We start from the raw sequence: 72,089 nt of genomic DNA, 5'->3' as shown, positions 1-72,089 counted from the left end.
AATTCCCTTTCTTTGTCTTCAACACCCTTTTGCTTTTCCTTGTCTTCAACTTCCATTTCCATTTACTTTTCTTTTTCCTCAATATGAGGACCCTTTTGTTTCCTCCGACGACCATCAAGACCACATGCATTACTGGGTTCCGATTCAATTTGATTCCCCAATTTAGGAGGAATTGCCAAGAGGTGAGCAATTTCAACATCAAGTTCATCCACGGTTACCACTTCCTTAGTGGTGGAAGTAGGAACCGTCTCTATCTCCATGGAGGTAGGAGGACATTGGCATTTCGGATACCGAGTAGGATATCGAGCAAGCACCTTGGGATGCACATTGATTACGGATTTCCCCCTTCCTCTGCCGCGACCACGACCCTTTTTTGAGCAGCTCGAGGAGCAATGATGTTTTTGGAAGGAGAGGTGATGATGGTAGGTTCTTTTGTGGACTCATCGGATTCCGAGGAGAGATCGAGAATCGATTTTCGCTTGTGAGGCTCAGATTTTGGGGGTGAGGCAGATGGTGTTCGTTCGGGAGAAGAGGTACCTGGATTGGGGTTAAAGGTGAGAGTGGTGAAATAATTTGGGTTTTGGTGAGAGTGGTGAGTAATGGATGTGAGGGTGAATTAAATTGGGTTTAATAAGAGGGGTAGGTAGGAGTAAATACGGTCTCTCTTTTTTTTTTTAAGGAGGTGTGAAGGGGAAGCTTTGCCTTATTAAATAATATGAAAACATTTTAGGATAGTAAGACAATAAAATGACTAAATGACATTTAAAAACATTCATCAACCAGGTTTCTTAAAATGCCTTGTCAGGTAATCAATTTTGCACTTAAACACTCTAATTAGTCAATCAATGAGATAATGTGAATAAATAATGCATTTATATGTTATTAATCAAGTCAACCTCTAACCTAAGTTTTCCAAATTGTGCCCTTACAAGTGGTTTAGTGAAAATATCCTTATTAAATAATATGAAAACATTTTGATTAAAATGACTAAATGACATTTTACAAAATTTAAGACTAATATTCCCTTTTTCTACATGATAATGTGAATAAATAATGCATTTATAAGAAAATGATGTCTAACCTAAGTTTTCAATATACTTAGTTCGAGAATGTTGGATGGGATTTTTTGAAATATTTATAGCACTTGTATTATCACATATAATGGGGACGGAATCGTAAAACATACCAAAATCGAAAAGTTGTTGTCTTATCCATAAGAGTTAAGAGAAATAATGTGTTGCACTAACATATTCGCTCTCGGCCGTAGAGAGAGCGACCGTATGTTGCTTCTTCGAGGCCCAAGAAACGAGACATGGACCCAAAAATGTAGCAACACTGGATTTACTTTTACGATCCACCATACACCCTCATAGTCCGCATCGGAATAATCTATAAGATCCAAGGGACAAAATAAGGGATACCATATGTAAAGATTTTGTGTTCCAATCAAATACCAAAGAATTCGTTTAACGGCTTTGAAGTGGGATTCTTTCGGATTTGCTTGGAACCTAGCACATAAACAAACACTAAAGAGGATATCGGGACGACTTGCGGTTAAGTAGAGTAGCGATCCAATCATACCTCTGAACACCTTTTCACTAACATTCTTACCATGTTCATCTTTGTCCAATTTGGATCCGGATGCCATTGGTGTATCATGAGAATTACCTTAAATCATCCCAAATTTCTTAAGCATTTCCGTAATGTACTTTTGTTAATGGATCATCATTCCATCCTTAGATTGCTTGATTTGGAACCCAAAAAAGAAACCTAGCTCACCCATCATGCTCATTTCAAATTCTGATTTCACAAGTTCCGAAAAATAGACACAAAGAAGTTCATTTGTTGCACCAAATATAATGTCATCGACATATACTTGTACAACCAAAAGTTCAGCAGAGCCGTGTCTTGAAAAACAATGTCTTATCTACGGAACCTCTTCTAAAACTATTTTCAATGAGAAATTTAGACAACCTATCGTACCAACACATAGGTGCTTGTTTTAAACCATAAAGAGCTTTGTCTAATTTGAAAACGTGTTTAGGAAAATCATTGTCTAAAAAAGCCGAAGGTTGCTCCATAAAGACATCTTCTTCCAAATATCCATTTAGAAAAGCGGTTTTCACATCCATTTGAAAGAGTTTAATGCCTTTGTGAGCCGCAAAAGCTATTTGTAATCGTATGGCCTCAAGTCTAGCTACAAGAGCATAGGTTTTGTCATAATCGATTCCTTCTTATTGATTATAACCTTGCACCACTAGCCTTGCTTTATTCCTTACGATTTCACCGGAATCATCAAGCTTATAGCAAAAGACCCACCTAGTACCAATGATGGTGTGGTTGGGTGGTCTAGGGACTAAGTGCCATACCTCGTTCCTTTTGAATTGATTTAAATCATCTTGCATGGTAACTAGCCAATCATCATCGGCTAAGGCGATGGTCACATTTTAAGGCTTGATTTGGGATAAGAAGGCATTATGAGCGTAAAAGTTGTGTCGAGATGCCCTTGTTCTTATTCCGGAATTTAAGTCACTTGTTAAGTTGGAGAGAGGATGAGAACTTTGATGCTTCCACCTTTTTGGGACAAAAAGAGTATCTTCCCCCTCAATGCCAGCAGTCTCCGTGACTGTAGCCTCTAGATTTGATGTAGGCTCATTGCGGGCAATAGTGTCTTGCATTGTTTCTGTATGAGATGATGAAGCACACTGCTAGATTCATTTGTTCCCCATGAACTGTTCCCTTCGTCAGAAGTCAACAGTGGGGCAGACTGTTGCTGCTCTGCTTCTCTGGAATTCTCATTTGGCTCATCTTCTTCTAGCGATAGATCTTTTCAAACAAGTCCAATTTCGAACTCATCGTCTTCTTCATCAACTTGTACCTGTTCAAAAAGACTTGATTCATCAAAAATAACATGAACAATTTCCTCAATTAACATGGTTCTTTTGTTGTAGACTTTATAGGCCTTGCTATGTTCGGAATAACCAGTAAAAACCGCTTCATCGCTACGTGGATCAAATTTACCCAAGTTATTTTTACCATTGTTGTGAACAAAGCATTTGCTCCCAAAGCACTTAAAATACGAAATGTTAGGTTTTCTTCCACGTAGAACTTCATAAGGTATTTTATTGATTATGCTCCTAATCATGACATGATTGCGAATGTAGCAAGCGTTGTTTACCGCTTCGGCCCAAAAGTTTCTAGGAAATTTACTACATAACAATATGGTTCTAAACATACTTTCAAGGGTTCTATTCATGCGTTCAAAGACTCCATTTTGTTGTGGGGTTCTAGGAGCGAAAAAGTTATGGTCTATTCCATTGTCGTCACAATAAGCACCAAATGATGAGTTTTCAAATTCGGTTCCATGATCGGTTCTTATGGAAACAAGTTTAAGGTCAAGTTTGTTTTGGAACTTTTTTTAACCAAATTAGAAATTCATCAAATGTCTCATCTTTTGAACTTAGGAAAAGTGCCAAAACAAATTTAGAGTAATCATCAACGATAACACACACATAATGACTACCGCCTTTACTTCTTGTTCTTATAGGTCCACAAAAGTCTATATGCAAAAGTTCTAGAGGGCGAAGTGTACTAACGACTTTTTTGGATTTAAAGGAGTTTCTAACATGTTTGCATCTAGCACATTCATCACATATTTTATCAAAATCAAATTTCATGTTAGGAAAGCCTTCAACTAAGTCAAGTCTCCTAAGTGTATTAGGGGTTTTAGCGCTAACATGTCCAAATCGTTTATGGCACAACCAGGGATCATTTTTCATTACACTCATGTAAGACATGGTATGACCGGATAAAGTGTTTAAGTCGGTTAAATACACATCCTTAACACGTCTTCCTTGAAGAATTATCTCTTTGGTTGTAGCATCAATAATTCGACACAAATTAGCACTAAACTCAACAATGTTTTCACACACACAATTGAGAAATGCTAAGGAGATTATGTTTCAAACCTTTGACAAGCCGCACGTTGTCGACACAGAGTAACGATGACTCACCAACCTTTCCCATGCCTATTATTTCACCTTTCTTGTCATCGTAAACCGTTACCTTGCCACCATCGTAAGCTTCTAGTGAGAGGAATTGGCTTCTATCTCCCGTCATGTGACGAGAACATCCACTATCTAAGTACCAATTGTGGCCGCCTCTCACCAAGTCCTACACAAGATTATACTTTGAGTTTAGGAACCCAGATAAACTTGGGTCCCTTCTTACGATCTACTTGTGTTAGTACGAATCCACATTTGCTTCACAACTTTAATGTTCTTGTCAATGTCATTAAATCGTTTTCTACAAGCATTAAAAATGTGACCAATTTTTCCACAATGGTTGCAAATGGTGTATTCGGGAAGACCTACATATTTCCTCCTTCGAAAGTCGGTTTTGCTAGGGTCCGGCTTTTGAATGTAACAGTGTGACTAACTGTTCCATTTAAAACCGAGACCGGCAACTCTATCACATTTCTCGGACTGATTTGTGAGGAAATTTAAAAAGTTTTGACTTTCTTCCCATTTTTTCGATACATTCTTAGCCTCAACAAGTTCCTTACTTAGTTCATCGACTTTAAAAGTAAGATACTTGTTCTTCGCTTTAAAACTTTCGAGCTCCTTTTTCATTATAACATATTCGGATTTTAGCTCCATGAAAGTCTCGGATTTTTGTTTTAACATTTAGCTTTAGACTTGTGATGCATCTATATAGGTGAACAATCTTGGATCTAGAAGAACATTCAGGAGATTCCTTTTGAAGTTTGACAAACTTTTCATGAAGTATTCTAATCTCCCTTTTATAGGCATCTATGTTAACTTTAAGACACTCATTCTCAATTGTTAGATTAGTGACTAGTTTATTTGAGGTTTCCTTATTACTGTCAGAGGTAACAGTCTGAGACACTGTTCCTTTATAACCTTCTACCTCATCAACTATGTCATCAATCACAACTTTAAACATAGATTGTTCTTTTAGAAGTTCATCATGTTCTTTGGTTATCATTGACATTTGCATAATCAAGGTGGTGTTGACATTCTCGGGGTCAAAAACACCATTTGGAGTTGAATTAAGACACTCTAGTTATTTAGACAATTCTTTGTTCAATTTCGTTACTCTTTTTATCTCATCATGCATCTCAGAGGTAACATTGACATTGTCTGTTGCTTTCAGCTCGTGTTTAAGGAGAACATTTTCTTAAGCAATTTCCTCAATCTCTTCTGGCATGACATCTAATTTTTCAGTTTGAGATCCGACACTTATCAAATAGTTTATCAAGAAGCTTACACACCTTGTCCTTGGAGTAAGTTCTAACCTGGGCTTTTAAGAGTTTTACCTCGTCGTCGGAGTCGGAATCGTCGGGATGAGCCATTAGACACCTAAGATCTTAGATTTTGGAGGTTTTGTTTTTTGCATGATTTGTGAGACACATTTTTGCCTCCAACTCCTCCTCAACTTGATCATCGTCCTCGGAGTCGGACATTCCCCAAATGGCGTACATGACCTTATGCTTGTATTTCTTCTTAGCCTTATCTCGCTTATCCTTGGACTTAATCTCATCCCACTTTGGACATTCTTTAATTTAATGGGTTTTATCACCACATTTAAAGCATCAAATGGTGGTAGTAGATCATTTCTTAGGAAAGCGTTTTTTCGTGTAATTGTTGTTGAACTTTTTGTGTCCTTGGCCATTTACCATTCCTACTATGTTCCTAGAGAACATGGCAAACTCATCTTCCTCTTCATCCTCATCATCAATTGAAGAGGATGTTAGAGCGAGACTCTTTCCCTTTGATGATTCACTAGAATGCTTGTCAAGATTAAACTCGTAAGCCATTAATGATCCCATTAGTTCATGAAGAGATAGAGTAAATAAATCCTTGGCCTGCTCTATGGCGGTTACCTTAGGTTGCCATTTAGTGGTAAGACTACGAAGATTTTTTCGAATGATGTCCTCGGACTCGAAATCTCTTCCTAGACTTTTTAATTCATTAATAATACACGAAAAACGAATTGAGAAACTATTTATGGACTCGTTCTTTGACATAAGAAACATCTCATATTGTTGCATGAGAAGGTTAATACGGTGTTTTTTAACTTGAGACGTCCCTTCATGGGCAAGGACAAGGGAGTCCCAAATTAGTTTAGCCGTAGGACATCCGGAAATCCGACGCACTTCTTTCTCACCAACACATCTTTGAAGAATCAACATTGCTTTCGAGTTTTTCTCGGCCATTTTAAAATCTTTTTCCTCATAATCCTTTTCGGCCTTGACCTTAGAAGAACCCGTCAAGATGTCGGTTTTTACAATAGAGAGAGGTCCATTTTGAATGATTGTCCAACATTGATAGTCAATATTTTTGATATAATGCTCCATTTTGAGCTTCCACCAACCAAAATTCGCACCGGTAAAGACCAAGATCTTGAAGTGTTTTTCAGAATCCATATCCCAAGAATCAATCTCTTAGGCGATTAGCCTCGACCAAGAGCACGGGCTCTGATACCAACTGAAGGGGTTAGGATCCCAAAGTACCTAAGAGAGGGAGGGGATGAATTAGGTACCTTTTAAATTTTGAAACTTAACTTAATTGATTTAAGTTAATTAAGTAAAGTAATATCTCAAATACCTAACACAACCTCTTTTAAATGAAGACTAAAAGAAGTATCGTTGGTTATGATTAAGGCAACAGTGGAACGGACTGTAACTTGTTGTCTTTGTATAAGTTGTAAACAACAGACCAACGTGATAGTATAGTAGACTGTTGCTTTGAAGATAGTACAAGACAACGAGCTAATAAATACAGCGGAATTTAAACGAATGAAACAAGTTCAACACAATCGATTTTGAATTTGTTCAGCCTACACTCTATCGGCCTACGTCTAATCTAGTTCTCATTAGTAATTCAATAACGTAATTAACTCTAATTACAATTATCCTATTACAACGATATTTCCCCACAATCTACTCCGATTGTGCTATTTAAGAAACTATTCCGTTTCTAAAGCCCATCTAGTTCTCAAGTAGTTACAAGATCAAATGTCTTTAATTTGTTCACTTAAGAACAGGATGTTGGAATATGTGTCCTCCGACAATAATGCGATCACAACTGTCGATCATGATGATCACATGTTTAAATATCATTTTTAAGAATACATGTGGGATGTAATATTTTACAGTCAACTGGTCCACACATATCGGTAATGATTGGCTGACTAGAGTTTGACATTACTGTCGTGCGACGGTGGTGATCAGTTGATCCCCTTAGGTCATACCTAAAGGGTAACACTCTTAATTGAATATTTAATTGATCGTATGACGATACGAGTTAATTAAATTACTTAAAATTGACGGACGATTTGGGAAGTAATATTTACGTGTCTCATTGTAATTTGATTAAATAAGATACGGTCTAAGTGATCGAATTGTTTTATTACTTAGATGAAATTATTGTTTACAGAAACAATTGAAACTGAATGAATAATTTATTATAAATACAAGATGTTGTGATTTATAATTGGTAAACCGTTTTGGTACAAGTAATTATGAATTACTAAGTCGATTTTGTACGTGACGTATTTTTATTAATACGTTGATTTTAATATGTTAAATATGCATGACAATCTTACATGACTTGTGACATGTGACAATTGATAAATTGACAAAGATAAAATGGAACCCATTTTATCTTATATGGACCGAAATAATGGAGGGAGTATGAGGATTAATATTGTGTTTTTATTTTAAATAGGAACATGATTATTACCTCTAGGGACTAGCCTTGCATGCCTATATTCTTGGTTAGAGAATCAAGCCCATGCATAGGGCACCCTTCCCACACCCACCGGTTTTTCCCTCTAAGAGAATCAAATGGGTTCTTTCATTATTCATTCATACAATTCTAATTTTCTAGTGTAAGAAATAGAATTTTCTCTCAACATCTTATGAAAAACTAGAGAAATAAAATCTCCAAAATCCTTCTCTCTTGGCCGATTTTATTCAAGAGAACATACAAATTTTTGGGTCAATTTTAGTAAGATTAATATTGTTCTAGTTCAAATAATATTAGTCTTTTAAGAGGTTATCTTGGGTATTCATCTTTGGGAGGGATTCTAAGCTTAAATCTTTGTTCATCCATATAAGGAAAGCTCAAGAACAAGTAAGAAGGAGATCTTACTTGTTCCCTTTGATCCGAAATTTTATAGTAAGGAAAACGATTTCTTCTCTATTCTTATTCATGTTTGCATGCATAAGATCTAAATTTAATTTTATGACTAAATTAAATGTCACATATATGAATATGTTAAATAATGAGATTTATTTTTCTCTACAAGCGGTATCATGAGTCTTAGGTTGTTTGCATGCAAATCGGTTATTGTTTTTCCGAGTTATACGATTAACAAATAAAACTTATAAATTAGTGTTTATTATGATATATCACGAAATTTATTTGCATGTTAAAGTTTATGGTCCTAAAATGTATTTAGGATATTTGGGTTTATTTATGGATTTTATTGTTCATTTTATATAATAATGGCATTAAAATGTGATTTTTATGATAAAAATGTCATTTTTGGACTAAAAATAGATAAACTTCGTTTTTTCCAGTGGTTTTTGGATATGTTTTCACATATATTATCTACTGATGGCCTGTAAATTTTCATAATAAAATGAGTTGTTATGCTCGAAATATGGATTTTTCAAGTTAAAATCGTATTTAAATGGGAAAATAGGTTAATATGAGTTATATTTCGAATCTGGTCATAGAAATTTAGTATGTTGTCACATGCCATTTTACAAGATGTGTGTAAAATATTTGGCTATAATGAAGTCTTTATGCATGATTTATGAATTTTTGATGAAAAATCACATAAATAGTGACTTTAATTAGTAAAAATTGCTAAAACATACTTCATGACTAAAGAAAAACGTCACATGTTGCATTTTATCATATATTTCAGATATAAAAGTGAAAAGGTAATAAAAATAATTTTTCTCATATTTTTATGGTTATAATTGATCAAACCCGATAAACCGGAACATTGTTTTTCTCGATAAATTGTCGAAATTTTTAACCTATGTTTTGAACATTATGAGTGTCATGGTATTTTCCCAGAATGTTCATGAGTTTAAATTTCAAATTTTGAAATTAATTGAATTTTTTATGATTTAATTTGAAGTTTATGGAATAATTTTGTTTTTGGGTCCATTTATGAACAATATTAAGAAATTTAGGTTAATTATTGTCAAATGTTAGTGGAGACTAATTTTGAATCCTAAGATAGTTATGGTAATTAAATTATACATAAATATGAATTTTATGTAATTATTGTGATTATAAAAGGTTAAATCACGTAAATCCGTAAAAATCGATTAATATACGATATTGGCTCCTTAAAGGCGATTTAGCATAAAATTGAGCATGTTCATACATATTACAAATGCTGCATTTTATTTATGATTGTCATAATGTTAATTTTATGTAATTTTTGAATTATGTAATTTTACTTAGTATGGCCTTAGTTTTAATTGGTATTGCCCGAAATGTATGGGAATATCGATTCGGTTGTAATTTATTGTGATCTCGTATCACCGTTTTGTAATTTAATAGATTTCTTTTTATTTTTAATTACAAATGTATAATAGAAAATTATGTAATTTATTATGTAATTTATTTATTTCGGAGTACCTTGAAGACGGTGTCACTCGAGAAGGCGATCCATCAAAGAATGTTGCCTTGATTTGCGTGCCAAGACCGAAGTTCAAGGGACCAAAGGAGTTGGTTTCCGAATTTGTAATAGTTTATTAGATTTACTATTTTAGGAAGGCCATACTAGGATTTATTTTTATGCTTTGCATTTTATTTATATGTTGCATGCATCGCTAAATCGCCATAACTAAAACATGCATTATCATTTTAATCGAGTTTATCGACCGTGTCAATTACAATTATCGTAGTTCACCGCTTTAGTTCACTTAAAACGTGATAGATAATAAATTGACATGACCTCTCGCTAAAACAAACAATTGAGACTTAGCCTTACCAAAAAGTAGAAACCATGAAAACCTATTTCGTGAGGGAGTGCACTCGGCCACACCGGGGTACAAACCTTGTTACGTAGGGGAAGTGGGTGATAAATGTCTATCCACCGAATTCATGTTGATGAGGGATTTATCGGCCACACCGTGCCCAAGTTAATGTGGGTTTGGATCATGGACACATTTATTCGAAATTTGGATTGAGCTCAACGGAAGTATTCGTGACCGTAGTTGCATGTGTTCCGGGCTAAAGATAAATGTTAATGTAATTTTATCGACCAAGAGTTCTAAAAGTAGAATCGATTAAAGAGTTAATCCACCGAGTTATATTGATAAGGGATTTATCGGCCACACCGTGCCCAAGTTAATATGAATTTGGATCTTGGAATCATTTATAATAGTTGGGTAGAGGTCACTATATAAATGCTCATATCTTGTTAATTTATTTACATGTATGATATTAAAAAGACAAATGTTAATATTTCCTTTTCCTCCATACTTGTAGTTCATTACAATGAATCCATCAAACGCTACTGCACCGATAACTATTGAGTCTTGCCAAAATGTTTTTGACGACGTTTGCTTCAACAATGATTTCGACACTACTAGAGAACTTCATTTTGGGATAGGTTCGGATGGAAACCTAACTTCATCACTTCTTCTAAACCTCCTACTACTACTACAAGATCTCTTGTGAGCCGGTCTCAGGAAGACCGCCTCATAAAATCTATAGGATCTTTGTCTTTGGAAGACAAAGATGCCAAAACTAGTGGGAGCTCAAGCAATCAAGTTCTTGCTTCTAAGGGCAAAAGGTTCAAGAAGAAGGGAAAGAAAGGGAAAAACTTCAAGCAAGTTGAAGATGAGTGCCATTATTGCTATGGCTTGGGACATTGGCTTAGGAATTGTCCCGTATATTTGCGAAATATAAGGGAAGGAATCATCGTTCCAAAAGGTAAAATTCCTAAGGAAATTTATGTTATTGATGTAAATTATACTTCCACTACAACATGGGTACTGGATACCGGTTGTGGTTCTCACCTTTGTAATCATTTACAGGGGTTAAGAGACGTGAAGAGGTTTAGCAAAGGAGATGTGGATCTACGCCTTGGAAATGAAGCTCGAGTAGCGGCCGAATCCAAGGAAACTTATGTATTAGCTTTGCCTAATGGATTTGAGTTGTATTTACATAATTGTTTTTATGTGCCTACACTTTCTAAAAACATTATTTCTATCGCTATGTTAGACATGGACGGTTTTTGTTTTGTCATTAAGAACAATCGTTGTACTATTTCAAGGAACGACTTGGTTATAGGCCAAGCTCCTTCCATTAATGGCATTTACATTTTAAAAACCTCGAATCCGACTAATGACATCTACAACATTCAATCAAAGAAACTCAAATCAAGTGATCCAAATGAATCGTTCATTTGGCATTGTCGATTAGGTCACATAAACGAGAATCGCATCAAAAGATTAATTTCGACTAATGCGATTACACCATTTGATTATCAATCATATGGAACATGCGAATATTGCCTTCTTGGCAAAATGACTCGAAATCCCTTTAGTGGTAAAGGGACACGAGCAAGTGAACTATTGGGACTCATACATACCGATGTATGTGGACCAATGAGTATCACCGCTCGAGGAAATTATGACTACTTCATAACCTTCACCGATGACTTGAGTAGATATGGGTATATCTATTTAATGAAGCATAAAAGTGAAGCCTTTGAGAAATTCAAGGAATTTCAAAACGAAGTAGAGAACCAATTGAACAAAAAGATAATGGCACTACGATCCGATCGTGGTGGAGAATATCTTAGCCTTGAATTCGATTCACACTTGAAAGGTTGTGGCATAATATCACAACTATCTCCACCCGGAACACCACAACTCAATGGTGTTGCCGAAAGGAGAAATCGAACCCTACTTGATATGGTTCGATCAATGATGAGTCAAACCGAGCTACCAAACTCGTTTTGGGGATTTTCGATTCAAACCGCAATTAGATCTTTGAATAATAGTCCCACGAAGACAACCGAAAAGACTCCATATGAGATGTGGAAGGGAAGAGTTCCTAATATATCCTACATGAAAATTTGGGGATGTGAGGCTTACGTCAAGGCAAAGACCGACAACAAGCTTGCCCCAAGATCCGAAAAATGCATCTTTGTAGATTACCCCTTGACCTCTCGAGGATACTACTTCTACAAACCTCAAGAAAACAAAGTGTTTGTGTCTTGCGAGGCTGTCTTCTTAGAAAGACAATTTATTTCTAAGAGACAGAGTGGGAGAAATTTTGAACTTGATGAAGTTCAAGAGCCACAAACCGATGTAGAGACGTAAGAAGATGTTCCTTCGTCATCTAACGCGGTTGTATCTCCTCCACTTAGAAGAACGGGTCGTGTTATTCGCCATCCCGATCGATATGTGGGACTTATCGAAGAAGATGGAACACTCGATGTGTTGCTTTTAGAAAGTGACGAGCCCGCCACCTACAAGGCCGCAATCTCTAGTCCAAATTCCTCCTTATGGCTTGAAGCCATGAAGTCCGAGATGGATTCTATGTATGAAAACCAAGTTTGGAACTTGGTGGATTTGCCTAAAGGGGCAAGACCTCTTCAATGCAAATGGATTTTCAAAGTCAAGAATGGCATAGAAGGACATGATGATGTCTACAAAGCTAGGCTAGTGGCAAAAGGATTTACCCAAGTCCAAGGTCTCCATTATGATGAAACCTTCGCCCCCGTAGCCATGCTTAGATCCATACGGATTTTGTTAGCGATTGCCGCATTTCATGATTATGAAATATGGCAAATGGATGTCAAAACCGCTTTTCTAAATGGGCATTTAGAAGAGGAGGTGTACATGATACAACCCGAAGGTTTTGTTGATTCTAAAAATCCTAACAAAGTGTGCAAGCTTAAGAGATCCATTTATGGTCTTAAGCAAGCATCTAGAAGTTGGAATCATCGATTCGATCATGTGATAAAAGAGAATGGTTTCACTCGAAGTGTTGAGGAACCATGTTTATACATGAAATTTAGTGGGAGCAATGTTGTGTTCCTAATATTGTATGTCGATGACATACTACTCATTGGAAATGACATTCCAATGTTGTCTTCTGTTAAGAAGTGGTTAGGTAACCATTTCCAAATGAAGGATTTAGGAGAGGCACAACGCATATTAGGTATCCGGATCTATAGAGATAAATCCAAGAGGATATTGGCACTAAGTCAAGAGTCTTATGTTGATAAGATTCTTCGACGTTTCAGCATGGACAAATCAAAAAGGGGATTGGTACCTATGGTAACTGGGACGATATTGAGCAAGTCTCAATCGCTCTCCGAACCCCATGATGTTGAACGCATGAAGTTGATCCCTTATGCTTCCGCTGTTGGATCAATCATGTACGCCATGATATGCACACGTCCTGATGTCTCGTATTCTTTGAGCATGACGAGTAGATATCAAGGAAATCCAGGTGAGAGTCATTGCATAGCCGTCAAGAACATCCTTAAGTACTTGAGAAGAACTAAGGATTCTATCTTAGTGTTTGGAGGAGACACCGAGCTCCGTGTTAATGGTTACACGGACTCAAGTTTCCAAACGGATAGAGATGACATGAAATCACAAGCTGGTTTCGTTTTCATGCTCAATGGTGGTGCCGTTAGCTGGAGAAGCTTCAAGGAAGTTGTGATCTGTGGATTCAACAACGGAGGTCGAGTACATTGCAAAGCATCGAAGCGCCAAGGAAGTTTGTGTGGATCAAGCAATTCACGGAAGGTCTAAGAGTAGTACCTACCGCCAATGATCCCATCACTCTCTATTGTGATAATAGTGGGACAATCTTCCAAGCTAAAGAGCCAAAGTCTAGTAATAGATCTAGACATGTACTTAGAAAATATCATGTAATTAGAGATTTCATTGAAAGAAAGGAAATTGCGATATGTAAGGTTGGGACGGATGATAACATAGCTGATCCGCTCACCAAGCCTTTATCGCAGGCTAAGCATGATGGACATGTTGCGTCCATGGGACTTAAACGTGTACCAAGTTTGTGTTAGATTTTGAAATGAAATAAAAGTGTTGTTTTTGTTCATGTTCATAATCACATTTGTCTTTTATCTTTTCTTTATACATTGTTACATCCAAACGGGTTGTAGTGACAATTGAACCCCGTTAAAGTGAACACGGATTAACATTGTATTCGCCCATAGTCACTTGTATGAGGTGACGTCTCGAAGTGACTAGAGTGTGATGCGATTGATGGCAAGTTCAAGTGCCATGGAGTCATATGAGAATGACTAGTCGATCACATAGGCAGACTGTTAGGAACACTTTGTCGGGCCTTATGACCGCTTATAGAGTTCTGGCAAATTTATATAGCCTGGTCGTGGCGAGAGCTACTATAGTATTCTAATGAGTCGATTCTTTTGACTAAAGACTGTTCGCCTAAGGTGGCACAGTTTCAGATTAACTTTTATTTATGTTACTACGACCTTCGTAAATGGGGTCAAATGGGCATATTTTGGGTTATGATGGCTGTGGCTAGTCGAAGGGAATAAGTGCGATAGGAATTGTCCACCCCTTTGTCAGGGTTATAACAATATCTCAGGGCCACTCAAGGAGTATTGAACTGGAAATGCGTGGCCACGCTCGGAAGGTATCTATGGTAGATAATTCCGGTCAATCAGTTATTCTCCAGATCGAGGAAACCACTCTCGATATGATCACTTGCAAGCACGACCTGAAAGATACCTTGCATTGAGTGGGAGATAGTAATAGGACAAGAGAATTGGTGACGCACACTTGTCGAGGACAAGTGGGAGATTGTTGGAATATGTGTCCTCCGACAATAATGCGATCACAACTGTCGATCATGATGATCACATGTTTAAATCTCATTTTTAAGAATACATGTGGGATGTAATATTTTACAATCAACTGGTCCACACATATCGGTAATGATTGGCTGACTAGAGTTTGACATTACTGTCGTGCGACGGTGGTGATCAGTTGATCCCCTTAGGGCATACCTAAAGGGTAACACTCTTAATTGAATATTTAATTGATCGTATGACGATACGAGTTAATTAAATTACTTAAAATTGACGGACGATTTTGGAAGTAATATTTACGTGTCTCATTGTAATTTGATTAAATAAGATACGGTCTAAGTGATCGAATTGTTTTATTACTTAGATGAAATTATTATTTACAGAAACAATTGAAACTGAATGAATAATTTATTATAAATACAAGATGTTGTGATTTATAATTGGTAAACCGTTTTGGTACAAGTAATTATGAATTACTAAGTCGATTGTGTATATTACGTATTTTTATTAATACGTTGATTTTAATATGTTAAATATGCATGACAATTTTACATGACTTGTGACATGTGACAATTGATAAATTGACAAAGATAAAATGGAACCCATTTTATCTTATATGGACCGAAATAATGGAGGGAGTATGAGGATTAATATTGTGTTTTTATTTTAAATAGGAACATGATTATTACCTCTAGGGACTAGTCTTGCATGCCTATATTCTTGGTTAGAGAATCAAGCCCATGCATAGGGCACCCTTCCCACACCCACCGGTTTTTCCCTCTAAGAGAATCAAATGGGTTCTTTCATTATTCATTCATACAATTCTAATTTTCTAGTGTAAGAAATAGAATTTTCTCTCAACATCTTATGAAAAACTAAAGAAATAAAATCTCCAAAATCCTTCTCTCTTGGCCGATTTTATTCAAGAGAACATACAAATTTTTGGGTCAATTTTAGTAAGATTAATATTGTTCTAGTTCAAATAATATTAGTCTTTTAAGAGGTTATCTTGGGTATTCATCTTTGGGAGGGATTCTAAGCTTAAATCTTTGTTCATCCATATAAGGAAAGCTCAAGAACAAGTAAGAAGGAGATCTTACTTGTTCCCTTTGATCCGAAATTTTATAGTAAGGAAAACGATTTCTTCTCTATTCTTATTCATGTTTGCATGCATAAGATCTAAATTTAATTTTATGACTAAATTAAATGTCACATATATGAATATGTTAAATAATGAGATTCATTTTTCTCTACACAGGAGAGACTCAATGTCGATCTAACTAAGAGAAGGAAGATATTAAGCTATGCCATATTTAGACGGATGAATCTTTGAGACTTTTAAGAAATAAGAAAAACTTGTTAATAAAAGTTTTAAACACTTGAAAACTATTAAGAACTTTTTGCAAATGCTTTCTATTTCTTTTTCGGATTTTATGCAATGAAGTGGTGTGATTTTGCAAAGGATGAAGCACTCTATTTATAAAGGAAGAGAAGGAATCTTATAATGTGAAAATAATCAACTTTTTTTTTGGTACAGATGAGGGGCGAAGCCCCGTAAATTAATTATTAGCTATTACACGGGGAATAGCTACCCAAAAAATGTCCTCTCTAAAGATAGAACGTAATTCAATGAACGGATTATCAATAAATGTTGGAATGGTGCTCGAATTAACTCCTCGATTAGCTAATAAGTCCGCTGCTCTATTTGCCTCTCTATATGTATGCTCCAACTTCACTAGCCAGCTTGAATCTCGTATTAGAGCCTGACATCTTTGGACTATAAACTTCAAATTGTTGTTAATGAGTTGACCCTCGGTAATAAGTTTCACGCACTGGGAGTGGTCCATATTGACTATCAGTCTCGTGATATTTAACGATTTTGCTCGTTCTAATCTCGCCAGCAAAGCGAGTAATTCTGCCTTCATAGAAGAAAAAATACCACAAGAGATATAATAAGCAGTAACAAAATTACCCGTCTCGTCGCGAAAGATCCCTCCACCTCCGGCGGGGGCCGGATTGCCTTTCGAAGCGCCATCGGTGTTTAGCATAATCCATAAATACGGTGGAGGAAGCCATCTGATATTTACCTCCACGGTAACATGTCGCAGTTCGGGTATAAAAAGATCAAAGCGGTCAAAGGCTTGTTTAGTAGTCTCGAATTGTTTATAAAGAAACTCACGTGGCTCCGTTGGATTCTCGTTATCACGCCCAAAGACGATATTGTTCCTCCATTTCCATATCCATCAACACGTAACAGCAAAGTAAATTGGCCAATCCGCTACCAAAGACTCGATATCATTACTAGCACATTTCATGAGCCAATCCGAGAAATTGGACTGAAAGAAGAAGGCATTGTGGGGATTAATAACGACTAAGTTCCAAATATGTTTTGAAATGGGGCAAGAACGAAGCAGATGGTTCGTAGTCTCCTCCTCCGTCTCGCATCTTGGGCACATAGGATCATCCCCCATATTTCTTTTGACTCGATTAGCATTGACCATTATACGACCATGAGCTGCCAACCACAAAAACATACGGACTCGTTGTTGGACGGGAATACGCCATATAGTTCGCCAAACAGGGGACTCGGGTAGTGTAGACTCATCGTTTCCTCTTAAATACCCCAAAGCTGACTTGATAGAGAATTTACCTGAAGATGTACCCTTCCAATAAAGCGAGTCTTCTTGTTCGGGATCGTTAACTAGCGTAATCGAAGCTATTTTTTGCAACAATTCTTGCGGTAGAAAGTCTGAAAAAATATCTCATTTCCAACCGGTACTTTTGCACCACATTTCGCTTACCGTCATACCCAAGATACTGTTGGAATATGTGTCCTCCGACAATAATGCGATCACGACTGTTGATCATGATGATCACATGTTTAAGTCTCGTTTTTTAAAGAATACAATTGGGAAGTATTTTTTGTCACAATCGATCAAAGCATATATCGGTAATGATTGGTCGACTAGAGTTTGACATTCTTGTCGTGCGACGGTGGTGATCGATTGATCCCCAGGTCATACCTATAGGGCAACTCTCTTAATTGATCATTTAATTAATCGTATAATGTTACGAGTTAATTAAATTACTTGAAAATTGACGGACGATTTTGGAAGTAAAATATACGTATCATATTGAAATGTGATTAAATGAGATACGGTCTGAGTAATCGAATTGTATCATTACTCGGATGAAATTATTGTTTACAGAAACAATTGAATTTGAATGAATTATTATAAATACGATTTATAAAATGGTAAAAATATTTTGGTACAAGTAATTATGAAATTACTAAGTCAATTTTGTATGTGACGTATTTTTAATAATACGTTGATTTTTAATATGTTAAAAATACATAACAAATTTATGTGACATATGACATGTGACATATTGACATTTGACAAAAATAAAATGGATTACTTGTTATCCATGTGTGCCGAAATAAGGGAGTGGTTTAGGCTAATATTGTGTTTGATTAAGTTAATGGAAACACAATGATTACCTACTATTTAGCCATGCAACCCTATTGTTTATTGTTAAGAGCAACAATTGCATGCATTGGCTCCCTCAAAAAGCCCCCCTTCCACCCGGTTTTTGAGAAGAGAAAACCATTATGGTTTTTCATCTTATTAACCTAATAACATACAAAATGTTGTGTATCACTAATTCATTCTTACACTCATCCAAAAATTAGAATTCTAGAGAGAAAAATAATTCTCTTCTTCTTCTCTCTATAAACCGAAAATATTAAGTGTTTATAATATTTTTGGGTCAATTTTCTACAAAATTAATATTGTACTAGTTCCTATAATATTAATTTTTATTAAGAGAAAGCCTTGGGTATTAAGCTTAGGGAGAGATCCTACACTTGGATCTTAGTTCTTCCATTAAAGGAAAGCACAAGAACAAGAGAGAAAGGTGATCTCTCTTGTGCCCATAAAACCGAAACATCCAATGTAAGAACATGATTTATCCTCTATTTTGCTCATTTGTTTGCATGCATAAAATCCATCTTTAATTTTATGACAAATTAAATTAACACATATATGAATATGTAAGTATATAGATTTACTTTTCCTTCAGATACTGTCTAGAATGGGAGCTAAATTATGGTCTGATAGACATAAGCCATCCACCCACGCGTGGTCCCAAAATAAAGTTCGTCGTCCATTGCCAACCGATGTTGCTGCTCCTCTGACTATAGTCATAGCTTGTGACGATATACCTGCCCATACATTCGACATATTGTTTTTGGGTTGGAATATATCAATATCACACCGATTGTTGCAATACTTAGAGCGAAGTACACGAGACCATAAACTGCTCGGCTCGGCAAGGACTCTCCACCCCAATTTAGTTAGAAAGGCCGCATTAGCTTGTCGAGCTGAAATGATGCCAATACCGCCCATAGACTTGGGTTTTTGGATGTTCTCCCATGAAATAAGGTGGATTGATTTTTTGGTATCATCTCCTCCCCATAAGAAGCGACGGGCTTTTCTATCGATATTATCACAAACAGACCGCGGTATTTTAGCGGTTTGCATGCTATAATTAGCTATCGTGGTCAACGTGGACTGGGTGAGCGTAGCTCTTCCAGCGAGAGATAGTCGTTTGGTGCACCACCCGGACAACCGGGTATTGATCTTCTCTTCCAAATGAGCGAAGGTATGTCGAGTCACTTTCCCGTTTATAGTTAGCATGCCTAAGTAGGTTCCTAAATCATCTGTTTCGTCAAAACCAAGAGCATTGCATACCGAGGATCTTATGTCCATAACCAGGAGTGAATTGCTCGGTTGGTTCACCATTCCATAAAATCTGCATCCGAGGGGATTGTACGTACTCCATAATCACATCAACCAGTAAGCTAGGGAAACACATATCTTGTAGAGTGGCGTATATAAAATCCCATTTAAGTCGATCGTAAGCTTTCTCAAAGTCGATTTTAATGTCCATAATTCCTTTATTCCCTTTCTTTTTACGCATCGAGTGGATGGCTTCTTGGAATATAACGATATTGTCCGTAATTTGGCTACCCGGTACAAAACCGCTTTGAGTTTCAGAGATGACGTGAGGAAGGACCCTTCTTATACGGTTTTCCAACGTTTTACTGAAAATAATCAACTTTGAAGAGTCAATCAAAGACAGGTAGGATATGCCAAAAAATTTCAGTTTGAAACTTCTACTTTGCACCAAAATAGTTAATTAGAAATGGCAAACTTTGAAAGGGATTATTTCCTTTCCTTGCCAAGAGTCACACATGTGACTTAGGCAAGAAATGAAGGTTTTGAAAGTGCTTTCAAAAATTCAATCTTAAAGCTTTTAACTTATTTAGGCAAAACTCACATTTCACTAACTAATCCAATTATTTAGAATAGTTGGTTAAGATTCTTTATTAGCTTATTCAACAATTTAAAAAATCATCTTTGAAAAGCATGGTTCATCCGTCCAGGAAGGCAACAATGTTTCCCACTGTTGCCTTGGTATAGCAAACTCAATATTTTCCTAACTCAAGTCTTATGACCCAAATTAAATACAAGACGGTCTTCATCCAACGCTTCAATCGTCTTGAGTCAACAAATCAACAATTCCTATTAAGTAAACTTAAGAGAAAACATTAGTAACATTTGGTTTGTCATCATCAAGATCAAATACCCAACAAATTCCCCCTTTGAGTATGACAAGCCAAATATAATGTGTGCTCCCCCCTTTGGTTCTCCTTTAATAAGATAATTAAGATCAACCTATCATTGGAATCCATGAGAAATAAGAAAAGACAATATTAGGAATTAAAAGAAGCAAACCCAAGGATAAGATCGATAAATAACATCCGCACACATTAGAAATTCACTATCTTCTTCCTTTTCCTCTATTTTTGCCCACATCAAAGAGGATGTTATCTTCCTCTCCTTTTTCACATTTAAAGTAGAGCCCACTACATTTTTATCTCTTATTTGGCACAAGGGTCATGACAAGATCATCCTCCAAAATAGAGGAAGTCTTCCTCTTCCTTTTCAAAGAGGATGCTAAGAGGATGTATCCACATCGAAGATGACATATTCTTAGATGAGAGAAAGTGCTAAGAGTATGGTCCATCCTCTTCAATGTGTATACTCTAAGAGCATCCACATCCAACAGGATGATTTTATCCTCTTATTTTTCTCTTTCCTTCTCTAATTTTGACACCTCACTTTCACTCATATTCCACTATCTCCATCCTATTCCTTTTCCTCTTCTTAAAAAATTTCCACATCAAAGGGGATCCTCTTACTCCTCCTCTCCTAATTTTTTTAAAACCAAAAAATAAAAAAGAAATAAATTAGATGTCACATGCTAGATGATGGATGACTAGTGGGCACAAGGGCTAATGTTGCATAACCTCTAAAATAGAGGAAGTGTTCGTCTTCCTCCTTCAAAGAGCACATGTAACAATAGTTCCACATTGAAGAGGACATCCTTTTAGATGAAAGAGAGTGCTAAAAGGATGGTTCATCCTCTTCAATGTGGATGCTCAAGGATGCTTTCTCCTAGTAACTAAGGTTAATAAATTAATTATTCCATTATAATTTGTGTATTGCGTTAACAAATTTGTTGTCTTCATACACTACCACTGCCATATTTGCATGTCAACAAAGATTTCGATTCCTTCAACTAGGTGAGCATAACTGTCCTCCATCGGGTAGTCACTCTAATTTTCTTTTACAAAGTAAGAGGTTTAGCAATTCTTCGACTTGGGGCATCCCTACCCCACGCAACCACCCTAATCCAATATCCATTGCGATTCACCGTCGTCGATCTACTCCGCCGGCGAACTCCCTCCCCTACGACGACAACTCTAGCCGAAAATAAGGTGATGTATAATTAGAAGAGAATGAGTTATGTGAAATTAGAGAGAAATGTATTAGAAAGAAATTAAGGAGGGGAACTGAGAGGGAAAATGTGATGAATATTCAATTAGTCTCATTGTAGATATGTATATCCGTTTAAAGATGTAGACGGGTCAAATAATCTCATTTTTGCATAAAAAGTAACCCGCCATCCCACTTGTTGGTTGTCTTCTTATGTAAGTGGTCGCATATCCCGTCTATAATTTTAGATGGATAATGTCCGTCCGTGAGATTTTTTGTGTTAGTGAATGTTGTTGGTTAAGATGTGTGAATATCAAAACTAGTGTAGAGCCCGTGCGAATGCACGGTATTTTAGATGGTTATGTGTAGAGAACTTAATAATTAGAGTTAATAATAGTATATAAATGAACTTTGAATTTTATTTTTAATTATCTACAATTGTTAATGTGCAAAAATACTAAAAATTAAAATAGAGCGAATCTTTCATTTTTACTCGGAATAAGTTTATATTTAAAAAAATAAGAATGTTTACAAAACTTATGCTTATTTTTACGTATTTGAAGCATAACTATTTTTGTAATTTTTGTTACTACATACGGAGTAACAATTTAAACGGAGTAAAAAATTTAAAGAATAAAAAAGTGAAAAGCACACTGATTTTAATAAAATGAGTAAAATTTGCATACGTTTTAAATATAATATTTATGACATTTAAGATAAATATATTGGACTAATGGGATAATAATCAATAAAACACATTTAGCCCAACTATAAAAGTTGTGGTGTTTGGTAAGATACTGTGAGTCTATTGACACATAAATGCCATATATTAGGTCCAATACACATCTAGATAAAATTAGGCCCAATTTCTAGCTAATAGCATTTAGACGGGAAAATTTTCAGTTTTCTTATTCTCTTAGTGGGTATTGGTAGAATAACACCCCCGTACTTTGTTTTGCGTTTTAAGCCACTCACGGCCTCCTCACCTCTTCTACAGTCTGCCCTCCAAAAACTCCCAAAAGAAACGCCGTGATATCAGTCAGTCAACTCGTAACTTAAATGGCAATTGGCTGAGAAGAAGAGCCCAAATTATTAAGATTATTATAAAGTGTATGTATATCTGTGGAATACTTTAATGAAATGAGTTCCATATCAAGTTGTTTGTCATCCTCAAGTCTCAAGTTCCGCCATAATATCTGTTTCTCCAGAAATTCCCTTCCGAACAATAAGCAGCTCGACTTGTCCCTTAGATTGAGGAACCCTAGAATTAGGTTGAGGTTTAGGGTTAGGGTTGTGAGAGCAAGTAGCATAAATGTTCCGTCGCCAATTAAGCCGGGTGGTGTTGTTGAAAGCGACTATCTGCCTTCCGATATTCGAAAGCGTTCCATGGACGCAATTGATTCCCTTGGTGGTAGGGTTACTATTGGTGATGTTGCTGCTAAAGCTGGCCTTAAACTAACACAAGCTCAAAAAGCTCTCCAAGCTCTTGCTGCTGACACTAATGGCTTCTTGGAGGTATAATTTAATTTAACTACCCCTACCCCTACCCCTACATAATTAACTAACATTAACAACAACTACTCATAACTTTGTTGCAGGTATCAGATGAAGGTGATGTTTTGTATGTTTTCCCAAACGACTATCGCTCTAAGCTTGTGGCCAAGTCCCTCAGGATGAAAATTGAACCTTGGGCTGAAAAGGCTAAAGTATGATCATCCTTTCATTTTCAAATTGCTTCATCCTCATTCCCCTCCCTTTCCGCCTTGTAATCTATTCTGCTATACTTTTTCGCAGTCTGCAGCTGAGTATCTTATTAGGGTTTCCTTCGGGACTACATTAATTGCTTCAATAGTTATTGTCTTTACAGCTATCATAGCTATCGCCACCTCAGCTGAAAGGTATCATAATCACCTCATTTTTCAACATCCAATTCTTTTTATGATAGTTGCTGAATGCTGACATTATGGTTTCCGCAGCAATAGAGAGAGTAACAGTAACAGTCGGAGGAGGCGAGGAGACAGCTTTATTAATTTGGATTTTGCCTTGTATAATACGCGAGATTTGTTCTGGTAACTCTCTTTACTTCACTTAATCAACCATATTATCCATTATTATACTTCTTACCCATTGTTTGAAATGTTTATTTTGTTTCGTGAGACTCACACTTCTTACCCTCCTCTGCACATTACTCGATCTAAATGCAAATTTTAGTCACATTTCATTTTTAGAATTATACCTTTGTCCTACGTGGCTACGTCATGGAAAGTAAAACCTTTGTTAATTTTGTACTTTACTAGGTACTGGGATAGAGATTACTATAGGAGAGGACCAAGAAGAACAGACAAGCAAGGCATGAACTTCCTTGAATCAGTGAGTTAGAAGACCTCTTTGGTCACATGCTCTTAAATGAATCTTGGTTATGAAAACTTCAACTGATGAGTGTTTTTTTTTGGCTTGGCAAGAGAACATTTTGACTTGAGTTCCTATGTTTTAGGTCTTCTCTTACGTGTTTGGTGATGGTGATCCAAATCAAGGAATTGAAGAAGAGAGATGGAAGATGGTAATATTTGGAAACTGCACTCAATCTTCTATTGTTTCGTGCAGTGTCTGTGTTGCTGGTTCTTATTCTCCCCTAGTAAATACATAATCGTTGTCTACTTCGCACTTTATATTGCTTTATTTATTTATTGCTTTATTTTATTAAAGGTGGTATGGTGTCGGAAAAAAGTCAGAGTTGTCTTAAACAACAGCGTTAGAAGTAGGAAAGTTATGCGATGCGTGTTCAGTTCAGGATTGCAAATCCTAAGTATTGTTAGAATTCTTTTTTCTTTGTAGCATCATAGATGATGCAACTGCTTGAATACGGTCTGGATTATTCTAGGTCACTTCAGACATGAGTCAATTTGTAATGACAACATATCATAGTTTGTGTAAAATGAGAAATAACAAAGTTCGGCCAAAGTAGTGATAATTATATCGGGGTATCCAAGGTCCATTGAAAATAAATATGTATAAATTTTTGAAATATTGTGTTAGAAAGGGCAACATCCTTACACGCTGTGGTGAGTGTCATCAAAGTTGAATCCTTGATGCCAAAGCGAATGCGCATGGATTATTCATGAAACTTTTATACAAATTGCTTTTCATGGATTATTATTTTCAGCGTAATGCAATTGAAAGTTATTCTTAGTTGTATATCTTCAAATTGAGACAATCTTTATCTTCCCTTAGTAAGTGCTGTGTATTTTTCAAACAAAGTTGGGGAACTGATATCTAATGTATTAAGTGAATTAGGCCTGCGATGATGGCTTGCCCATGTCGGTGGTAGACACAAAACTGATATCTAATGTAGTCCTTGGTTAAATATAAAAAGTGGAAAGAGATTTGCATATTTTTTTTTTTGGCAATATTAGTGTCAATTTGTCAATTGGGAAAACATTAAAATAGGTGGTAAGCATTAAGAAAGACGAAGTTTGATGCCAAATTGATCAAATAGGGTGATATTCATAGACATGGTAAAAATCAACCTTTTCAACTTGTTTTATTAGCTTAATACAAAAAAAAAAAAAGCAATAACAATAATACCCAACTGCCCCAAGGGCTCCTGCAAATTGCGTGGTAAGAGGGGGTCAAATGTACGCAATCTTACCCGTGTTCTTAATTTAATAAGTATATTGGCAAGTTTTTTTTTTTGCCCAGCTAGTAGGTCGTTGAACATTGAGTGTTGGATTGTTAAAAATCTAGCTATCTCAACTGGCATAATATTTTCCTGTACAGAGTATACTGGCAGAATGTGATTGCTCCCCTTGCTGATATAGTGGTTTTGTTAGTATGGGAATCATAGACCATGTCATATGTGTTCTGTGTACAAAATTACACAGATCTCATGATGTTTATTCAATTTGTACACGTAATTGAGCCCACTATTTGACAAAGAGGACAATGGGATAATTGACAGTGGGTTCTCTATCCCCCAATCATTCATTCTAACCCAGGCAGTCCTTGTCTACGGGATTTGCACTTTTTTTTTTTCTGCTTCTTATTTTTCTAATGTCATAACAATGAAGTGAAATGGCTCTCACTTTTAGTAATATGATTCAAGTATAGGCATTAGGAAGAGATGTAGGACGATAAGGCCACTCACTAAACCTCATTTTTTTTGTATCCGTTTCGTTATTATCCTGTTTGTAGATTGCTCATGTTTGATTATTACATTTCATAATCTGTGTAAGAAGGTTTATTTGCTTTGTAACTTCTCTGAGGTAGCGATTTTCCTTGTTAATAAATGTTATCCTCAATGACTTCCAACCCGACGTGAAATAATTCTCTTCGGTATTGTTGTTTGCTTCAAAGTCTGTCCTGTACCTCTTTACCCTACGAATCGCGAATTGTTAAGAGTGAATTCTATTCAGTCACTTATTGAAAATACATACAACACACATTCTATAATCGCGAATCGCGAATCGGTAAGGGTGTATTCCTAGCGAATCCGGTAACCACGCCCCTCTACAAAACTCTGTTCAACCTTTTACTTTTATGCAGTTTATGTCTGTAAACATCAAAGTACTGAACCCTCATCCACCGTAATGTTGCCAACGCTTATCTCTGTCCGTCCAGTGGCAGAAATAGCTATATAGTGTCTTTATGGTCTGCAACATCATGTTTGAAATTAATTTCCATTTATGGGGCCGTGAATCATGATTCGAACATTGAGTTTGAGTGAATTTAATTTGAGGTGCAAGGGAGCATGGATACAAGAAGATTCACCACAAGGCCAACCATGTTTATATAAGCATCTTGGCCTGAGCTTCTTGTTTGTTTTTGCATCTCATGTTTCAACCTAAAGTCCTGACGACGTCTTATCTGCTACTGTCTCAATTTGTGGTTGATTTAGCTGGCACATGTCTTCTTTGCTTCAGATATCATCATTAAGCCTATATTTCCACATCATTAATTTTACCAGTTGGTATCTTATTGCTCTATCACACTTCAGTTTTGGCAATTGCTTGGCACTTTTGGCCCGATTGACGAAATATACATGTTGACTTGTCTCTGCTTTATAACTGATTGCACCATGTATGCTCCTTTTTGCCAGATTGGCCAGTATATAACGTCAAACGGCGGTGTGGTGACAGCAGATGAGCTTGCCCCATATTTAGATGTTTACACAAAGGACAAGGTTCATTTCTGATACTCTTCATTTATGCCAGTTTTAGAATAGTTCTTGGTGAAAGTAATTCTCATACTTGCTAGTTCTAGAAATGTTAGCTACAGTAGCTAATCGGTAAGCTCCAGCGGCACTTTTTCTTGTTTACTTAATCTCTAGATGGGCTGTTGAGAACTTCTATTCTGTTGATCACTTACCCGGACATATGTCCATAGTAAATATGTAGTCCCCAACACTTCGTTCATTGTGTACAATCTTGGTTTGAAACTAAGCCTCATACTTGCTAGTTCCAAACAATGTAATCTACAGTAGCTTATCAGTAAACTTACCTAAATCTCTAGTTGGGCAGTTGAGAACTTCTATTTTGTTGGTCGCTTACCTAGACTAATGTCCATGGCATAGAATGTAGTCCCCAACACTTCACTCATGGCGTACAATCTTGGTTTGAGAGTAGAACTTGGAATACAATCTGATATCGGTTATTGCCATATAAATGTGGGCATTATAGAAGAAAAATGTTGCAATAGCTTCACGGCCTAGATTTAATACAATAATTGCCTCATGGCTAAGTTAAAAAGGTTTCAGAGATTTAATATGCCATCATTTTGGGTCGGTACCGGCCTTTGTGGTGGAATGACAAACTTCAGGTTGTAGATCAAGTTTCAAATTGAAATTTTATTGCCTTGGTTAATTGGTTATGTCATCATTCAAGTTTAGTAACAGCATTTTCGTGAAATGTTTTACATCAGTAACATACCTACTACTCCATCCGTTTTAATCAATAGTTTGTTTGAAATCGTCACAAAAAAGTCAAATAGATAACTGTTGATTGGGATGGAGGGAGTATTAAGATTTAGGAACAGTCAACATTATACTAAAAGAGGGAGGAAGCAAGGCATAAGGGATATAAGTTAGAAGCTAAAATGTGTGAATTTTGCTTGGTGTCCAGCTTTTGATCCAAATGTTGTGTTATATTGGTGTTATCCATTAGATCACTGCCACTGTTCTTATTATTGTTTTGGAGGATGGCTATACTTTGTTAGGCAGAAAAAAGGAGGGAAGGGGAGGGGAGAGGACATGAGGGAGGGAGAAGGGAGGGGAAATGGATCAACGGAGTTCTCCCTCATTTTTTCTATGGAGGAATTTTGATTTGTCATGGAGGAGGGAAATCCTTTACTTCCGTCCAATACTATTTGGCTAACTAAGCAAGGGAAAATGTATCTCTTTCCCTCCAAATGCCTCCATGGAAACAGAGTAAGGGTTGACTACTATTGATAAATGTTGTTGGCCATTGGTGATCCACATGTAAGTCTTGAACCTTAAATGATTTGCGCTCACCTAACAATAAACCGACAATGAGATGTGAACCAATGAAAAAAAAATGGAAAGGTAAACATGAAAAAAGGAAAAATGTCAAAATTAAGAATGCACAGAAGTCATAGAACTATTTAAGAAAATTGATAAAATGTAAATCAAACTAATACTGTATAAAGAAAAAAGTAAAATAAAAGAAAAATCAATTGAAGAAGTAATTCGAAACTTTTATGAGAATAATAGAAAAGATTTTGAAGAGAATCACCCTTTATCATCTACACGGATTATTTCCCTCCACTATGGCCTCTCCAATTCTATATTTTTACGAATAGTACGTAGTATAGCGAGTTTCAATTTTTAGTACTACTCGTGAAGTGATTTTTCAACACTTGATGTATCTGTGTGTTCTTATAGCATATTCGTACACTTCTTAAAATATAAGTAAAGAAAATATTGAAACATACTGGGTATATTTTACAGGCAATATTTTTTGTTTTTGTTTTTTTGTTTGTGTTTAACTATTTGCCGTTCCCCCTTCCTCTTGTTAGATATATTGCTTTAATGATGTATCACAATATGCATATTTTCATTCAGCAGATGCATGGTATTAATTCCCATTTATAACAGTCTAGATCTTATGCTATTATCCCTGTCTTTTCTCAGAATGATGACTCATACATACTACCAGTGCTTCTACGGTTTGATGGTCAACCAGAAGTGGATGAAGAGGTTTGTTTGAATTTTTTTTAACTATTTATCTGTGCATGAACTTTGTTGAGAAATTAGATACCCAGATTAGAGTTGTTTTCGTCAATATTCCCTATTACACAGTAGTGCCTCTTCACCCAAAAATGCGTTCTCACCATTTACCCTTGAGGAATCGTTGGGACGTGTGATCCTCATAGTAGAAGCATATTAGGCCTTAGCCGTATGGCTTGCGCCTATTTTAATCTGGCTCGTCATTCCCCTGACATTGCTGCATTTCAACCCCGAGCATGAGACAATATAACCTACGATGTGTCAGATACATCAGAGCAAGACATGACCCTTACAAGCCACATATTGACATGAAACTGAATGAGCTAAGATTGAATTGCGTTACAACTCATATGACAAAAGAACAGAAAACGCGTCAAGCTTATGTGGGTGGATATTAAATTGATAGAATTATGTGTCAAACATATGTCAAAACTGAATTTGGTACACCATAGAAATTCTCAAATTCCACATCATCAACTAATAAAAAAATTTAACTCTTATACAATCTAGGTTACAGTTTGGATAAGTATAAAATTAGGGGAACATGAGATGGCTTTAAAAAGGGAGGGGTACGTGAGATGTTCTTCATAGCATTTCCCAATGAGAACTATTACCGAAATTTCCTTGCAAGTTGCAACACTTCAGACGTGTTGATACAATAGCGGAAGCGACCAACTAAAAAACCGGGTCGGTTTTGGTGCGTAAGAACGGTACTGATCACGTGAACAGTAACGATGAAAAAGTTTTTCCTTTTGCGCGAAACTGCGAATAGTATCCTTGAACAGTACCTTTGGAATAGTGACGTTATGGAAGTAGAAGGATGTGTGTTTAGCCATTGGATTAACTCACCCAAGTCGAAACTTTGAACGTGATTCACAACCAGAATGAACAAAAACTACAAGAAAGTTGCAGCTCACAAGACAGGACTTTGAGAGAAAATTCAAATTTAATTCTGATTTCATGTGATGTCTTGCCAAGGTGATGTGATCTCCTTTTAGAGAGGTACTTCCCTTGCTCTCGAAAGCATTTGATATCAGTGCTTCCATCACAATAGCGCTTATATCACAAAACTAGCCTTGCACTCCAAGGCCTACTAGTTAGGCTAATTATGAGACCCTAGAGTCTAGGCTAATGATGACACCCTATAGGCTAGACTTTTGTTCTCCAAGGTCGATAAAGTAGCCTAATGATTACACTCCAGACCCTATTTATTTACTTACAATATTTCAATATGAAAATAACAAAGTACTGTTTTTTTTATCAGTCTTGCTCATCTGATTCAGCTCAAGACAATACGCACAATTTAGTTGTTCCAGGCACGCTTGTAACCATCACCCATGTTATTTCCCGCGCATCCAACTTGTAATATGGTCTTACGTTTATTTCAATCCTTGGTGTATCCTGCCCGTATCTTTTATCTCAATGCTTTGTACCACCTGCCATGTTTATGATGACATTTGCATCCTCGATATAAGGTTGGTCACATGTTCTTGCATCACATATCATATTTGTCTACATAATAGGGCGATACTCTTATTTAATTGTGTAACTATGTTGCCAATTTTTTCAATTTAGTCGCTGATACATAGACACCATGCCGGATTAGTTTTGTATCTTAGGCTTCTTCCTACCTTCTTTATTCTCTGCTTAGCGGTTATATTCATCATGGTTGCTTTTCTACGTCTCTACAATGATGGTGACCAAATGTCTCTTTGGATCTGTTACCACTATGGGGTTCTCATAATCTCATTATAGGGGTTTATTATATTGTTGTCATTCATGGTAGCATATATATGTATTATACTCCGGGCCTGAGGAACATTTAAGGGTAAGGGTATCAAACTTTTGTTGATGTTTGTTTATCCCATTTTATCATTTATTTCCCTTCCCTTCCCTCAAAGTTCTCTAACTCCTTACTCCCACCCCAAAGGTAACCCATTCCCTTTTCCTACTAACCAAACCACCATCCTCCCTACCATTTACAACCACCATGAACTCACACCCACCACCCATCTGTCAATGCCGACGACACCATCCACGGGCGCCGGCCTCCCTCACCTCCTCGTCATGTCGACGTCCCCTCGTTGGTGACGCTCCTCCACACCCAAGCGCCACCCACGTCCCTACCATGACCACCGCCAACTTCTATCCTACTGACACCCACCGCCGTCGCCGCCCCCTCGCCACAGACGCATACCACACCCAAGCCTCACCTTTCGTGAATCCCAAGCCACACCTCTGAAGTTTTTGGAGGTGGTGGATGACTTTTTGGGTGTTTTTTTTTTTTTTGGGGGGGGGGGGGGGGGTGGGAGGGGGTGGTGGTGAAGGAAGTTTAAGGGTGGGGCTGGCGGTTTTGGTGATGTGGCTTGGGGTTAAACGAGGTTGGGGTGTCAATGGATATGACTACGGGGACGCAAGCGACGGGACAGCAGGGTAGGTGGCTGTGATGATTGTTCTTTTTTTTTTAGTTCCTAACCAATCACCTAGGCTATTCAAGGGAATACTTTTCCATTCCCCTTCTACCCCTTTCTTGATATCTATTTTCTTACCCTTTCCCGAACCAAACACCCACCTAAGTGACAAGTCTTCTGTTTGATTGCAGGGAAATATCTTATATAGATTTCCATCACTTCAGCGAACTGCATCCTTCAATAGGACTGGAAAAAAGGAGTATGTTGGGACAAGATGGTCTGATTGGGATGGAAGAGTACAAGAGTTTTTTGAAGAAAAGAAGTTGCAGTTCAGGTTTGAGACAGTAGTTTTGACTTTTGAGGGTTTCTTTTGCTTCATGTCCGTTTACACTTGCTGTTTTCGTGCAGTAAAACAAATGTTGCTGATAGAGCGGCTGTCATTGGACTGGGTGCTCTTAACTTTTTCGGAGTTATTGTTCTCAGCACCTTGCTGAAGTGTGATTTCTGGCCCTTTTTCTGTCGGTCTCTGTGTTTGTATATGCATAAATTTAATGTGTTTAAAATCTGATCTTATTTTTTCTACTCTTATTTCAAGGGACATGGCAGTAAAACCAAATGGGTTCATCTCATTTGCTGAATCATTATTACCTCTGCTTCAGGTTTGTCCTGACTTGAGGACCTTGCATTTATTTGCCACATTTAACCTGATACTACTTGGAAGATTACTGTTAAAAATGGTTGAAAAAACATCACATTCCCTCCTTTCTATTCCCATCTTTGGATTGTCATTTGATGAGTTCTAACTAGTCCGTGCATGCATTGATGTTTTTTGCCTTGTACTGCTATTTGTGACCTCATGTTCTTGCTGAAATGTTGATACTTGATACAGTGTAATTTGCTACTGCCTTATGTTTTTCATTTTAGTCCGTTTTATTTGGTTGCTTGTGTTCTATTTTGGGCGAGCCTCGATCATATGAAATGAAATGACTAGAATGCTCAACTCATTTCTTTCTTCAAAAATCCACGCACGCTCTAAGGGGCCCCACCTTAACCTCAACTTGTTATACATGGGTAGTCAGGTAGAATAATTACTCCCTTCGTCTCATTCATTTGTTTACCACCTATTTGATTGTTTGTGAGGGGTATTTTAATTTAAGGTAGGTTGGGTTGGATGAAGTATTTTATTGCTTAAAAGTTCCGTACCCTACTTGCATGTGACTATTCTAAAACTCTGTTTCAAGAGCAAAGTGAAGTGATGATTTTATAAGGGAGAAAATACTAAAGAAAGAGAGAGAAGATGGGTTTATATGAATTGTGTTTTTATTGTTTTTGTTATATATGAAAGCATGTTGATAGAGCACCTATTGAGAAGCAACGTAGAACTTCTCTTATCTCATAAAAAAAAGACTCTATAACTCCGGAGCAATTAAGTAGCATGTAACATCAAACTTAAGCTGATGGGGGCTAAATCATAACATTCTAAACAAAAATAATCCTAATGAACACTAACGAGGTAGATAGGGTAAGTGACAAGGAGACGGAAGTTAATTTCTAATTATTTATGGGTAAGTCTGGATTACGTAGGTTTAAAGGATTGAACTGTTTGTTGTGTAGCTAAGCAACTTAAAATAAAAGTGTAACATTAAGTGGGAAAAGTTTAGTTTTCCAGTTTACCTCTACTCCCTAGGTCCCGACAAATCCTTTCGATTGGTTTGTCTACCTTAAGCTTTGTTAAGGTCAACCTGTTACCTAAGGCCGGCGACTTCTCGGCCTACTGATAAAGTCGCGGTTCTTCGCATGAACAACTTAATTATCATGGGGGCTGTCAGGAACATTACGGAAGCATGGAGAACCATTTACAGCAGCCCGGAACAATCCGGAACCTTTAAGGAGCATCAAGGGCCTTCTAGCAAGGACGGTAGACTTCTAGACTGGTGCGGACTTATCCTAGAACATTACGAAAGTATCTAGATATGTTTAAATATGTTTAGGCATACCGTGTACATACTAGAATGATCTAGGATAAGCTTGTACATGCTAGAAAGCTATGTAAGTTCTAGTCGAGTCTACAACGTGCTAGGACATCGTAAGGAATAGAATGTTCCTAGGAGCCCTGTCAATAGGGGTCCTTAGCATTCATTCGCAATCCATTCACACAAACTCACATTGTATGCTCCAAGTATAAAACTTTTTTAATACAAACAACCAACTCTTGAGCATCTAAGTCTTCTCATTTCCAAGCTAACACTTCCTCGTCCATCGACTTGGGCATTGTCCTAGCATCTTAAGGGTTTTGCTTGACATAGCTTAGACTTACGCATTGTCTTAGCATCTTAAGGGTTTTGTTTGACATAGCTTACAGCGGATCGCAAGTTAGGTAGCACACATACGTGATACGTGGGTTGTGCGTTGGATGTATCATCTCGTGACTAGTAATATCAGAGTTAGTTTGGGGATATGTCGGGACACGACGCAAGTACTAGCATGTTGGAGGATGTGAGAGTTCTAGGAAATTCGACCAGCCCACCAAAGAAGAAAGACTCTCAAATTTTGGGGTGGACAAGTACGTAGCGATCCTTGTGGGACCGTGGGGGAGTGTGTAGGGAAGCATTAAGACCCGTTATGCCCGGGGGAGAGTATTAAGGACCTTCAGGAAAGGGAGGAAAGGGACAAGAGTGGAGTAAGATGACCAGGATCTCAAGGGTAAGGTTCAAGGCTTATTCAACGAGTTTGCTGGTTCCTTACGAGGGGAGTTCACATGCTTGGTCCGTGAGCAGGTGGCTCACATGGTTTATGAGGAAGTGGCTAGGCAAACTGATCTTGCCCTCTATCAACTGTTGTGGCACGACATGCCACTATTCAGGAGAAGACCCAGGTCCCGAGCCACCAGCGTTTAATGGCATAGGATTCCAAGATAGTAGCATCTTCTATGGGACTTGAACAATATTTTGATGTCCTTCGAGCAACCAAGGATGCATCAAAGATCAAGAACGCTACTATGTACTTATCCGAGTATGGTATGGTATCTTTTGGTGGAGGAGACGCCAAGTCGATGAGGAGGAGTTATGTCGCATCATTCTTTTAGCTAGGCAAACTGATCTTTGCCCTCTATCAACTGTTGTGGCACGACATGCCACCATTCACGAGAAGACCCAGGTTCCCGAGCCACCAAAGTTTAATGGCAAAGGATTCCAAGATAGTAGACATCTTCTATGGGACTTGAACAATATTTTGATGTCCTTCGAGCAACCAAGGATGCATCAAAGATCAAGAACGCTACTATGTACTTATCTGAGTATGGTATGGTATCTATTGGTGGAGGAGACGCCAAGTCGATGAGGAGTTATGTCGCATCAATACATATGTGGGAGGATTGGGCAATGCGCAGGAGATACCAGCCTCTTAAAGCGTACAAGATCGATTCGGGATCATATAAAACATTACTCCTCGCTCTTATCGGAGATCGAGAGCATTTCTCGTTTCTCGACTTCATAAGTTGGCTACAATGATGGGTCAGGGTTGAAACGTCGAAATGTCAAGACACTAGCGGAGGCTATCAACGTGCCGGAGTCCCTTTACGAGCTAATGATAGAACCGAAGCGTGATCAGTGCATATAATGCAAGGAGAAAGGTGGGGAGCAACTTCCCGCTTTTCTAGTAGCTTGTCTAGTTCTAGATTTCCCGAGGACACGGGCAAGACCAAGGAGAATAGCAAGCTAAAGAACCGAGATTTTTTCTCGTGCGGAGGGCCGCACTCCAATTTAAAACATTTAGAACATCGTGAGGCAACACACCTAGTGGCAATGATCAAGGATTCACCCTCTTTACCATCGGAGGCGCAGATGGAGGTTCAAGCATGCTACCCCCATTGCCGAAAAGGCTTCCACTTAAGAGGGGGAAACCGACCGCCGGCCATGGGTCCATACCGAATAGCACCACCCGAACTAGAAGAAGTGAAGAAGCAACATAAGTACCCTTGGATGCTGGCTTTGTTAGGCCATCAAAGGCCCCTCACGGAGCACCAATCTTGCTTTTAAGGGAAGCATGATGGATCCTTATGCATGTGCAACGATTATCTTAGAACAAGGTTACCGTCAAGAACAAGTACCCAATCTCTCTTTGGTAACTTTGGTAAGGAAGGTAATTAGAGAGTACGTATAGGTGAAGGCGAGGAGTCAAAGCCTACCGGTGTGACTCGATATGAGTCCTGCGGATTCTTAGTGATGTCTTTTGGCCACAGCAACGCCTTAGTAACTACGTTTTTTTTCCGCTATCGAGTTCTTAGTGATACCTTTTGACCTTACCAAAGCCTCAACAACGTTTTGCACTCTCATGAACAAGATATTTCACCCATTTCTCGACAACTTCGTGGTGGTCTATCTCGATGATCTTTGTTACTCCGGCACGGTTCACCGTGTATCTATCACGCGTGTCAGACACGACACTACGGCGGACACGACACGTGACACATGTTTGACACGGCGCATATAGACACTACACTCACACGATATAGCAATGAAATCTTACCTTCACATTGTCGTGATTGGTTTGTTCCTCAGGCGGCGGCGGTGTCTCATTATTAGGGTTTAGGTTATCTTATGCTTTGGTCAATTTTAACTTTGTACTTATAAGTGGGGCTTTGATTTTTGGGCTTTATTTATCAACAGCAGCAACAACAACATCAGAGCCTTAATCCCAAAATGATTTGGGGTCGGCTAACATGAATCATCCTTTAGAACCGTCCATGGGTGAACGCACACCTCAAAATGCGAAAAAAGAAAAGGGAAAAATGAAAAACAAAAGGAAGATCGAAACATACTACAAAGTCAAGGTAAATTTATAGGTTTTCAAATCAAAGTCCGGATTTTTTTTCTATAAGAACTTAAAATTTAAATCAAGAATAAAGATTAAAACAATTTTGAAAATCGAAGTAGAATTTAAGGATCCGGAATACCTTAAAAGTAAACCAAGTAAAATATACTTCCTCCATTCAACTCCACTCTACCATATTCTATTTTGTATACTATTCATAAATAGGCATTCAATTCTATTTTTCTCTCAATACATAAGTGAAAATATATTCACGTGGGATCTTGTTTGATTCGTCTTTACGAGTACATTAAAAATATCTAACTTTTATAATTTTTGCAAATACGTAGCTAGCGATATTTAGCGCATAAAACACATGTTGGCAAACGTGAAAAAGCAAAGTGGTAGAGTGGAGTTGAATGGAGGAAGTATAAGAAAGTGGTTGGTAAAAAAAGTGTAATAAAGGAGAGAAGAACAATTTTTTTTTTAAAATTAAATAAACACACTAAATATGTCAAATAACATCAAATAGTAAAAATCCACATGTATCCACCTCACTTAATATTATTTGGGCCCATTTAATGAGGTGACATATTTCTATTCTTAATTATAAGTCTAGGGAATGACGAGTGGGGTAGTAACTAGTGGCCTTTTTCATTATTTTGACTTTTGAGTTTTGACATGCTTTTCATCTAATTTTTTTATCTAGTTTTCATGTTTTTGGGTTTTTTCCTTTGAAAAATATCAAAGGCTTAGAGACATAAGTGTCATGCCGTGTCGCGTCTTGTCCATTATATTGGTCAAGACACATCGTTGACCGTGTCCGCGTGTCCAAAAATTTCATAAATACGTGCAAGAGCATGTTCAACATCTACGACAAGTGTTCCAAGACAAGTGAGAAGTGTTCGTCTTGACTCTTGAGTCTTGTGAGAGGCGAAACTCTATGTTAAGCTAGAAAAATGCTCGTTTGCACAAGACGATGTGTCTTTCTTTCTTGGGACATGGAGTATAGTTTGGGAAGATTATGATGGAACATGACAAGGTTAAAGCCATGGGAACATGTCCGAGCTTCACTCATTCCTTAGGGTTAGCTAAAAATGCTCATTTACACAAGAAAATGCATCTTTCTTTCTCAGGACACTAAGCCCCCCTCCTCAACAGTTCAGGAGGATTATGATGGAAAATTACAAGGTTAAAGACATTAGTGACTGGGAACGTGTCCGAGCTTCGTGCATTCCTAATTCTTATCCGGGTAAGGCCTGGGACGCCCATTTACTAAAGAAAATGGTCTCATGAGAATAGGACGCTAGGTAGTAACTACGGGTAGCAATTGAGGAACCAATGTTACCCTTGCTAGTCTATAGCAAGCTATTTAAAGTCGACACCAATGCATCTTACTCCGACTATTCTATTAGAGGAGTACTCGTCTAAGACGGTTATCTGGGGGCCAGCTTTTGAATCTCATAAGCTAACAGATACAAATAACAATACCTCTTCATCGGACCTACATATATATGAGTAGTGCAGTGGCAGCTATGCCTGTCAATAGTCCGTCGTTGATGAGTCAAGCTTCCCAAATTGGCTCACGAGCTAAGAAATAAAATGCTATTTATGCATCCCCATTTGATTGTCCCTCACACTCACTTTCATGCTTATTAGGATCAAGGTTGAAGTGAAGAGAACACTCAAGACATTATAAGCTTGAAAGAAACTCTCATTCACTCAAAATGCAAATGTACAAGCGTTGTCTAAATATAGACCACTTCTTCTACCCTAAATTTCCTAGAAAGTTCAACACAATTACATCCTACAACTTCCTGTTGTATCATTTTAGACCCTATCCAAGAACACCCTACATAACACTATCATATGCATGAATATTCTATACTAGAAATGTCTAGAACCACATAGATACTTTCCACACTATTCTAGAAAATTCTGGATAACTCTAGAATACTCTTGCACAATTTTAGAATACACTAGATCCTTCTAAAAATACTCTAGATGATTCTAGAAACAGCTAGAAGATCCTTGAATCTTCTAGAATTCTCCGCCAAATTTACCCTAACGAACGATTTAATTGGTGAGTGGCCTTCCGTGACATACAGTGTTCGTTTCTGTATCTCTGTAAAGATGGAGAATCACTTGTTAAACAATATGATTTGATGTGCGCACTTTTGACTTTAAAGTGCTTTGCTGATTTAGTATTTTTAGAGTTTTTGCCACTCATTTGAAACTAAGAGAAGTCTCACAGGTCTATGCAGGTTCGTTTTTTGCTATACCGTTGGTTCGTTGGCTTTTCATTCTCAAGACAAATACCGAAATAGAAAAAAGGAATCAATTGCGAAAACTTCGAGCTCAGGCGCTGGTGTCACCAGACCTTTCACTAAAGCGCAAGGTAAATTATTTAATTTTGTTGTCTTTAGGTTTTTGTCACATTGATGTTCCATTTTGTGCCCTATGCGGATATTTTTGAAATTATTCTAACAAGATTAAAGGAATTATTGGTGTTTTTGGTTTGGATTACAGCTTATTTATCAAAATAGGTCCATTTGAGATTGGGAATCTTAACTTGATACAGTGTAAACATGCAATTTATAGTGGCATGTTTGCCTCTAGCGATAGAAAGAGTTCAAAAAAATACTCCCTCCTATTCACTATACTAGTTTGAATGTCCGTGCGTTGCAACGGGGTAATTAACTTATTTATAATGCAAAAAAAAAAAACGTTATAAGGGTTTAATGTTTACATTCTATGTCTAATGATTTGTTTACATATTATTAAAATATCTCTTTCAAAAAAAATAAAAGATTAATATATACGTGGGTTAACTCTTATTATAATCATATAATCACCCCACCTTATACTAATCTTTCGATGTGTGACAATTCTAATATTTATAAGTAATATATTTACCAAACTTGGATTATTTTTCTGATGTGAGACAATTCTACTATTTATACGTAGTATATATTCATCAAACCTGCATTGTTTTTCAATGTGGGACGAATAACATACTCAGAATTACACCATCTTTTTTGCACTTAGTTCGACATCCAACCAGATCCTGAATACCGAATACAGACAATTGCTACTCTTTATATCTAATAGTTATATTTAAATTTAATAATATGATCAAGTACTCTCCATTAATATTTGTACGTTGTTTTTCTTCAATTTTTTTTTATCATAATTAAGATACGAAAATTTCCCGTGGTACCCCCTTAATTTTGTCAGATTTTCCATGTTACTCCTACATTTAAGAATCTGCCTATGGTACCCTTGAGGTTCCATCTTTTTGCCCATGATACTCCTAATGTAAAGGCTGTTAAATGGACGTTAAGTTTGATGGCATGACAATAAAATAACAATTAAAAAATAATACCCCTTTATTGTTTTATTAGTACGGATATCTCTCTCTTTTAAATGAAAATTTAATTAACTATATCATTATAATATTGGAAATTTCTCATGCTAACCTTGAACTTTGATAGATTACACATGGTATCCCTAATTTTAAGTTTCTACAAATGGTACCCCTGTGTTCATCTTTTTCTTTCCCAAAATACCATTTGACAACTTCCGTCATAACGTCATTACTCCTATGACTTGTGACGCCAATCTACACTCTAATGATAGTATTTTTTTGTCACAATCTAATTATATAATTTTCATACGATACTTTTTTGTCAAATGAAATATAAAGTTTTTATATCAAAATTACAAACATCACTTTAATATAATATAGAAAATGTATATATATGGGACAATTCTATTATTTATACATAATATATTCACCACACCTACATTATTTTTCAATGTGGGACATATAACATACTAAAAAGTATATATCTTTTATATCAAAAATTTTTGGGTTAATACCTAAGTTTCAAGGATTTCTCCTATTTATATTTCAGTCCGTTTTTCTTAAGACCATTGCTTTTGGTCTGAAATAAGACGGGTAACATGTCATCATTTTACAATAAAATGTTGTTATTTTTTTATAACATGTTACCATTATTGTTCACATCATTTTCAGGGTAAAAAATGACACCTCTAGTCATAACATTTTGTGAATTAATTGGTTACATTTTCTTAAAAAATGACAACATTTTATCCGTCTGACAAATAAGACCAAAAGTGTCGGTCTGAAACAAGAATTTGTGTTTATATTTATAGAGTCACCCTACCGTATACTATTCTTTCGATGTGAGATACATAATTTAATTATTTAGACGTAGTATGTTCATCATGCCTACATTATTTTTCAATGTGAAAGATATAACATACCAAGAAATACATGTCTCTTCTTAAAAAAACCACTATTGTATACATATTATTTTTCTTTGAAGGTAAATCCACTTAGTTTCGATCATTAGATAGGGATCTCTACATCGTACATATAACGACTCGTTAACGCTCTATTACTGCATTCAGAAGACAACCATTAGTAGAACCTTTAGTTTTGTATTTTATGATTTTCTTGTTCATGTTCTTAACTCTTTCCCGGGTAGTTCCCAACGATTTCCACTTTATTTTTTATATCATATCGTAGATAATGATAGAAAATCATAAGAGCTCTTTAAAACAATATTTATGAGACTCAAAAAATTTTGGGTGGATACATAAGTTCCAAATATGTCTCCTATTTATAATCATAGGATCACATCACCTTATACTAATCTTTCAATGTGGGACAATTCTACTATTTATATGTAGTATATTCACCACACCTACGTTATTTTCCCATGTGGGACAAAACATACTAAAAATTACACAATTTTACATACTAAGAAGTTTTAATATGTGCAAATAATATGAAATCTATACTCTAATGATAGCATTTTTTACCACGAAACTAATTATATTATTTTAATAATTTTTTTAACGATAATTTTTTGTCAAGTGAAATGTAAAAATTTGATATAAAAATTGGAAATATCACTTGAATATAATTTAGGAAATATATATATTATAATAATTAAAAGATTCTCCACTTTATTTTTTACATCAAAAATTATTATTTATGATACTTTCCTAAATTAATTTTTGATGATGTGGACGCTCTCAAATCGCTCGAAAAAACTCTCTTTTATATATATACTAGATTTAATGCCCGTGCGATGCACGGGCCACGTGTAATATTCTCTCTGATAATTATTCTTAATAGTCTAAAATAATTAGAATTCTAGGATAGTAATAAGCTGAATTTATCTAATATCTTTACATGAAAAAAAAAAGTAAGACATTTGTTGTACAGCTTTATCCCGATCTCTTACCATATTCGATCACTTAACATGATTTAAATAATATCAAAAGAGAACGATTACAGTAATGAATAAGACACACACGACTAAGATTAAAAACACCTAAGAAAAACTAAGTAATTGCCTCTAATTTTAAGAGAACTCCAATGGTATTTTTCATAATATTTTAAATTTTAAGTAAATTAAATTTTCATGTTATTATTTTCTTACTTTGGGAATGCTTTGATAAGAAAAAAACACATAAGTTATATGTTTTCCTTCACCCTTTGCAAAGAAACAAAAAACTTGTATATTATCTTCCATCAAATCAAACTATAGGTGTAAAAATAGAATTTTAAAATAGGACGTACGAATATCAATTAAAATATTTTTGTGTTGAGATCTTGAGGTAAAGAATAAAGACATAAACATTAACCTTTAAAGTAATCAAAGTAAATGTAATAATCATCGGTACATAATACCAGGGGAGGTAATATAAACAAAGTCCGTATGTGATTGCGAGTAGTTAGGCACTGTTTATATGAATAATGATGTACGAAGTATTATTTTACTATTTCGAAATCTGATTCATATAGACACGATAGTATGTACGGTATATAGTACTCTCCATCCTATTTTTGAAAGATTAAATTAAATGAATATGGCTATGATCGAAGCAACTGACCTTTTTTTTTTTTTTTAATTGTTCGGGTTAAGAAATTATAACCCATTTAAATCTAACACAAACACGCAAGTATGGAATTACTTATATTAGGTAATTTGCAAATAGTAGTTGACTATAAAAGTTGGAGACTCTAATATTACTCAAAAGTCAAAAGTTCAAAAGTCAAAAGTATCTTCAATTGTTTTATAACTGTATCAAGGTCACGATATTGGTAGTAAGCATCCACACTTTTAGAGTTTGTATATCACTCAAATTAGAAAAAAAATTTAAGAGGTGTATAATTGTAATAGAAGTCTTCCTATAAAGTACTCCATATAGTAATTAGAGTATTATTATTATATTATTATATTAGTTATCTACTACATTTAGATCTTTCCGAAGAAAGATTCAGTTCTAAAAAAAACTATTACTCCCTTCATTACGGTCATTTGTTTACCTATTTTATTTACGAAGTTAAATTTGTTATGAGTAATTTGACTATTACACACCTATAACTTGTCATCCACTAAGAACCACCACAAATGGTCACCTCCCCGTCTTTGTGCCAAAACTAAATTAAAGATAAACAAATGACCATACCGGATTGGGGGTAAATAAAATAGGAGCTTGTCTTAATAATCACAAAAAATACAACAATGTACACTACGTAAATTGGGGGGTGTGATTGTTTTGAAGAGTTGTTCACTCATGTGTTTTTTGTTTTGTTTTGCTTTATTACCTTTTTATATATTTTTCCCTTAAAGAGTGATTTACAACGTAATGTTCCGTAATTTACTATGCAAACTATCAAGATGAAAATTAAAAAATGTCTGAGTAATCTCACAAACTACGTACACAATACAAATGTTAACAGTGAAGCTCTAAATTAAAGATCTCGTAGTCTTATATACCAAAAGTGCTACCAATATTTTGGCCAATGCCTTCGCCGCTCGCAGAGAGGTGAAGTAGCACAAGTGTAGCCGTGAAGTCGAAATTATCGTTGATCGTGGGTTTTTCGAGCAATAACAACTATAGAATCGAGTCAATAGACCATTGGAATACCATAACATATTTGCTCAGACAATTAAATCAATCACATTGGTGGGGCTTTTTTCCTTCAAAATTGTTCTTTCTATACATGTCGTCGTCATATTAAGTAGCGAACTCAAACTTCAAAAACAAATTTCAATAATGATAAAACGGTTTTTGTCGCAGTAGTAAATAGGCCCCACAACTAATACCGTCTTCCGAAAAACAAAAGGTTACAATTTGATAAAGTTGATAACTTACTCAAAATTCAAGAACAAATTTCACCCGTAATTAAGATTTCATGCTGTCACTGCTCCGTCCCTATAAAGAAACATAGGTATCAATCAATAAGTAAGGGTTAGTGCTCAAATGTAATTCACAAATTAAGAAAAAGTTCTAATAATATTATTCTAGCAATAATCGATGGTACAAATTATCACCCGTAATTTGATAAAGTTTCAAACTTCAAGAAAAAATCACACTCGTTATTCTCCATGCCTTCGTTGCTCCTTCCCTATAAATAAACACATGTATTAATTAGTAAGGGTAAGTGCTCACATATAATTTAGGAAAAATTCAAATATTATTTTAACAATAATTCATGGTAATCATTAACATAATACACATTTGAAGTCATCAATGGTTAGCAACAATAATGTAAACATTGTTATGTGTGATTTTGCAAATGTGTATTGTACGGAGTATATTTATAGTATTTCACATGCCACTAAGTTGTTTGAGTTATATTAGGACTTTCCTTTTGTTTTTGTTATTATTCCACACTAATGTTAGGAATGTATTAATTAATAGAATATATGTATAAGAGTACTTCTACGATTGATTGGTATATATCTAATTATTATCTCTAAATATAATTTCATTAATAATTAATTTAGGTAATTCACGAAAGTTGGACTCTCTGTAATCGCTCGAAAAAAGCTTCCTTTATTAATATAGATAGATATATATAGATTCTTCCCTATTTCCTTATTCGGATTATTCGGGTTTTCTTCCCTATTTCCTTTTTTGGGTTGATTTGTATGGTCCAAATTAAATTGCATGTGGGGTAGTGTTTTGTGTGGTCCAAATTCACTTTCTTATTTCTTGTGCAAAAAGGAAAGGGGAAGAATATAGTGAATAGGAGGGAGTATTGGGTATAGACATGGTTTTTTCTTTAATAGGCATGCCAACTGTGGCATGTTTAAATCCCAGTCCGTGTATACCATTTTCATGAAGAAGTTTAAATGTCAAACCAAACACCAAAGTTTAATCTTTGAGCATTACGGACTAATTCCAAAAAAATTTCCCTATGCGTGCACATCCACATGCTGAACCCAAGTGGACGTGACCTAGGATTTATCATCTGGATGCGTGTAAACTGAAAGCGATTACTGTTTAAAATGTACTGACGTGAATGCTAACTAATAAAGATAAACGGTCTTTCAGCTGTTGAGTGCTAGAGATATGGCACAGAGAACTGTGATTGGTAAAGACCGTATTGTGTACAGCACAGAGAAGGGTCTAGATGAGCAAGACTATGAAGAACAAGAATGGGAGAGACGATTTGAACTTCTTGAGAGGGCGGACTGACAAGTATGAACTAACTATAGCTATTTTTGTTTAGATACCAGAAACTACTTATTATTGTATAGTTAGTTGTACTCCGGGTTAGATATAAGCGCAGATAACAGTCACATTTGTCATTTGTGGCTGTTGTACATGCCCTGTGTCTATTAAATCCTCAATTTGTAGTCTGTACAGATAAGTTGTCCATTATCATTCCTTTTGTACTGAGTTTTTTTATTATTCTATAAAATGGAAACTGGAGACAATCCCATTATAGCCTATTCGGTACGAATCGTCACCGTGTGATACGGGTAATTTTATAAATTCAAATATCTCATAGCTAGATGAGAGGAAAGCAGTGCAGTGAGTAGATCATTGCATTTAGCATGAGAGCAGAGGGAAGTCGTTTTGCATTATTATTCAACCAGTTCTTGAAATGCAATTTAACTATTACTCCCTTCGACTCCAATTTACTCATTTCTATTTTTGACACTATTCATATGTACAAATAATCTTCAAAATTTCTTCCAATATATAGTATAATAGAAAGCATAGTTATGTGGGATCTTGTTTAATTCGTCTATGTGAGTACATCAAAAATATCCTAATTTTTATGAATGTAATGAAAGATATTGACGATGCAAAATGTGCATAGACATACGTATAAAAGAGAAATGAATAAATTGGAGTTCAATGAATGAAATTATCTTTCGTTATTTATGCAGTGGTCATGCCTAGTCTCATTCAAAGATTTGGTTGAGATTGGTTTGCTCCATGGTATTCAGGAGGCGGTTTTGCATCTTTTCTTTACTGATAGCAGATTTTTGTTAAAGCTAGTGAGAGGGAGGCAAGATATATTGCAAAGATATGAAGTTGTGTCGAGTTAGCTAGTTAATTGTGATAAAAAAGATGGTGTCGTTTAATAGGCGTACCACGGTTACTCGACCGAGGGTCATCTCGTGTACTCAATCAAGCGTTTCGAGATGGAGGTTTTGTTCTGGTTCTGTTTTGATGTCACATTGGTCGTGTAGATAGGGTTGCTCGACCGAGTGGGTGTCACTCGGTCGAGTGGCCTCCTAAAACTAGACAGAGTCGGGCGGTTCAGGCGGTTTGTTGTATTGAGTAGTCGATTAGTGTCCTGGTTTAAACATGATCCGTCTTTAAGTATTCCTAAATAGTTTTTGAGCCCTAATTCATCTTTTAAACCCTCTTTACTCATATTCTAGCATCCTAAAACCTTCTAACAGAGATTAAGTGGTTGATTGTCCATTCAAAGGCTAGAGTTTCTTCCGCAATTCGTTCTTAATCCTTGTCAGTGGTAAGTTCTTGATTATTCTACTTTTGAGTATTGCAATCTTGACCGGTGATTTTATCCTAACAATCTCCATTCGAGACTTAACCCTAGGATTTGGGAATTGGGGAATTTGTTATTTGTGAAGCCATTGTAGAGTATTATAGTAATTGTATGAATTATGTGACGTAGGTGACGAGGTTGCAGAGGAACGTTTTTGATTTGCTTGCTTTGCGCGGAATTACTAGGGTGGGGATAATCTCTACTCAACTTGTGATCTGTTATTGTTGATTGATTAGGATGTGTGACAATATTGGCCATTAATTGATTGTTGTGATATTGAAATTAGAGGCTATTGGTTTGGATTGAGACTGGTGTATTGTTATGATAAGGGAGTCGGTACAGGCAACCGATTCCGGCTTCGTTGACCGCGGATGCCCAAGGGTCTCCTCTTGGAGGCCCGCCACAAGAGGGAAGTGCACATTTAGGATGTGGGTAAGACATGACGTGTTGATCTGTAGCAAGCATGATAGTGAATGTGGACGAGCACGTTAAAAGCCGTGTGATTGGAGTTCCATCATTCATGAGAACGAGCACGTTCGCATGTGATTTGAGGTCCACTATTTGTTGTTATTCAGGATTCGTTGCGATTTCAACCAAAGTAAATTTAATTTAAAAGAAAAAAAAACATGAGAACACCATTTTCTTATAATGTGAACAAGAAAGCGTGTTTGAAGAGCTCTGATCTTGAAGAAATATAGAGTTATAACAGTAAACAAACTAGTTGAACGGACAACTACGGTACTAACAGAAAACTATCTATATCTAATAAAAAATAAAACGTTCGAATATGTGGCCGCTTGCTATACTAAGTTTAGAACACGGTTTGACTATACATAAATCTTTTAGTAGGCTACGATAACATGATAACTAAAGAACAGTCCCGTGTTTTCGAAGATAACGGCTTTCATACACTATTGAGAAACTAATGATCTCAACAAAGACGCAAAAGGCCGAACAATACAATTATATAACCCCCATATCTTTTCTAAACTATCAAAGGCATTTAAAAGGCAACTAACCTAATGGAGCACTGTACCTCAAACAAAAAAACAATTATGGATCACCGGAGTTGTACTCGTGACAAAATCAAGAAAAATCAACAACATAGGTGCATAAAGCACTTGTAAACTCTCCTAGTCAACATTCTGACGAAGATTTGCTGCATTGTCATCCTGCATGTTAGAATCTTGTCAAAAACTGGAGGTATACGTTAAATTGCAACATCAATCAATACTCTTCTTAATCGTTTACATCCAATCTACAACCATATAACGAAAGATGACTCTGACTACAACCTACAACTTCTCACTCTAAACTTTACTTACCATCCACAAATAAATTAAACTAAATAGTGAACTTTTTGGGTAAATGAGGTTATTTGCCAAATTAATTAGATTTTTGGGTTAGTTTCAAACTATTTGGGGCCAATGGGTCCACATCATCAGTTTTATTTTTTTTTTCGGGATTTTATGTAAAGCGGCTGTACCTTGTTTCCTATCATTAATAGCACCTGTATGTGTAAAGACTTTTACAATGGGGAGGCCGCTAATTAGGTCAGCGGTTTTGTCCCTTATCATTGGCAGATGCTCTTGTGTTGTCCCCCTATAAGCTGCCAGATGCTATGTACCACTACAAGCCACTGGTTACACCAGCGGTTTCGGCTTTTTAATAATTAAAAAAAAAAAAACGCAAACTTGGATGATAGGAACACAAGGTAAAACCGCTAGTTTACGTGGCGGCTGTACATAAAATCCGGGAAAAAAATAAAACTGATGCCGTGGACCCATTGACCCCAAATAGTTTGAAATTGACCCCAAAAACCCAATTAATTTGTCAAAGAACTTCATTTAGCCAAAAAAATCCTTAATAGTACTCCGTATAAAGCTAACTAATTATAAGTATATTAACCAGTAAATCAGATGTTATCGATGTCTTGACATCCTCCTTTTAAAACAAAAACAAAACCTTAGGCTCCTATAATCTGAGGCAGCCCAACATAACTCCTTACTTCAAACTCTCAATGAGAGGTATCCTTGTATGCAATGACCGAGATTTTTGCTACTGGACTTTGAGTAATAATATAATCATTTTAAAAGTAAACAATGGAATGGAGCTCTGTCCATATGTGTTGGGGCTTGGAGCAAATCAGTTGTCTATCAAAGGGTTGAAGTCACAAATTTACACATACAGGGCAAGAGGCACAGGAATTACCATTACAGCTTGAAAAGCATTCCCCAACGACAATTTCAACTTGCAAGAGTCAGCTTGGGATGAAGAATTACCATTCATATCATCAACATTCCCTCCCTGCAACCAATCAACTGTCAAAGCTCAACTCAATTGATGGGCAGCAGCATTTATTAGGAGAAAAAAAAAAAAACAGCCATGAGATTCAATACTGTGAGATTTTTCTTTCCAGTGGAAAAAAAGAATGTACTGCTCAGATTTCAGGATTGTACATATAAAAGGTGATGTCCTTAAGGGTGTGTTTGGATTGAGAGATTTGGAGAGAAAAGAAAGGGAGGGAAAGTAGGGAATTTAAAATCTTTTGTTTGGATAGCAAATAAGGGTGGAAGGAAGTGGACGGAGAGTGATTTGGAGGGATCCAATTTCCCTCCTTGAAGCCTAATCAAAATCTCTCCACAAAGGCAAGATTTGGAGGGAAATTGTATCCAAACACCCATTCCCCATTCCCTTCTCTCCCCTCCCTTTCCCTCCTTCCCCCTCCCCTCCCTTTCCCTCCACTTTTGCTATCCAAACACGCCCTAAGGGTGTGTTTGGATTGAGGGATTTGGAGGGAAAGGAAAGGGAGGGAGAGTAGGGGATTTAAAATCCCTTGTTTGGATAGCAAATAAGGGTGGAGGGAAATGAAGGGGGAGAGATTTGGAGGGATCCATTTTCCCTCCTCCAAGGCAAATCAAAATCTCTCCACAATAGCTAAGATTTGGAAAGAAATTGTATCCAAACAACCACATCCCATTTCACCTCCCCTTCCCTTCCCTTCATTTCTCTTCCCTCCTTCCCCCTCCCCTCCCTTTCCCTCCACTTTTGCTATCCAAACACACCCTAAGAGATGCAGAGAAGAGAGAAGTATACCAAAGGGGAGGAGACTAGGAGACTATAGGTTACTTGCAAAAGGAGTGGTTGGGGGGAAGTGTTCAGAGTATCACTAGTCCCTAATTTAGGTAAGTTCATGGGATAAACTACGTTATGAATTTTATATGGATTTTTTTAAAGGCATTTTTCATAATCAATACCTAGGACAATTTGATTAAGAAAAATAGTGCCTAAAATGGGGTGAAAAGAAATGGGAAGAACATAGCAATGATAGCATTACAAATACATCTTAAAAGGACTATGGAAAGAAGTACAGAACATGACATTATGGATTTGAAGAAATTAATTATAGAGCATAGTAAGTTTGGGGTTTGTGCATATTAAAGGAAGATATCATCAATTTTTCTTTTGAACATTACAAAACTGGACCTGCAAATGGTAATAACTACATTTTTTCTCTAGTCAAGCTTAACAAACCACCGACATGGCAACCTCTACCTCTTTGATTCACCAATCACCTAGGAAAAACTTTTTCAAGTACATTACTCCATGATACAAAGAAAGGAAATACCATGGAAGTCCAGGGATTTGACCACACTACAAGGTCTCCAAACGCCTATCTACACAGCTACAGAAGCGTCCTAAACAAAACTCCTCGCTCCTAAAATTTGCTGTTTTTTATTGGCTAAAAAACTAAACTTTTAAACCAATAATGAACTCACATTCCAAGTTTTGGCTCTGTTTCAAGGAGTTAAATGGGAAGGATAAAGTTCTACAAAATTTGATGCATTTTTAAGATTGCTACGAAAAGCTAATGAAGCTTCAAAGGTGCCCCATTTATTTATAATGCAAATACTAGGAGCAAAACAGTGTTAAGATAGGTTAGGTCCGAATGAGATTTAATGTTTCAGATGAGCCAGTCAGCTTTATTGGATCCAAGTTAGAAACCAATTCAAAACCTTAAAGACGGTCTAAACTTACCCCATTTGACATATTATAACCGTCTTAACAAAGACATGCTGTTCTGAATAGTGGGAGCATATATATTTCCACAGAAACCAAATTGTTGAGTGGGTGTGAGGATTACAATGCTTGACGAACCAGAAAATTATAAGAATACGAATAGTAGGGCAATACATAGAAAACATGGATAAATTTGATTGCGAGGATTGAAAATCATCAAAACTGATGGATTAACTTTGGACTGACCAAACACAAATATATGGTGACCAAGAAGGAGCACGGGGAAAAAGAATTCATGAGGATGAAAGAGTTCAACAAATTTGGTTAACTTGATACAAACTTATTTTTTTACTCGTCATTTTATTTTATTTTTTCCAAAACATTATGTTGAATCTCTTTCTTTTACACACAATGTTTTGTACTCACTCAATTCACTCCAATTCCATGCATTTGGGTAATATATGTGAGGCATATTTAGTAAAATGTATAGAATTGGAGTGAACAGAGGGAGTATTATATTTCGTCTTTTTGATGTTCTTTATGAATATGATTCAATTAAATCAATCTTTCTCGAGGTCAAATGGTTCTCCACCTTACGTTGCCCGTCTCTTCTATTCACACCTACTCATAATTTTTACTCCTTGATTTTTTGAATGTGTTCCCCTTTTTCTCTTTTACTATTTGTTTTACCTCATATTTACAATTCCAAAATTTCAAAAGCGGAAAAAGTCAAAGAAAAGGAACAAATGCATTCTCCAAAAATCTCACAATTGGTCTAATGCTAGCACAAAAGAAATAAAAGAAATGTGTGGGGAGAAGAAAGGAGATTCAGATCACTGGGTGCATCTCCCACGTTTGGACCACCAGAAGGTTTAAGGACAGCAGTGTAGGTCATTCATTACATTCAGGACTTAAAATACACAAACCGAGAGGATTTTGAAAGGACTCACGGGATCTAGGAAGAGGAGAATTTGGAGAAACTAACATCAGTAAAAATAATAAAATCTTACTATATGCTTATGAAGCAAAGCCATAGGCTCCACTGAATAAGAAAAGCCAGCAGCACCTGATCCAGATGATGGAAAGTTGCTTAAGCCAAACTGTGAGTTATGGGCTGACATCCCTCATTTTATATCACTCAGGCCTATAGGTACATTTTTGTCTTAAGAATATATCAACAAAGTCCTAGTAGAATGGTGAACAAAGTGTCCAATAAGAACAAGTATAAAAAAGGGCCTGAACAAGCAAGGGGAATTGTCAGCTTGTTTGGGGACCTAAACAACCCCAAATGAAGACTAATGCTTGGAGAAGGAGGTCACAAGACTCGGCCTGTGGGAAGTACGAGCTACCTGCAGTACTTTCCCTTCTACAGCTGCCTATTTTGTTTTGTAGCATTGGCCATGTGATGTAGTCGTTCTAATTGAATGATTACTCTCTTTTATGCTGGCCATGTGATGTAGTCATTGTAATTGTCTTATTACTCTCTTTTATGATGGCCATCAGATGAAATAGTACGTAAATAAATGCAAGGCTGAGATGCAACAACCAACTCTATACATAGTGGCTCAAAATGTAATGCAAGACAGATTTTGATGAGTTAACTCAGAAACCTTTTCCTCTTTTCTGCGTGCTTGAGTGAAACTCTTTCCTTTGCAGAATTTTGCTGAGTGTGAGCTACCTTCGTGGTGTACTCATTCATAGTGTTTATCTTTTATTGTCATATGCTTAGATTTTCTGAGTACACTTATGGAATTGCACCACTTTTAGGCCTAACTGCAGAAAACCTAGCATTAATTTACAGTAAAAACTAAAAGCAGTACATAGCAGACTTTTTTATTCTGGTTTTACTCCTAAAATCTGTGTGAAATTTCTGCCTATGCCCCACTTAATACGCTTCAGCTTGTAGTCCAAACTTTAAAAACGCTCTCTGAGTTAACCCAAAAAAATCAGCTCTTTTGTCAAATTTTAACATGTTATTCCCAGACCACTTTAGCTTACTTCATGGCTGTGATTGGGATTCTGTAGTCAGCCCTCAAAGCCCTAAAGGTTCAAGAAACAACACCGAATTAAAAGGCACTTTACAGTTCGCACAACCAAATGTAGCTATTAATGAAATGACTGCCTATCATCATGTCAAGGAAAGGCAGCGTGCCAGCAGAGAATACACAAATGGATAATCAGGTTTTCACCCTAAAAAAAGAGGAAAAAAGATAAAAAAAAAAATGATAATTTCAGTCATTTACAAACAACAAAAATGAAAACCAAAAACAGACAACAGTTTGAGAACACGGCAAGCAAGCAAGAAATTATTTAATTGCCAAAGCATACGACACTTGACCAATCTGCTAACTTAATAGTCCCTCTGTGCCTTAATAACTTCCGAAATATCAAGTATACGATTTGAGGAGTATTAATAAACGCAACAAGGACCACATAGGATGCAAGTGGTTTAAGTAGGGTGATTGTGTGGTTGAGATGAAACGCAAGTGGGATATTGGAAGGTATTTTAGAAACAACCAAACAGTGAAAAATGGAAGGTATATTAGAGACGGAGTGTTTAGTACTTTAGGAATCAATTACTCACCTCGTGTGGGAGTTTGTCACTTTGACTAAGTTCAAACAGGGAGTAGTAGTATGCAGGATCGTAAATAGAACCCCCTAATGGATCTTCAGAATCTGAGGGCTGCCCAACTACTGCAGGTGTTGCAGGAGTTAGAAAACTGTTTCTTAGATCAAAATCCGCTTCTCGAGAAACTGCATTTTCAACATGTGAGACTCCCAATCTGTACATCTGAATCCATAAGAATGATGATGATATCCTAACCGACAATCCAAGAATTTGCATCAGGAATATTAATTTTAAGGAAAATATAAAGAATGTTCCATAATCCTCTGGTGAAATGTGCCTGCACGTAAAAAATGATACAGATAAAAATAAAATGAAAATGAAAAAGAGGAGATAGTTAATGGTCAATAATATAAATCACACTCCGTATCATATTTATGCTATGACCATCATTCAGCTATATCAGACTATCGTATGGATTCAGAGGTCCTCATTATTTTAGTGGCCCATGAGTGCAAGAAGGGGAGAAAAAGCTTCATATACTAAATCAACGAAATATATACCATTATAACAACCACAATATGCCGGCTAGCATGAACCGTTGTACGCAACCACCATAAGCTTAACATTCCATGATAAAACAAAGAAGTTATTTGAGGACAGCAATAGAGGGTCAAATGGTTAATCACGAGGTACGGTATTACTTAGCGGGAAATTACAGAATCCAAAAGTAAGGGTAACAACACAAAATATCCATATTTACCAAATTTCTACCAATTAATGCCATATTTTGGCGGCGAAGCAAAATTTAGCATCCAATGTCACTGAAATTGGCTATTTTGCATACATCTGCTTACAAATGGCAATAGCTAAGGAAATGAAAATGAAGGCAGCACGTTCTCTATACTCTGACCGTTGCAAGATAAATCATACTCCCTCCAATCCAATCCAAACTACCAACAACAACAACAACATCAGAGCCTTAATCCCAAAATGATTTGGGAATCGGCTGACATGAATCATCCTTCAGAACCGTCCATGGGTGAACGCACACCTCAAAATGCGAATAGAAAAGGGAAAATGAAAAACAATAGGGAGAGCGAAAATGTAATGCAAAGTCCAGGTAAACTTACAGGTTTTAAAAATCGAATTCCGGATTTCTTTTATAAAAACATAAAATTTAAATCGAGAGAAAAGATTAAAACGATTTTGAAAATCGAAATAGAATTAAGGATCCGGAATGTCATTCCTTAAAAGCTGTGTTACTCCGACACGGCTGCCAGGTGGCGTGTCGCGTGTCGGACACGACACGACGGCCGACACGACACGAGACACGTGTCTGACACAGCCTTACCGGAAACGACACTGACACGGCGTGATGAAAATGGCAGCCAAAAATGAAAATTGGAACTTACATGGCACGGTGGTCGACAAGGGGATTATTGTATAGAGTTCAATGTTAATTCTTCAAGAAAGATGAAGGCCGGCCGTGCCGGCGCCAGAGAGAGGTCCAACGGTGGGTTTTTGGCCTTGGGTTAGTGGATTTAATGACGGAAACTTGACGGAGATCAAGAAGAAGAAGAAGAAGAAGGAAGGAGGAAGAAGGCCGGCCGTGCCAGCGCCGGAGAGAGTTCAGCGGTGGATTTTTGGCCTTGGGTTTGGATTTAATGACGGAAACTTACGGAGATATGGGTTATAGTGAAGAAGAAGAAGAAGAAGAAGGGAGAAAGTTTGGAAGGTGGCGGCGTTGCATCAGTAAGAAAACTGAAAGGTTGAACAAGTCATGACCTAATAATGGAAGTTGACTAGTTAAAGTTTTTCTTTATTTTTAATTAATTTTGTTAACAACTCCCAAGACTACTCTTTCATTTCCCATTTGCAAGTTTATAACGGTTCAGTCCATTTAATTTTATGAAAACTTTATGTTTTTATTTTTAATTATATTTTTTGCTTATAAAATTGACGTGTCGTGTCGTGTCGGTCGGTCAAGACACACCGTTGACCGTGTCGACGTGTCGGGGTAATTCAGGAATTTCGGGGTCGGACACGACACGCCGACACGTGTCGGCGTGTCGGAGTATCACTGCTTAAAAGTAAACCAAGTAAAATATATAAGAAAGTGGTTGGTAAAAAAAGTGTAATAAAGGAGAGAAGAACAAATAATTTAATTTTTTTTTAAATTAAATAAAAACACTAAATATGTCCAAAAAAAACATCAAATACTAAAAATTCACATGTATCCTTTCCCTCCATTGTGCCCTCTCCGTCATCATACTCTCCTCAAGCACCAAAAATCTCATATCGTGCTCTATCACTCTCAACCATGTCTGTCTCGGTCTTCCTCTACCTCTAGGGACCTTTTCTGTTCTCCAAGTCTCCAGCCTCCTAACTCCTAACCTAACTCCTAACTGGTGCGGCCATAGGTCTCTTTCTCACCTGACCAAACCATCTTAGTCGGTTTTCCATCATCTCATCTTGTCCTCTATTGGCGCCACTTTTACCTTTTCCCTAATCACCTCATTCCTTAATCGATCTTTCCTTGTATGTCCGCACATCCACCTCAACATACGCATCTCCGCCACACTCATCTTTTGAATGTGACAATGTTTCACGGCCAACACTCGGAACCGTAAAGTAAGGCAGGCCTAATTGCCGTGCGATAAAATTTTCTCTTTAATCTTTGGGGCATATCTTTATCGCATAAAAACCCTGAAGCACTCTTCCATTTCAACCAGCCCTAATTCTGTGAGCCACATCTCCGTCTAACTCCCCATCTTTTTGAATAATAGATCCTAGATATCTGAAGAAATCTGACTCCTCAACAACATTCCCATCGAAAATAATACTCCCCCCTCTGTCGATCTCAACCCCGCCACTTTAGTGAACTGACACCTCAAATACTCAGTCTTACTCCTGCTCAGCCTAAACCCACACCCACGAGTCTCTCTAAAGTCTGCCTCCACAATTCCAACTTTCTCTCCACCCTCTCTTTCGTCTCATCAATCAACACAATATCATCAGCAAACATCATACACCAAGGGATGTCGTCCTGAATATCCCTTGTCAACTCATCCATAACTATAGCAAAGAGAAAAGGACTAAGTGCGGAACCTTGATGCACCCCGATGGTAATGGGAAATTCTTCCGTTCTCCCAACATTAGTGCGAACACTTGCACTAGCCCCCTCATACATGTCCTTTATGAGGTCATATAATTTCGAGACACACCCTTTCTCGCCAAAGCCCACCAAAGTACTTCTCTTGGTACCCTATCATATGCCTTTTCCAAGTCAATAAAAACCATATGCAAATCCTTCTTGTCCCGATGGCGTTCCATCAACTTGTCTCATGATAAAAATCGCATCCATAGTCGATCTCCCGGGCATAAATCCAACACATCTCCTAAGCCTTTGCTCGATTATCCGCTCCCATAACTTCATCGTATGACTCATAAGTTTAATTCCCCAATAATTGGAACACTCTTGAACATCATCTTTGTTCTTGTACAAAGGGACAAGAGTGCTTCTCCTCCAAGCCGATGGCATCTTGTTGCTCCTCCAAATCTTATTGAAGAGCATGGTTACCCATTCGATCCCTTTCTCCCCGAAGCACCTCCAAACTTCTGTGGGTATACCATCCGGTCCCTCTGCTTTCTTTGACCCCATCTTCCTTAACGCCTTTCTAACTTCAGTCTTTTGTATTCTACGCACAAATTCCCGATTAACCATACTTGGTGTTACTTCTACATCCCCAAAACCTTGTTCCTGATGTCCATTGAATAAAGTATCAAAGTAAGAACTCCATCTAGCCTTTATTTCGTTATCCTGAACCAGAACCTTGTCGTCCATATCTTTCACACACCTAACTCTCCCAATATCTCTCGTCTTTCGGTTTCTTATGCGAGGTAGTTTATAGATATCCATCTCTCCTTCTCTCGTGTCCAACCTGGCATACACTTCTTGGTTAACTTTTGCCCTCGCATCCCGTACTGCCTTTTTAGCGGCTCGTCTAGCCTCCTTGTACTTTTCAAAGTTCTCATAACTCATGCATTTCCCCAAAACCTTATAACATTCACGTTTTGTCTTTATCGCTTGTCTCACCTCATCGTTCCACCAAAATGTGTCCTTACTTGATGGTTTATTCCCTTTAGATTCCCCTAACACCTCCCTCGCCAAATCCTTTACAACATGCTCCAATTTATCCCACGTTGCATTGATATCTTTCTCCTTACAATCCGACCAAATATCGCTACTTCCAACCTTATCCAAAAACGCTTGTTGGTTTTCCCCTTGTAGCTTTCACCACTTGATTCGTGCCTCACCGATTATCTTTCCTTCCTCAAGTCTCTCTTACCCCGAAAATCAAGCACCACTAGTCTATGTTGTGTTGCGGCACTTTCCCCGGGTATGACCTTGCAATCGGTGTACTCTTTCCTCCATACATTCCTTACCAAAAGGAAGTCAATTTGACTAGCATTTCCTCCACTCCTATAAGTCGCCAAATGAGAATGTTTTTTCTCGAACCAAGTGTTCATTACACCCAAGTCATATGCCAAAGCAAAATCTAATATGTCACTTCCTGCTTCATTTCTCTCCCCGAACCCAAAACCCCCATGAATGTTCTCGAAGCCAACTCGACTAGTACCCACATGCCCATTGAGGTCACCACCAATGATCAATTTCTCTCCAATAGGGACTCGTTCTACAACCTCTTCCGGATCTTCCCAGAAGGCTCGTCGAAAAGAAGCATCTAAACCTACTTGAGGTGCGTAAGCACTTATAACAGTCACCACCTCATCCCCGACTACAAGCTTAATGCTCATAATCCTATCACTCTTTCTTGATACTTCTACCACATCATCGATGTAACAATACCCACTCCATTACGACTTTTGTCTTTACCCGTTTGACTTTTTACGGTCTACGAGACTACACTTTGACCACGTTTTTTTCCGTTTATATATTAGTTTTTTTGTCGAAATTATAATTTTCCGAAACCTCTTTTTATAACAAACGTAAATATGTAAATTTTTTGTATGAATTTTAAAAATTTGACTAAATATAATCGATGTCAATATTTAACAAGGTTGACTTTAAAAAGTGAATGAGTTGTTTGGATTGGATTGGTGGTAGTATATAGTTAAGTGAACTTTATGGCAAACTTACAAAATTCTCATATGTTTAAAATCCAGGTTAGTCTGAGTGACAGATTACAGCAAAATTCTCTCCTGAGGTCAGCACATAGAAGGAAAAATACTAGATTATCAGATGATGAATGACATTTTTCGCGACAGCGAGAAAAGAACCTATAGCCTAAAACAGAACAGCAATATGAATTCTGGAACAGACCAAAAATGAACGGCAGATTGTGGATACTTACAGGGCAAAAGGAGCCTATCAGATACATTAAAGAGTGATGGCATTCACCAACCACCAGCATTTGCCATCCATCAAAAAATTATGAGTAATAGGAGGGTATTGAATTGCGAGGCTATAACTACACCTACAAAAGGTTCTTGTTCTCTAAGAATTCAGAAAACGCCTCCTAATGAAGTTTCCCCTCGAAACAAGTGCTCACAATGCAGGCCAATCGGCATTGCAGTTTCACACTAAGTAAGTCATCTCCTTCCAGAAGGCTGCTCATTCACATGATCACTCAAAGAAAGCACAATTCCTACAAACTCTTATTACTTATAACTAGGGCATCCATAAGGCAGGACACCAAAATAGTGGATGCCCGTGTACAAATGGAAAGCTGTAAAACATGTAATTCTCTAGCTGATCGGCAAAATAATAACAGGTTCTCATGTGAATGCAGCCTGTAGTGGTCACGGTCAGCCACACTTAACAGGACATCAATTTGAAAAAATGAGCTTGACCTATGAATACAATGACTTAATTTTCATTTCAGTGCACAGAACATGTAAAAGAGACCACCTACCAAACTCCAACACAGCACTTATTTTCATACTTCGTCTCCACACCGTAAGATTGTTCCCATAGCATGGCAAACAAAAAACCCCCAAAACACTAACAACGCACCCGTTTTTATACTTTATTTGTTATTTACAGGAATTCATTTTACTTTTTTTAACTTTTTTATACTTCTAGTACTTTTATAGCTTTGATTTCAGTAAATTAGTTATCATGTATCCCTTTTCCATTTTTTCTTTTCTGTTTCTCCAGTTTTCTCTATTTATGTTACCAGTTGTTGATGATGTCAAAGGATGATCCATGTTAGCCAAAGCCAACACAAAACATTTTGAGATTAAAGTGTTGTTATACTTTGCCTTCTTGTTTTCCTTGATCAAATAAAACCAATTTTTCACTTTGTGTATATTGAGAATCTTTCCAAACCATAAGCAAATACTTCATCCCATCTTCTGCTTACCATAAACTCATATATATCTTTATGTAAATTACGGTTTTCCTAGTCTTTGTATATGTTTTCCATGTGTTGTAGTATATATGTAACTCTTGCTGCTATCCATTCAATGTATCAATAACAATTCACAAAACTCTTCTTCTTATATGGTATCAAAACCTCCATCGATCCTTACTCGATACCTTACAAACAGCCGCCTGCTTTCCTTTCCACGCCCACCATGACCAACTCCTCTCAAACTATTGCCAACCCGAACGACCCCGACACCCCTATTATCCTTGTCAACCTCTGAATGGTGGAGAAACTTGCTCCTTTAATTTGCCTTCCTTGGGAAACACAAATTGAGTCGATTCTTTTCGGCTATGACCTTTGCTCCTATCTTAATGGCAAGCACCCTATCCCACCCGAGACACTCACCCAACACATCAATGTTATTATCCCTAATGAAGGTCCTGCCTACCTTTTGCTTTAGGGGGTCACCGCACCCTCTAATCTTCCTCTAGAATCAAGTTTAAAAATAATTGGAGGTGTAATATGGATAAAAGTGGTAAGAAAAGAAATATAATAAGAAAGAAAGTAAGGGGCTGACCAGATATCGTAGGAGAAAAGGAGAAACCAGATGAAATCGAGGCAGATGGCAGAAAGGAGTAAGAAAGCATAAGTACGGCCAAGGCTTTGGCTGCCGCTTTCAATGGCGACAAGGGCGAATAATGCGATGGCCAAATTGACAAGAGAAACACCGTTGTACAAAGCACCAAGAGATCCAACCAAAGCAAAACCAATCTGTACTATGAATTAATTAATTAATATGATTGAAAGAATGAATATAATTGAAAGAATGAATGAATCAATGGTAGGATAGGGTAGGGTTTACTAACTTGGACGTAAAGGAGAAATACGGCAAATGATTGAAGCTCGTCGTAATCACGAAGCCACGACTGTATTCGGGTCCTCACTGAAGAACAAAGCATCGTTCATTCATATATCATATATACCATTCCACCCCACTCACTTCCAATTTTTATCCAATTCCTCCTATTTCCGACTTCGATTCCTCTAAACTTGGGTTAAATTCAATGCCAACACTTTACGCTCTCTCTCTCTCTCTTTTCTTTTTCTTTATTTCCTGTACGTCCTATTTTTGTGTTTCAACTTTCAACCTTCAATCAATTGCATACCTATTTCTTTTTTTTCTTTCTACGCTCTGCAATTTCTCTCTATCCTCCACTTTCGTACCTATTTAATACTAGTACCCAAATTCTCATTATAGACGGATATCCGTATATAGCTATAGATCGATCAAATATTCACCCACTTTGTAAAATGGATCAAATGTCACTACCTTAACGTCAAATATCACCAGTGTCATTTACTAAGCTATAACAGGTAGTTTATCACATGAAAATGGTACTGGTAACATTTGGTTAAGGTGGTAACATTTGGCCCGTTTTACTTAAAGCGGGTAGATATTTAGCGCGTCTATAGCTATAGGCGGATATATCCCCGTCTATAATGAGACTCTTTGTTAATAGTAAATTTAAAGGAGGATTTTCTACATGGTATCCTCTTATTCTTGCGATTTCTACGTGGTACCCCTCGATTTAAGATAACTACAAATTGATCCAAATAGGACTAAATACCCGGTTTATCAAGTCCATAAACACTGCCGGTGCATTAGTTAACCCAAATGGCATAACAAATTTGTAGTGTCCACACCTTATCCTAAATGGAGTCTTAGGTATATCCTCATCTTTAATCCTCAACTAATAATAACCCGACCTCAGGTCGATCTTAGAAAAGACACCCGTTCCACTAAGTTGGTCAAATAAATAATCAATTCGTGGTAGTGGATACTTATTCTTAACTATAACATTATTAAACTCTCTGTAGTCTATGCACAGCCTCATACTCCCATCTTTCATTTTAACAAATAACACTGGTGCATCCCAAGGAGATACACTTAGTCTTATATAGCCTTTATCCAACAACTCCTCTAACTGCTTATTCCATTCCTCTAACTCCTTAGGTCCCATCCGGTAAGGGACCTTAGAAATAGGTCAAGTTCCCGGCTTCAGTTCAACATTAAAGTCCAACTCCTCTTATGTGGCAATCCCAAAATTTCATCAGGAAAGACATCCTGAAACTCATTCACAACTGCAATACCAGCCGAACTGGACACCTCCACACACGTGTCTCTCACATGGCACAGAATTAGCTGATCTCCCTTCCTTATACAAGCTTTTAAGGTGATTGAAGCAATAAGCTTTATCTTAGGTTTCACCATGAATCCCTTATAAGTCACTCTAACACCCTTAGGTTCTCTCACAAATACCTTCTTTTGATAACAGTCAATGTGAGCTCTATTCTTACCCAACCAATCCATTCCCAATATTATGTCAAATTCTCCCAACTGAAAGTTAATTAGATAATCTGGAAATAAAACCACCCCAGTCAAGATAGAAATATTTTTATACAGTTTATTGACTCCCCTGACGGTATCTCTACTTCATCACTTATCATGTCATGGTCAGTTAATTCTAAGGTCATAGCATATTCACTTGATATAAATGAATGGGTAGCTTCCGAGTCAAATAAAACATAAGAAGGTTTAAAATTGACTAGAAAAGTACCGGAAACCACGTGAGCATCTCCTTCTCTTTACCCATCATAAACAGCTTTCCACTGGTCTTAGTTCCTCCTTGGACGGTACTGGCCGAAGCAGTAGGCTTCAGAGTGTTGTTCTTGTAACACCCTCACATACTAAGGTGCCTTACCAAGGACCAACCTAGCATGAGAAGCTGTTACCATCTCGGTTGTCCGAGGCTAGTATATTAAAAGTAACCATTCCAAAACATTTATTATAGTATAAAGTTTAAACGATTACATTGTCTCAAAGCAAAACCAAAAGAATGTATATGAAATCTCAATACAACTGGAAACCAAAACAACTACTCGTAACAGCGGAAGCTAGACTCGAGTAATGAAATCCCATCTCGTCCCCGTAGCTAAAGACAACCATCACCTGTCACAATCTGCTCACCATCCCTGAATGGATCACCACAGTTTTACAAAACAACAACGGGGTCAGTTCACTGTATAATTAAGATAAGACAAAATACAACAATGTCAAAAGCAACAGTTCTACAATCATTCTCCATCTCCCAATCATGTCTCATAACTAACTACACACTTAAGTGTGTAGTCCTTCTAGATTACTGCCGCGACAGATAATCACACCGCGAGTGGGGGAACGTCCACTCATCACAACAAGCAACAACTCATGTTCCTTAATGTGCACATCCCCTCTTGTGGCGGGTTTCACAAGGGGCGAATCAAGGGCGTGAAGCCACTCCCGCAAGTGACTCCACTCAGCCGAGGACGCACCTCACCATCATAGTCAATCCACCACAACTCCAATATTCCAGAATACAATTAACAACAATACTTATCCTACCAATTAAATCACAACATCACGTCTTAAATCAATTATGCAATCAACTGAGTAGGGAAACCCTACCTTATCACAGATCCGATTACGAGTCAATAAATGGAAGCTAGAATTGCTCTTCTACAAATTATCCGCCTAACAACAATCACAATAATCCAATCACAACATGCAAACATCCTTTTTTCCCCAATTTCCAATACTAAGGTAAAACCCTAAAAGACAATACTCACAAAATGTATAAGACTAGTGACTTACCAACGCAAGAGAGAAATGAATAAGGACTCACGAACAATCAAAGATCTTGGGACATATTAGAGATGATTAGAGTACGTAGAAATGTTTTAGGTTTTGGTAAAAAGTGAAAAGTGAAACTATTAATCGTAATTTATAACTCTAATCATTCTTAACCAAACCGCGGAAATAATTCCCGTTAGACCGGATACTCGTTCGAGTATTGAGAATATTCGTCCGAGTACCCCTTACTCGGCTGAGTATTACCATACTTGGCCGAGTGTTCCTAGACAGTAGCCTAACCAGAAACACACGACGCATTACTCGGCGAGTTAGCCCTATTCGGCCGAGTAACAGGACTCATAAAAACGTAGTATTACAGTCTTCCCTCCTTAAAAAGAACTTCGTCACCGAAGTTCATACCATACCCAAAACAAAACAAAACAAACCAACACAACACTAACTACTTAACAACAACAACAACAACAACAACTACTCCAAGTACCAACTATACATGACAACACACTCAACTCAAACTCGAAAGATGACAAAAACATAGCTATGTTAACCCCAACTAACCCAAAAACAAGCATAAGACCATCTCCTACCCCCCTTAAAAGACAACGATTACATCCCCGTAACCAACATACCTGATCGAAAAGGTGAGGAAAACGCTCTCTCATCGACTCCTCTGGTTCCCATGTGGCCTCTTCCACATTGTGATTAGTCCAAAGTATCTTTAGTAAGACGGTCTCACCGTTCCTTGTCTTGTGCACTTTCCGGTCTAAGATCTTCTTGGGAACCTCCGCATAAGTTAGAGACTCATCTAGCTCTATGTTCTTAACCTCAAGCACATGTGATGGATCGCTCACATACTTCCGGAGTTGCGAAACATGAAACACGTTGTGGACTCGATCCAACGATGGTGAGAAAGCTAGCCAGTAGGCTACTTCACCTACAGGTCTAGGATCTCATAAGGGCCGATAAACTTTTGACTCAACTTCCATTTCTTGCCAAACCTCATCGCCCCTCGCATAGGTGACACTTTCAAGAGGACCTTGTCACCTACTGCGAACTCAATGTCCCTGCGGTGCAAATCTGCATAAGTCTTTTGGCGATTTTGAGCTGCTTTCATCTTTTGGCGAATCATGCAAACTTGTTTAATCGTATACTGCACCATCTGTGGTCTTAAAACCACTGTGTCCGCACTATCATCCCAATAAACTGGACTCTTGCACTTCCTGCCATACAAAGCCTCAAAACGGTGCCATCCCAATGCTGGTGTGATAGTTGTTGTTGTATGAAAACTCAATCAAGTCCAGCCTATCTTCCCAACTTTCCCCAAATTCCATGGCACAAGCCCTCAACATATCTTCCAAAGTATTGATAGTCCTCTCAGTCTGACCATCTGTGGCAGGATGAAAAGTTGTACTCATCTTCAAGGTCGTTCCCATCAAATCCTGCAACTCTTGCCAAAACCGTGATATAAACCTCGCATCTCGATCTGACACTATGTCCTTTGGCACACCATGTAACCGAACCACATGCTTCCTATAACCCAAAGCTAAATGTATTTTGGTCCAAGTATCCTTCATTGGAATGAAGTGAGCTGACTTTGTTAAACGGTCGACGATCACCCAATTCATATTATTACCTTGTTGAGTCCTTGGTAACCCCACGATAAAGTCCATAGAGATCGACTCCCATTTCCACACTGGCACCTCAAGTGAATGAATCTTACCTTGGGGTCTACGTTGCTCACCCTTTACTCTTTGGCAAGTTAGACACTTAGCCACGAAATCGGTCACATCCTTCTTCATATTAGGCCACCAAAACGTTTTCTTTAAGTCTTTATAAAGCTTGTCACCCCCCGTGTGAACTGAATAAGAAGTACAATGAGCCTCCGTCATGATCAGCCTTTTTAAATCCGCATCACTAGGAATACACCATCTCCCATCAAAACGAACACTCCCATCTGTATGGATAGAAAACCTCGAAACTGTGCCACTCTCTACCCTTGACTTCCACTCTTGAATCTTGGGATCTAGCTCTTATTTCCTCTTTATGTCATTGATGTGACTCATATTTGCGCACATTTAGTCCCCTAATTGAGCCTATTTTGCATACTATTATAACATTCCATAGCCATTTTATCCGTCAAATGCTTTCTATTTTGCTTTCTTATCGCCTTGTGCTTGTTTTGTAGGAAATGAGACAATTAGGCGGAAATTCCCGTCTCTTGAGCTTATTTGGAAGGACATTGACGATCTTGGTTGAACGAGTGTGGAAGAAGAGGCAAGAACTAAATACCAATATTGCAAGAATAAGAAGTGTGCGAGAGGAAGCATTCTGAACAGCAATCCAAGCGTCCAAAGCTTCAAGATGCTCGTCCTATGCCCCTACAATCCGAGCATCCCGACCTTCAGCCGCTCGTCCTACCCTGCCCAGAATCCGAGCGTCCTACCCTTGTGTACGAGCGGACCATGGCGTTTTCAGCAAGGATGCTCATCTCTCCAAAATACTTGCACTTCCCTACTTAGAACTTAGAATTGTTAATTACTAATCTAGCCTTAGTTAACCTAATGAGGCACTACTATATATACCCCATCTTGATGATAATCAAAGGGGGCTTCCACATTAGAAAATCCTCTTAGAATATATTAGGAGTAGATTAGATTAAATTACTCTTTAATCTTTCCACAAATTTCACATTAATCTCTCCTTAATTATTGTTCAAGTTTGTTACTTTTGGGTAATTGAAGATTATTGGGTTATTATTGGAGGATTGACGATCCTTCATCAATCAATCAAGTTCTCTTATTTTATTATTTGCTTTATTATTTGGATCATCTCAAGTTTGGTATAATTCCTTTACTCTTTACCCTTTATTGTTTATTTCCTTAAGCTCTTATCATGTTTATACTTGTTGTAATGATTGACACCATTAATGACATGTTTTCCATGATAATGAGTGAGTAGTCTCTTAACTAGGATTAGTGGGTAATTAGGGGAAACCAACATGGGATTAATCATGCTTAATCTAATATGTTTTCATTATTAAATTGCTTGCTTGTTGTGATGTCAACCTATGCACATGTTATGTTTGATGAAATGTTAAACCTATGAATCCTTGCATTTTTACCCATCTCTTATCTACTCAACTTGACTTGTAAGATATAAACCAACTCGAGTCTTGTTAAACCATGCATATAAGTGATTAGGAGGAAAGTAAGTCGACTTGTAGGTGTTGTACAATCTAATCGATTCGGCTCCGGGACCCAACTCTTCCTAAGAACCGTAAGACATAAACCAACTCGGTTCCCCTACAACATTAATTGCTTGCAACTTTGTGAACATGTTTGTATGATCAACTCCCATGAATCCCCCATGAACCCATGATATCCTAGCACTTTTAATCATTTGTTTACATCCTTCATTTCATTGCTTGTTATACTTTATTGTTTGCATTAGTCTAGAACACAACTACAAACCCAAACAAATTGTGACACTAGCATAAATTGAGATAGATAGACTTAGAACCAAAAGCACACCGTCCCATGGATCGGCCTCGACTTACCACTAACTAGTTGTTTGTTGAGAATTATAAATGTGTTTGATTGGATGTGTGACGACCAACTCTTGTCCCATCAAAATGGCGCCGTTGCCGGGGACGGTGTTTTGTGATTAAGTTCTTGTTTGTTTGTCTATTTTAGTTGTGCTTTAACCTTGAGGAACTTGTTCCTCAAGGTTCGTTCTTACCGTTTTTGTGTAGTTTCCATGCTTGTAGTTGTTTCCTTGTCTTAGTTATGATGGCTCAAGACTTGACATATGGAGTATATGTTGGATCTTTTGAGTATGACTATGGGTATGGGGAGTTTGAGAAGCAAGTCAACACAAACCTATCTTACTATTCATACAATGAAAATCTTAACTACTACCCCAAATTTTCCCACCAAAATCACCACACCCAATATCCACAACAACCACCCACCCAATACCCACTTCATAATGAATTTCAATTGCCACAATACAACCACTTTCACACCTACCCACAACAAGAAGATGAACCCATTCAAAATATGATTCTCCAAATGATGGGAGATCAACAAAACTTCTTCAAACAAATGCTAGAGGAAAGCCAAAAGAGGGACAATGTTCTTCAAGGCATTGTTACCCAAGGTGAGGAATTGGAGATTCAAATTGCCCAAATGAAAGAATCCCAAACAATCACTCCCCACCATTCCTTGGACATTGATCGTGAGTGCGAGTTTGAAGGATTTACCTTTGATGAGAATTGGGAAGGGCCAATCTCTCTAAGCTCTTGTGAGTATGAAAGTGTGGTATTTGATGAGGAAGATATAAGGTTGAGTAAGCCAAGTACTCTTAGCCTTTGTGAGTATGAGGGTGTGTCTTTTGATGTAAACTTTGAGATGTTGGAGAAAGAGTTGAATGAAGCGCCCATCTATGATTCTTATGAAGATAGCTATGATGATAAAATCGTGCTTTGCAAGAACTCATGGGGTAAGGAAATGGAAGTGTATGAGGTTGCTCTCCTTGAGGAGCCTATCCTTGAGAAATTTGAGATATCCTATCATGAAGAAGAATGTTCCTTCCTTATCGCCCATGAAGACTACTTTACACCCACTATGGAACCTATGATTGTTGACGACGAAATGGTGGATCTCCTCCAAAAGGTCAAGACATCATACAAAGGATACTTGGTGGAAAAGCTCAAAAAGAAACTTGCACATGAAGCTACTTGTGGAAATTTGGCACCCACAACATCAATTCCTAAGGTATCCGGTCATCAATGTTATGAGAATTCTCCTTCTACTCTTGAAGGATTGATAAATCCAAATGCTATCATCATCACCAAAGTTGAAGAAAAGGTAGTGAGTAGAAGTCTCCGGATAACCATGAACCATACTTCCTACCTTACGCTAACAAGAATCATGGGCTAATCGGTTTGAAGCATCGCAAATATTCAAGTGCCAAGAAAAGGAAGAAAACAAGAATGAATGACAAACTTCCTTGGCCAAGCTTTGTCTTGGAGTTAAGAAAACCATACTCATGCTTATTTTGAGCTTGTTCACAAGCTTTCGATCTCCTTCTAAGAGCCTTGAGCTCTATGGACAAAAATTTCTACAATGTGAACTAGTTTGGTAGAGTCCTATCTCAAACCACCATTTGTAAGATATTTCTTGAACCTTTGCTTTGTATAATATTGTACATTTTAGCACTTTTATTTATAATTTCTTGCATGAGAGTAGTGAGAGAGAGTTTCCTTACATTTTTATCGAACAAAATTTCAGAAAAAGATAAGGAGGAATGACAAAAGGGTGCAAGGGTACGATCTTGAAAAGAAAAGAAAGAAAAGTTTGAAAAGCAGCGAGGGACGCTCGTCCCGAAGGCAGGACGCTCGTCCTCAGCCTTCCTTAGGGCACTGTTTGGCACTGACCTGAAATCCGAGCGGATTATGGATCAAGACGCTCATCCAGAAAAAGACGCCCGTATTATCAGTTGGACGCTCGTCCCGTAGGACACCTGAAGAAAAATTTCGCACTAGACATGAAATCCGAGCGGATTCTGAAGAAGACGCTCGTCTCAGTTCATCCGCTCGTCTCAAGCTCGGTACGCTCGTCTTTTGTCCACCCCAGCTGAAGTAGAATCCCTGGAATGAAATCCGAGCGGATTTTTGCTAAGACGCTCGGACCACCTGCAGGAAGACGCTCGTCCCGACTATAAAGACGCTCGGATTCCTGCACCTTCCTCGAATAATCCGCCCGAGCCCGACCCTCAGCCGCTCGTCCCACCCCACTTTTCTATAAAAACACCCCCACCATCCCTCATTTCCTCATCTTATCTAAACCTAATCCACTCATCTTCATCTCCAAACACTCCCTTCACAACTAAAACCAACCAAACCCTAACTTTCCCAAATAAAAAATGATGAATCTCAAGGAAAAAGCTAAGAAGCTCGTTGAAGCCACCACCAAGAAATGCAAGGGCTCATCTTCTTCATCCCCTCAAGAAAGGATGCCGCCAAGAAACTTCCATCCCGTGATAAGAGGAGGGGTGGAGCAACTTGAGTACTTTCCGGAGGTACTCTTCACATCCGATGACCACCGCGCTAAGTTCGTCAAGTTGCTAGGTTAGCATTACGAACCGACTCAATTTATTGACACTAGGGTGTTAGAAATCCTAGGTATAAGGTACCAAACCGAAATGTTCTTTGATGGTTTGGGGATTGGGAAATTATTCCATGCCCATGAAGAGACATACCTTAGCCTTACCTTGGAATTTTTGAGTAGCCTCCGCATTGTTTCGAACACACGAAACAATGTTGGTATGGAGTTCCGGTTGTGCATCCTCGACCATTGCCTATCACTTGACCAATTTGCTCAAATTTTTGGTCTTGTTGTACCAACAAGCAACATCAAAAAACCCTCCGACTTTGATGTGGACCTAGTTTGGAAGGCTATTTCCGGGAGGGATTTCATTCACCAAAAACAATGCTACACCTTTGCTATTCAACACCCGGTGATTCGGATCACCGAACGTTTCGTAGCCGGCACCATTAATGGGAGATATGAGCAAGATAGGTGCACTCTTCTCGATTTGACATTCCTTGAGTCCTATCTAAATGTTCAGGGGACAAGGCGATACAACTTCAATACCCCCCTTGAGATGCTTACGAGATTCTACGATTTCTCTCAAGGGAACTCCCAACTTAAGACCTTCGTGATGGGAGGTCTAATTACTATCTTGGCTAACTACCTTTGTCCCGGGTTCAACACCCATGGGACTTATGCACCTCTTGAGGGTAGTACTTTAATTGATGAGGACGCCGTCTTCAACCACCACCGGTGGTGTGCCTACACTCAAAATGGGAGTGTAGAATGGTTCACAAAAGGGTGTTCCTCTATTATTCTTTCGGGGTGGAATATACCCGGTACCGACCCAAGGTTGAGCCCGTATTTATCTAGGCCGAGCTACCTTCTCGACATCCAAATCCACCCCAACCCCTCTCAAAGAGAAGAAATACCCCGCCATCCTCCACAACCTCGCGGGATACCGGCAAGGCCCATTGCCCCGCCGTCCTATGTGCCTATCCCACCATACCCTACTCCTCATACGCCATTCGCACCACAAGTCCCCAATGCTCCGGATATGAATGATTTGATGGATCTTATGAAGAAGGTTGATCTCGGAGTACACGATGGGCGGGTCGATAACTACATGGCCCTTTATCCTCAGTACTACCAAATGGCACAACAAGGGTATATCGACCCTAATGGCCCTCGACCATCTTGGGCTCAACCACACCTTTTGTTCCCTAATCAAGGGAACCAAGCCGGGAACTTTGATGGTCAAGGTGGAGGATACTTTGGTCAAGGAGGGGGGTATGACCAAGGAGGAAGTTCTAGCACATATGGCTACCACCAGGATGATGATGACGAGTGAGAGATGCCTACCTCACCACCTCCATTTGTATGATACTCTTCTCTCCCTCTCTCTTTGGTATAGTGCATCGCATTTAGTTTAGCCTTCACTTGCATTTGTATTATATATCATATTGCATTCACATTAGTTAGTTCATATAGTATAGTTGCATTGTAATATATCTCACAAGATTCATGTAGATAGTTGCATATAGATTAGAATTCATGCATAGTCACTAATGGCCAAACCTATTTCTTTCTACACTAGAAATAGTGTTTAAATCGGTTTGGGGAGATTTGATCATAAGTGACCATAGTTTAAAACATGCATCATATAGTATAGTTTAGATTGCATTCATTTGTTATATATGTCATATAGAATTGCATTTAGTTAGAGCATGCATTCATTCATATCATATCATTGCATTTGTACTTTATTTCAAAAAATCAAAAAATTTAAAAACATGTATTTCCTTTTTATTCCTACTCCTACTCCTACATGTACATTGAGGACAATGTCCAAAATTAAGTGGGGGATGAGAATTTATATTCAAAAAACACATAAAAATTGAAATTTTTTGAAAAATACAAAAACATGTCCTTTTTATTTCATAAACATAAAAACCATAAAAATTTGAAAAATTGAAAAAAAAATCAAAAAAATGTTCATTCCTCTTTAGTTTAGAATTGTATATATTGTATATACTTGTTTGTTTGTTTGTCCATCCTTTCTCACATTGATCGACTACGCCACATCCGAGACATGAGGATATTGAAGACCGCATGGTATGATCTTTCCAATCTCCTTTTTCCTCTTTATGTTAATGACTATGTGGCTTTATTTTGATTGATGCGGTGTAAACAATGTGATTATAAGATTGTATTTAGATTATTTGGCATACTAGTTGGTAGAAGCATATGCATTAGGATATATAAATGTTAGTTGCATTATGGCATATAGTTGCATTTAAGAAATTTTTTATGAAACCGTCTATTTGGGAAGCTTGACAAATGTACATAGGCACTAGTAGATGCTTTTTCTTCTTAAAACTTTGCTTGTTAGAATACTTGTAGAACACCCTAGGATGTGTCATGCTAGTATTAAGGCCTAGTCAAGAGTACCTTGTGGTGTGATAACTCCTTGGCTACCATTTATTCCAAGGTGACCCTTGAAACCATCATTCATCCATGTTCTACCATACATTTTGTCATCAAAGGGAACGGGCACAAAAATTGTTCAAATTTGAGAAATGAAATAAAAAGCTAAAAATTTTTGCAAATGCATCAAAAGAAAAGAGGACAAAAATAGACTCCTATGCTTCAATATAAGGCACCCTCGTTACTAATTGAGGTGACTTTGAAAATGTTCAAAAGAAAATGGAAAAGTTGAAAGTTGTCAAGTATTGAAATGCCAAAAATCAAAAGAAATGGCAAAAAGAAAGTGTTCTCAAATGTCAAATACCACAAGAAATTGGGGGGAAAAACAAAAACAAAAGCAAACTCCCACATGAAACTCAAATACTATTGATCCCTTTATCCATCGTATTCATTTTTGTGCATGGTAGAGAGGGGACGACCCTTCTTCTTGTCTAGGCAAGAAGGGGAATTCCGCGATCCTCCAGTGTTTCTAACACCATAGGGAGTCTAATCTTGACAAAAGCATTTAACGATTGAGGACAAAGGTACCCTAGCTTGACACAACTTGGAGGTGATTTATTGGTATCCTTCTAGGCTTAGTAGTTTGAAGAAACCATATCTATGAAGGAGTGTGTACCCTTGAATTGTTTCCCCTTTAGATAATTTCCGCCACTTAGATGAGGAAAGTGGCTATTATTTTTGTAGATGCATCCATTACTTGATTTTGTGTGCTTTAATGATTGGATGTGTCGCCATTTTGGCAAGGCCCACCTTGTCTTGCAAGAAGGCATCCTACCTCATGGTTGTCTTGTTGT

The 72,089-nt window shown here is 37.4% G+C and overlaps 2 protein-coding genes and 1 long non-coding RNA gene across 6 annotated transcripts; 2 read left to right on the top strand and 1 right to left on the bottom strand.

Annotated features, from left to right (window-relative positions):
• The first annotated feature begins 22,646 nt into the window (after nt 1–22,646).
• On the top strand, nt 22,647–44,974 carry LOC141592370 (uncharacterized protein At5g03900, chloroplastic). The gene is made up of 13 exons (XM_074413001.1): nt 22,647–23,243; nt 23,327–23,434; nt 23,523–23,626; nt 23,705–23,797; nt 24,026–24,098; nt 24,223–24,288; nt 26,824–26,907; nt 28,873–28,938; nt 31,571–31,713; nt 31,788–31,874; nt 31,975–32,038; nt 38,443–38,586; nt 44,574–44,974. Exons 1-13 carry the CDS (start codon nt 22,869–22,871, stop codon nt 44,715–44,717), a joined length of 1,551 nt encoding a protein of 516 aa, XP_074269102.1. The 5' UTR covers nt 22,647–22,868; the 3' UTR covers nt 44,718–44,974.
• Nucleotides 44,975–45,933: 959 nt separating this feature from the next.
• Nucleotides 45,934–46,353, top strand: LOC141592372 (uncharacterized). Its single transcript, XR_012521142.1, has 2 exons — nt 45,934–46,011; nt 46,177–46,353. It is a non-coding gene; the product is annotated as an uncharacterized LOC141592372 (long non-coding RNA).
• A 534-nt stretch (nt 46,354–46,887) lies between these two features.
• LOC141592371 (uncharacterized) lies at nt 46,888–60,239 on the bottom strand. 4 transcript variants are annotated; one of them, XR_012521140.1, is made up of 5 exons: nt 59,895–60,232; nt 59,606–59,799; nt 52,652–52,973; nt 48,259–48,368; nt 46,888–47,219 (listed from the first exon to the last, which is right to left on the bottom strand). XR_012521140.1 is itself a non-coding variant. In XM_074413002.1 (5 exons), the coding sequence occupies exons 1-5, from the start codon at nt 59,985–59,987 to the stop codon at nt 47,181–47,183; spliced, it is 744 nt and encodes a 247-aa protein (XP_074269103.1). In that variant the 5' UTR covers nt 59,988–60,239; the 3' UTR covers nt 46,888–47,180. The 4 variants fall into 4 exon arrangements, 2 of the variants coding, with proteins under 2 accessions (XP_074269103.1, XP_074269104.1); XM_074413002.1 differs by having other exon boundaries at nt 48,259–48,354; nt 59,895–60,239; XM_074413003.1 differs by having other exon boundaries at nt 46,888–47,244; nt 48,259–48,354.
• Between the last annotated feature and the right edge of the window lie 11,850 nt (nt 60,240–72,089).

The sequence above is a fragment of the Silene latifolia genome, chromosome 7 (assembly GCF_048544455.1).
Source record: "Silene latifolia isolate original U9 population chromosome 7, ASM4854445v1, whole genome shotgun sequence".
In the NCBI taxonomy this organism is placed as follows: Eukaryota; Viridiplantae; Streptophyta; class Magnoliopsida; order Caryophyllales; family Caryophyllaceae; genus Silene; species Silene latifolia.
This window is presented reverse-complemented; position numbering and strand designations above follow the sequence as displayed.

Bases quoted from the DNA above. Each gene is read 5' to 3' on its own strand.
- LOC141592370 (XM_074413001.1), top strand. From the start codon at position 22,869: ATGAGTTCCATATCAAGTTGTTTGTCATCCTCAAGTCTCAAGTTCCGC. The intron at 23,798-24,025 runs GTAACTCTCTTT...GTACTTTACTAG, and splicing joins AATACGCGAGATTTGTTCTG to GTACTGGGATAGAGATTACT. The intron at 31,714-31,787 runs GTTTGAGACAGT...GTTTTCGTGCAG, and splicing joins GAAAAGAAGTTGCAGTTCAG to TAAAACAAATGTTGCTGATA.
- LOC141592371 (XM_074413002.1), bottom strand. From the start codon at position 59,987: ATGCTTTGTTCTTCAGTGAGGACCCGAATACAGTCGTGGCTTCGTGAT. The intron at 52,974-59,605 runs GTCAGCCCCTTA...TTTTACGTGCAG, and splicing joins CTTTTCTCCTACGATATCTG to GCACATTTCACCAGAGGATT. The intron at 47,220-48,258 runs GTAATTCCTGTG...TCTAACATGCAG, and splicing joins ATGCTTTTCAAGCTGTAATG to GATGACAATGCAGCAAATCT.